Source organism: Oratosquilla oratoria, chromosome 7, assembly GCF_046742065.1.
Source record: "Oratosquilla oratoria isolate Oo_2021 chromosome 7, ASM4674206v1, whole genome shotgun sequence".
Lineage (NCBI taxonomy): Eukaryota > Metazoa > Arthropoda > Malacostraca > Stomatopoda > Squillidae > Oratosquilla > Oratosquilla oratoria.
Window position 1 is genome coordinate 10,631,587 of NC_134783.1, and position 72,089 is coordinate 10,703,675.

Here is a 72,089-nt window from a genome sequence, read left to right on the forward strand (position 1 = left end):
TAATTATTAAGTCTAGCCTCGATGGTTCTTCTTCATTTCTATACCTAGTGTTCTCTTGTATCCATTGTGTCATTGAATGGTCAGTAATCATCTCAAGTAGAGCATTTCCCCATGAGTCATCACCACTCTTTACTGTCATTTCTTCCCAGCAGATTTCTTTGCAATTAAAGTCGCCCATCATAACTATTCTTCCTCCGTCTTCCATTATTTTAGTTAATGCTATCTTTGTGTCCTCTAACATACTTTTATGTTCACTCTCCTCCCATGAGGCTGTTTTCGGAGGCACATAATTGATCACAAATTTTCTGCTCTTCTTATCTCGGTCTTCCACTTCTATCATAATCATCTCTACTGTATTCTTTCCATATATGACACCTTTCACGTTTATATCCTTCTTAGTCAGGAACATAACTCCACCCCCTTGTTTTTTCTCTCTGTTTCTAATCCAATAATTGTATGTATCATGTCCTACACTGTTGGGTGGTAGTGGGCCTTTTAATTTTGTTTCTACAATTCCCATTATGTCCGGTTCTTTTTCTTTCAAATAATCATTCAGTTCATTCAATCCTGTTATCAATCCATCTATATTTGTGTAAGACACTCTTAGTTTTCTGCCACTTCCATTGTATTCTCTGTTTCCCTTATGTTTTTCTTTAGTATGTCGAACTGCTTTATTTTCATGTTCACTACTCTCCAATAGAATCTCTCTTTCTCTGACTCCGTTCTTTCCTCGTTTTTTGCCTTAGCTTCAATTCTTTTCTGCTTTTCTGCCTCTCTTTCCTCCTTATTCATTTCTCTTTTTATCCATACCTTTTTATATTGATCATTTGTTGCTAGTTTCCCTGTCTTGGATAGAATTTTCTCTGCTGTTGTTTGTGACCTGAATTTAATCTTAATTGGTCTGGTCTTATCTGTACTATATTTTCCGAGTCTGAATTTTTCCTCAATTTCCTTTATAATTTCTGGTTCATCTTCCTGGACTAATTTTAATAAACTGCTTACTCTTTCATTTTCCTCCTTCATTCTTGCAGTTCTATCTGGGTTATGTTTTTCTTCCATTCCTAATATAATTATACATTTCTTTTTGTCAGCTAATTCTCTTACTATATTCTCCTTCTGTCTCATCACTTTAATAACTGAGTCTTCATTATGTTCTTTCAATTGCTGTTTGACTATGTCAGTGAATGAAACCTTATTCCCTTCTTGAGTTATTCTCCAATTTTTAGCTTCTGTAGCTAGTTTCTCTCTGTTTTCATTACTATTCTTCTTCAATTTCTCATTCTCCTCCTTTACATTTCCTAACTGTCTTTTTAGGTCCTCTATTTCTTCAGTTAAGTTTCTGTTAGCCTTCTCTAGTTGTTCCAACCTTTCAATTCTTTGAAAAATGGAGTCTACGTTACCTAACTTACGCTCCAAGTCCTCGATCACCTTATCAACTCTCTCCTCTAGTCTTATCAGTCGGGGGGGGGGGGGGTTGTGTCCCCCCCCACCCTCTTTAAATCCCTGGAACATATTCTCGTCACTTTCTTCTGTATTGCTCCTCTCTATACTTCTAATCTTTACATTTTTATTAGACATTTGATCCTCGCTAAGTCTTTTGTTTACCTTCCGCTTGTCTGGCTGGTCAAAGTCTACTCCCTCCTCATTTCCTTCCATTTCCCTCAGTAATCCTCCCCTTTTCCTCTTTCCCTACGTTCACACTATTCCACGAGCAATTTCCCCCCCACCCTGCAAAAACACTAGGCACTTCTCTTTGCGTTGGGATCCACAGACTTCACTTTTCTTCAGAACGTCTTCTAAGCCGTCCATTCGTTGAAGTGTGTGTGTGTGTATTTACCTAGTTGTATTTACCTAGTTGTATTTTACGGGAAGGGGAGCTATGCTCGTGAGGTCCCGTCTTCATATCTCATTTTATCTAAACTATTTTTAAATTCATGTATTGTTTTTGCACACACCACTTTCTCATCTAACTTGTTCCAACTGTCTATTGCTCTGTGAGGAAAGCTGTTCTTTTTCAAATCTCTTCTATAGTTGTCTTTTTTTATTTTCTTTCCGTGTCCTCTTGTATTTCTGTCATCCCATTTTATCAGATTCTCTCTATCAGTAATTTCTATGCCTTTCATGATTCTGTAAATAGCTATCAAATCTCCTCTCTCTCTTCTTTGCTCTAGTGTCTGTAGTTTAAGTTTTTGTAGTCTCTCTTCATATGATAGTTTTGAGAGTGTTGGTGCCAGTTTAGTAATTGCTCTTTGTATTCTTTCAAGTTTTTTTATACATTTTTTTGTACTTGGTGACCATATCGTTGCTGCATATTCCAATCTTGGTCTTATCAGGGTGACTAGGATTTTCCTCACCATTTCTTCATCCAGGTATGTAAATGCCACTTTGATTGTTCTTATTAAATTATAAGTTTCTCCAAAAATCTTATTTATATGTTTCTCAGGTGACATATTATTCATAACAATGACTCCCAGGTCCCTCTCATTTTCTACTCTTTTTATTCCTTCTTCTCCTAAATTATATGATCCTGTTATTCTGTTTTTGCTTTTTCCAAATTCCATTATACTACACTTTTTTGTATTGAACTCCATCTCCCACTTCCTACTCCATTCTTGTACTTTATTTAGATCTCTCTGTAGTGATTCACAATCTTCTTCAGTTTTCACTCTTTTCAGTAATTTTGCATCATCTGCAAAGAAGCTCATATAGCTTTCAATTCCTTCATCCATATCATTAATATATATAGCAAACATTATTGGGGCCAGAACTGTTCCCTGCGGGACACCGCTTATTACTTCATTCCATTTTGAGTGCTGATCTCTTATCACTACTCGCATTTTTCTTTCTTGCAAAAAGTCTTCCATCCAATTTAGCAATTTACCTTGTATTCCTCCTTCATATTCTAATTTCTTAAGCAACTTCTTATGTGGTACTTTGTCAAAAGCTTTTTTTAGGTCTAGAAATGCACAATCAGCCCATCCATCTCTTTCTTGTATTATATCTATTAGCCTTGAATAGAAACATATTAAATTGGTGACGCATGATCGTCCTTGTCTGAATCCAAATTGCCTTGGATTTAGTACGTTGTTTTTTTCCAAGTATTTTACCCATCTACTTTTGATAATTCTTTCACATATTTTTGCTATTGTACTTGTTAGAGAGACTGGTCTATAGTTGGTAGGTTCTTCTTTATTTCCTCCTTTATATATAGGTACTATATTTGCTTTTTTCCAATCTTCTGGAACTTTTCCTTCTTTTAAGGAACTGCTTATTATGCTATGTATTTTGTCTGCCAGTTCATTCCTACATTCTTTCAGAATCCAGTTTGCTATTTCATCTGGCCCATGCGATTTTCTGACATCAAAATTACCCAAGTGTGTCAATATTTCATTCTTCGTTACTTCTATTTCTTCCATAGGGGGGACTTTTTCCTTCCACTCAATCTCTTCAGGTTGTATATTTTCCCTTGTAAACACTGATTTAAAATGTTTGTTCATAATTTCTGCCATTTCCATTTCCTCAGTGTATTCAACTCCCCCTTGTCTTAATTTCTCCAAGTCTTGTTTGTTTTTCAGTTTATTGTTTACAAATCTGTAGAATAGTTTTGGTTGATCTTTACACTTTTCTATAACATCTTTTTCATATTTTCTTTTTTCCTCTCTGCACTTTTGTACATATTCATTTCTATAACCAGTATATATTTTCCATTTTTCAGGTCTTCTGTCTTTTTTCCATCCGGTCCAGGCTTTGTCTCTTTTGTCTTTTAACTCCCTACAACTTTTGTTGTACCAGCATTTTACATATTCTTTTTCTTGTTTTTGTCTTGGGACATACTTTTCCACTCCTTCTTTGTAAATTTTTGTCAAAATATTCCATTTCTCTTCCACTGATGTTTCTTCTTTGTATATTTCTTCCCAGTTTTCTTGTTGGAAGAATTCTCTTATTTTATCAAAGTTTGTTTTTTCATACATCATTCTTCCTTTTCTATATTGTTCATTTCTTTTCATATATTTTTCTTCATTAAGTTCCAGTTCAATCAATATGTGGTCACTTTTACCTATTGGTGTTTTATATTCAATCTTGTCCACTATTCTAGGTTCAGATGTAATTATTAAGTCTAGCCTCGATGGTTCTTCTTCATTTCTATACCTAGTGTTCTCTTGTATCCATTGTGTCATTGAATGGTCAGTAATCATCTCAAGTAGAGCATTTCCCCATGAGTCATCACCACTCTTTACTGTCATTTCTTCCCAGCAGATTTCTTTGCAATTAAAGTCGCCCATCATAACTATTCTTCCTCCGTCTTCCATTATTTTAGTTAATGCTATCTTTGTGTCCTCTAACATACTTTTATGTTCATTCTCCTCCCATGAGGCTGTTTTCGGAGGCACATAGTTGATCACAAATTTTCTGCTCTTCTTATCTCGGTCTTCCACTTCTATCATAATCATCTCTACTGTATTCTTTCCATATATGACACCTTTCACGTTTATATCCTTCTTTGTCAGGAACATAACTCCACCCCCTTGTTTTTTCTCTCTGTTTCTAATCCAATAATTGTATGTATCATGTCCTACACTGTTGGGTGGTAGTGGGCCTTTTAATTTTGTTTCTACAATTCCCATTATGTCCGGTTCTTTTTCTTTCAAATAATCATTCAGTTCATTCAATCCTGTTATCAATCCATCTATATTTGTGTAAGACACTCTTAGTTTTCTGCCACTTCCATTGTGTTCTCTGTTTCCCTTATGTTTTTCTTTAGTATGTCGAACTGCTTTATTTTCATGTTCACTACTCTCCAATAGAATCTCTCTTTCTCTGACTCCGTTCTTTCCTCGTTTTTTGCCTTAGCTTCAATTCTTTTCTGCTTTTCTGCCTCTCTTTCCTCCTTATTCATTTCTCTTTTTATCCATACCTTTTTATATTGATCATTTGTTGCTAGTTTCCCTGTCTTGGATAGAATTTTCTCTGCCGTTGTTTGTGACCTGAATTTAATCTTAATTGGTCTGGTCTTATCTGTACTATATTTTCCGAGTCTGAATTTTTCCTCAATTTCCTTTATAATTTCTGGTTCATCTTCCTGGACTAATTTTAATAAACTGCTTACCCTTTCATTTTCCTCCTTGATTCTTGCGGTTCTATCTGGGTTATGTTTCTCTTCCATTCCTAATATAATTATACATTTCTTTTTGTCAGCTAATTCTCTTACTATATTCTCCTTCTGTCTCATCACTTTAATAACTGAGTCTTCATTATGTTCTTTCAATTGCTGTTTGACTATGTCAGTGAATGAAACCTTATTCCCTTCTTGAGTTATTCTCCAATTTTTAGCTTCTGTAGCTATTTTCTCACTGTTTTCATTACTATTCTTCTTCAATTTCTCATTCTCCTCCTTTACATTTCCTAACTGTCTTTTTAGGTCCTCTATTTCTTCAGTTAAGTTTCTGTTAGCCTTCTCTAGTTGTTCCAATCTTTCAATTCTTTGTAGAATGGAGCCTACATTACCTAACTTACGTTCCAAGTCCTCGATCACCTTATCAACTCTCTCCTCTAGTCTTATCAGTCTGGGGGGGGTTGTGTCCCCCCCACCCTCTTTAAATCCCTGGAACATATTCTCGTCACTTTCTACTGTATTTCTCCTCTCTATACTTCTAATCTTTACATTTTTATTTGCCATTTCGTCATCCGGTGGTCGTTTCATGTTGATCTTCCGCCCGTCTGCCTGGGCCAAGTCCTCCACATCCTCATTATCTTCCATTTCCCCAGTAATCCCTCCCCCTCTCCTCTTTCCTTACTTTCCCACTACCTCACGAGCAATTCCCCCCCCTGCAAATACAAAAAGGCACTTCTCTTTGCGTTGGTATCCTCAATCTGCACTTTTCTTCAGAGCGTTCGTCAAGCCGTCCGTTCGTTGAAAGTGTGTGTGTGTGTGTGTGTGTGTGTGTGTGTGTGTGTGTATTTACCTAGTTATATTTTATGGAATGAGAGCTATGCTCCTAGTGACCCGCTTTTGTATCTCCGCATCCACTTTGTTCTTAAAATCTTGTATAGTTTTGGCACTCACTGTTTCCCCTTTTAGTTTGTTCCAGACATCAATCACTCTGTGTGGGAAGCTATTCTTTTTCAAATCTCTTCTGTAACTGTCCTTTAGCTTCTTCTCATGTCCTCTTGTTTCTCTTCTGTCCCATTTTAATAGGTCATCTCTATCAAGAACTTCCATCCCTTTCATAATTCTGTAAGTAGTTAGCAAATCACCTCTTTCTCTTCTCTGTTCAAGTGTTGATGGATGTAATTTATCCAATCTTTGTTCGTATGTCAAATTTGAGAGTGTAGGTGCCATTTTTGTCAGTGCTCTTTGAATTCTTTCTAATTTCTTTGTTTTTTTTTTGTACTAGGTGCCCATAGTGTCACAGCATACTGCAATTTAGGTCTTATCAGTGTAATTAATTTTTTCTTCACCATTTCTTCATCTATGAAGTCGAAAGCCACTTTCATTGATCTTAAGTTAAAGTCTCTCCAACTAATTTATTGACATGTTTATCAGGTGTCAAGTCACTTGAGATAATCACTCCCAGGTCCCTGTCTGAGTCGACTTTTTTGACTTCCTTGTTACCAATTTTATATTGACCCAATATTCTATGGTTTTTCCAAATTCCACATCACACCTCTGACTACATTCCCATATTTTGTCCAGGTCTTCTTGTAGCAATCTGCAATCTTCTGTGCTTACTCTCTTAAGAAATTTAGCATCGTCAGCAAAGAAGTTCATGTAACATTTCACTTCCTCATCCATATCATTTATATATATGGCAAACATTAAAGGAGCCAATACAGAGCCTTGCGGTATGCCACATATCACATCTTCCCAGTTTGAATTCTTGTCTCTTAAGTACCACTCATTTTTCTCCAACTTAAGAAATCCTTCATCCACTCCAGTAGCTTATCTTGTATTCTTTGTATTTCTTTGAATATATTCCATTTGTCTTCCAGCTTTGTTCCCTCTTTGGAGAATTTATCCCAGTTTGTGTTTTGGATTTTTTTTCAAGTTTTACAAAATCCATTTTGTTGTATATTAATCTTCCTTCTCTGTTTTTCATCCCTTCTTACATCATTTTGTTCTTTTAATTCAAACTCTATTAGTATATGGTCACATTCCAATCTGTTTTTTACTCCATTTTGTTCACAATATCCGGTTCAGAAGTTAATGTTAAGTCTAGTTTTGATGGTTCCTCATTGTTTCTATATCTAGTATTTTCCTTAACCCATTGTGTTAAGGTATATTCAATGGTCATATCCAGCAGAATGTTGCTCCAAAGTTCTTCTCCCCCTTTTACTATCATTTCTTCCCAGATTATATCCTTTCCATTAAAATCACCCATAATTACTATGTTACCACTCTCTTTTAGTAACTCATTTAGCGCATTCATTGTGTCTTCTAGTAATTTAGAATGATCACTATCAGACCAAGCCTGTGTTTTTGGTGGCACATATACTGCTACAAATTTTTTACTTTTCATATTTTTATTTACAACTTTAATCATAATTAATTCCACATTATATATGCCATCATTTATCTTTGTCATTTAAACCCTTTTTGGTCAATATCATGATACCTCCTCCCTGTTTGTCTGCCCTATTTTTTGCCCAGTGGTTGTATAGACCTTGTCCCACCATACTTGTTGATAGAGGGCCTTTCAGTTTTGTGTCCACAATTCCCATAATGTCAGGTTTCTCTATTTCCAGATAGTCGTTTAGTTCATTAATACCAGAGATCATACTGTCTATATTTGTGTATGTCACTTTTAGTTTCATATTTTCTTCTCTTTTTTATTTAAGTTTCCATTTTTCTGATGTACCATTTTTTCGCTCACCAGAAAAACTAATTTTTTTTTTCCGTCTCTGTTCTCTTCTCATCTCTATTGTTGGCTTCAATTCTGAGAGCCTTGTCTTTCTCTTTTTCCTTATCACTCCTTTCCTTTTTTTATCCAAATATGTTTGAATTTCTTGCTGTTTGCTAATTTAACTGCTTTCGATAGTACCTCCTTGGCTATCATTTCAGTTCTTAGTTTTATTTTCAGAGGTCTATGTTGTCTTTCTTTTGAGTATCTGCTTATCCTGTGAATCTCGTCAATTTTTTGTAAATTTTTTCCCTTCATCCTGAATTTCTTTCAGAATTTCCTTAGCTATTTCCTGTTCCTCCTTTTCCCTCTGATATTTATACACATCGTGTTTTTCTTGGATACCATGGACCACAATGCATGTACCTTTGTCAACTGTATCTCTCAACCAATTTTCCTTTTCTTTAATTGCTTTCATAACTGTTTCTTTTGTATTTTCTTCCATATGCTTTTGAACTATTTCTCTAAAGGATATTTTTTGGTTTTCTTGTTCTTGTTTTCACTGATTTTTTTATTTCAAGGAGGTCTGTTTCTTTGATTGACTCTTCCACCTTTCTGGTCACTACCTGTAATTGCTCTTTGGCCTCCTTTTTCAGCTCATAATTTTTATTTTTGTCCTCATTTTTAATTTGTTTTCTCTCTTGAGCATATCAATTTCACTCTTAGGTCACTTAATTCTCTAATCGTTTGCTCGTTACTCTTATGCAAAGCAATCAATTCCCTAAGTACAGCTCAGTAGTCCACTTTTAAATCTATGATTTCAACCAGTAATTCGTTTACTTCATGATTCCTTAATGCATTGCTATATCTAACTTCTCTATCTATATCTAAGCCTTTACCTATTTTTCCTGGATTTCTTTGAAAACCTGAAAAACTGTTCTACCTTTGATTTATTCTTGGTGTGTCAACTCCATTGTGCCAACTATACTTATTTCAAAAACTGGATTTAGCCTTATCGTTCACATGAGAAACACAGCCTACACATCCTGCACAATAACAACTAGTTATTTCCTTTGTGTGTGTGTATATACCTAGTTGTGTTTTACGGGAAGGGGAGTTATGCTCGTGGTGTCCCGTCTTCATATCTCATTTTATCTAGACTTTTTAAATTCATGTATTGTTTTTGCACACCACTTTTTCATTTAACTTGTTCCAAATGTCTATTACTCTGTGGGGAAAGTTGTTCTTCTTCAGATCTCCTCTATAACTGTCTTTCTTGATTTTCTTTCCTTATCCTCTTGTATTTCTACTATCCCATTTTATTAGATCCTCTCTATCAATAGTTTCTATGCCTTTCATGATTCTATAGATAGTTATCAAGTCTCCTCTCTTCTTTGCTCTAATGTCTGTAGCTCAAGTTTTGCTAGTCTCTCTTCATATGATAATTTTGTAGTGTGTTGGTGCCAATTTTGTAATTGCTCTTTGTATTCTTTCAAGTTTTGTTATACAGTTTTTTGTACTTGGTGACCACGTCGTCACTGCATATTCCAATCTAAGTCTTATCAAAGTGACTAGTATTTTCTTCACCATTTCTTCATCCCGGTATGTAAATGCCACTTTGATTGTTCTTATTAAATTATAAGTTTCTCCAAAAATCTTATATGTTTCTCAGGTGACATATTCATAATATTGACTTCCAGGTCCTTCTCGTTTTCTACTTTTTTAATTTCTTCTCCCAATTTATATGATCCCACTATTCTTTTTTTGCTTCTTCCAAATTCCATTATACTACACCTCTTAACCCCTACCATACAGTGCCGCACACGTAGGCGTCATGAGGAGCAAGTGGATTCGCGACGCTGCCATATCGGCGTCTTGATTATATTTATTGTAGTCGCCCCTGCGTTCTCCCTAATCTGCCCTTAATCACATTCTCTATGGTTTTCAAAATTCACGGGTGAAAGAGAGAACGATCAATATAAGCGGTGACTATATTTTATGATGCGAGTATTATTATGACACGTCGTATGGCTGGCATTGGCTGCTGCCCGCGAGATTTAAGTCCCGGAGTGAAGTGGTTAATATTGAATTCCATTTCCCACTTCCTACTCCATTCCCATACTTTATTGAGATCACTTTTTAGCAATTCACAACCTTCTTCAGTGTTCACTTTTTTCAAGAATTTTGCATCATCTACAAAGAAGCTCATATAACTTTCAATTCCTTTATCCATATCATTAAGATATATAGCAACCATTATTGGGGCCAGAACTGTTCCTTGTGGAACACCACTTATCACTTCATCCCAATTAAAGTGTTTGTCTCTTATCACTACTCTCATTTTTCTTTCATGCAAGAAGTCTTCCATCCACTTCAGCAGTTTGTCCTGTATTCCTCATGGAGTTTCTAATTTCTTAACCCCTTCCATACGGTGCCGCACACGTAGGTGTCATGAGGAGCAAGTGGATTTGCGACGCTGCCATATCGGCGTCTTGATTATATTTATTGTAGTCGCCCCTGTGTTTTTACATTCTCCCAAATGCGCCCTGAATCCCATTCTTTGTGGTTTTCAAAATTCACGGGTGAAAGAGAGAACGATCGATATAAGCGGTGACTATATTTTATGATGCGAGTATTATTACGACACGTCATACGGCTGGCATTGGCTGCTGCCCGCGAGATTTAAGTTCCGTACTGAAGTGGTTAAGTAACTTCTTATGTGGCACCTTATCAAAAGGTTTTTTCAGGTCTAGAAATGCACAATCAGCCCATCATATCTTTCTTGTATTACATCTATTAGCCTTGAATAGAAACACATTAAGTTTGTGATGCATGATTGTCCTTGTCTGAATCCAAATTGCCTTGGATTTAGTACATTTTTTTGTTTCCAAATTCCTTACCCATCTACTTTTGATAATTCTTTCACAAGTTTTTGCTATCGTACTTGTTAGAGAGACTGGTCTATAGTTAGTATGGTCTTCCTTGTTTCCCCTTTATATATATGTACTATATTTGCTCTTTTCCAATATTTTGGAACTTTTCCTTCTTTCAATGAACTGTTATTAGGCTATGTATTTTGTCTGTTAGTTCATTCCTGCATTCTCTCAAAATCCAGTTTGCTAATTCATCTGGTCCATGCGATTTTCTGACATCGAGATTACTCAGATGTTTCATTATTTCAATCCTTGATACTTCTATCTCTTTCATAGGGGGGACTTTCTCCTCCCATTTAATATCTCTGAGTTGCATGTTCTCCCATGTAAACACTGATTTAAAATACTTAGTCATAATTTCTGCCATTTCTATTTCCTCTGTGTATTCAACTCCTTGTCATAGTTTCTCTAATTCTTGTTTGTTTTTCAGTTTGTTTACAAATCTGTAAAATAGTTTAGGTCGAGCTTTACATTTTTCTATGACATCTTTTTCGTATTTTCTCTTCTTCTCTGCACACTTGTACATATTGATTTCTATAACTAGTATATATTTTCCATTTTTCAGGTCTTTTGTCTTCCATTTCATTTTACAAAGGATTACAAAGGCGGAGCATGCCGACAGGAGACCTTTTGATCCATATCTAGGTCGGATGCGAAAAAAAAATCATATTAATAATAAAACAATAAATAAAAACTATAATAATGTAAATAACAAATAAAATACATAAATAAATGCATAGGTATAGTTAAATGATAAACAAACAGGTAAATAGTAAATAATAATAAATTGACATATAACTAATAATAAATGAAAATCAGACAGACAAATGATAACAAAACAAAAGCAAATAATATAAGATAAATTATAATCATTAGAGCATCTTACTTAGGTATTTATCTAACTGATTCTTAAAGCTTCGAACTGAACTACATTGCACTACCTGTGCAGGAAGTTTATTCCATTCATTTACTACACGGTTGGCAAAGTTGTCTCTACCTACTTCCAAATTGAATCTATTTCCGGATAGTTTGAGACCATTGTTTCTTGTCTGATTCTCATTCAATGTGAAAATTTTGTCACTTTTGATGTCAATTCCCTTTAAAATCTTAAAGACCTGTATCAAGTCACCTCTGAGTCTACGCTTTTTTAGGGAAAACAGATTCATGTGTTTCAGTCGATTTTCGTATGATTTATTTTTGATATTTGGAATCAGTTTTGTGGCTCGCTGTTGTACTTTTTCCAGTCTGTCAATGTCTTTAATGAGATTCGGTGACCATACAGAAACAGCATATTCCAAATGTGGACAAACTAACGATTTATATAGCTTGTTAATGAGTGATGGGCTTTTGAAATCAAAAGATCGTGCAATCATTCCGAGAATCTTATTTGCTTTCTCAGAGGCTGAAATACACTGCTTGGATGATTTGAGGTCATTACTGATAATTACGCCGAGATCTTTTTCACTATCCACTTTTGTTAACGAATTACCAAATAACTTGTAATCGTACTTACTGTTATTTTTACCTATGTGCATTACCTTTCATTTACTTGTGTTAAATTTCATTAGCCATTTTTCAGACCATTGCTGTAATTGATCTAAATCTTCTTGAATATCTAATTGGTTTGAGTGATCATTTGCCACTCCACACAGTTTTGTATCATCAGCAAATTTGGAAAGAGTAGATTTTAGTCCATGGTCTATATCATTTATATATACTATGAATAGAAGTGGCCCAAGAACGGAACCCTGAGGAACTCCACTTGCAACACTTTTCCATCCAGAAGTTTTTCCATTTAAAACAACTCTATATGTCCACTGCCCTGGGTCAGAAGCAGTGACTGAAGACACAGCACATCCACAGCAAGATCTTCATTAGATTGGTGCCCCCCCCCTCTCCGTCCCCTCGTGCAGAAAAGGAGAAGACGGGGAGAAATCCCTTCGGGCTGTGTCACAATCTTTCTCATACTACCTCACCCCCATCCCCCCATTCATTCCACCTCATGCATCACAACATCCATATACAACCATTTTCCATTCACCCCTGTCCTCTGTCCTCTCCCATCCTTCCACAACTAACATTCCCCTCTTCCCCAAAGCCCATTTCACCCCATCCATTCATCTCATCCTAGGTTGCCTCCTCATGTTCACTCCCTCCACATCTGCCTTCCATACCTCTTTTACTAGTCTTTCTTCACTCATTCTTTCCATGTGTCCAAACCATCCTAATACTCATTCATCCATCCTATCACCATACCCCCTTACCACCCCACTTCTCCTCCTCACCTCCTCATTTCTCACTCAGTCTAGCCTAGTAACCCCCAACATACTTCTCAGACACCTCATCTCAAACATATTCAAACTCCTTCTCTCTTCCTCTCTTATTTTCCATGTTTCTGCCCCATACAGTGCTGTTGGCACAATCACTCCTTCATACAATCATACAATCTCCTCTTAGCATCCATTCTCAAATGTCTATTTCTCATTACACTTTTTAATCCACCAAGGCATTTACTTGCTTCTCTCAATCTGCATTCTACCTCCACCTCCACTCCTCCCTTTACTGCCACATTTGCACCTAAATATCTAAAACTATCCACTTCCTCCAGTCGTTCTCCCTTAAGGGGGGCCACCCCGGTGAATTTTTCACGAATATTTTTAAAATTTCACTTTTCACTTTTATCGGCTCAAGATGTCAGTCCTACCTGAAACTATCACTTGGTGAATTTTTTTTCTGAAAAATATCCCCCCCCCCCTCATGCCATATTTAAATGACCTGGGGTGTTGCGTTCTCTAGAAAATAAGGTATCATTCAATGCTTATAACTATGTAGACATATATACATATACCAAGGCTTTTTCCCCCTTTCAAGGGAGGTAGCCAAAAAGGGAAAGGCATAAAAACACTCCCACCCATTACATCCCTAAATACACTCCACACCCCTCCCACCCTCCCTCTCATCTGAGCACCACCGGGATGAAGGGTCAACCCAGCACCATGCCCACCGCCCTGGGTCAGAAGCAGTGTCGCAAAACACAGCACATCCACAGCAAGGCCGCTTCATTTAATCGGCGACCCCCCCTCTCCGTCCCCCCTTGCATATAAGGAGAGGACAGGGAGAAATCCCTTTGGGCTGCGTCAAAATTTACTCACACATACTACCCCACCCCCACCCCCCCGCCCATTCCACCTCATGCAATCACACATCATCCATATACAACCATTCTCCACTCACCTCTGTCTTCCGTCCTCTCCCTTCCTTCCTCAACAGACATTCCCCTCTTCCCCAAAGCCCCCTTCACCCCATCCATCCACCTCATCCTAGGACGTCCCCTCATGTTCACTCCCTCCACATCTGCCTTTCATACCTCTTTTACTAGTCTTTCTTCACTCATTCTTTCCATGTGTCCAAACCATCCTAATACTCTTTCATCAACCCTATCTCCCAGCTCCTTTTTCACCCCTGCTCTCCTCCTCACCTCCTCATTTCTCACTCTATCCAGCCTAGTAACCCCCACCATACTTCTCAGACACCTCATCTCTCAAACACATTCAAACTCCTCCTCTCTTCTTCTCTTATGTTCCACGTTTCTGCCCCATACAGTGCTGTTGGCACAATTACTCCTTCATACAGTCTCCTCTTCGCATCCATTCCTAAATGTCTATTCCTCATTACACTCTTTAATCCACCAAGGCATTTACTCGCTTCTCTCAATCTACATTCTACCTCCACCTTCACTCCACCTTTTCCTGCTACACTTGCACCCAAGTATCTAAAACTATCCACTTCCTCCAGTCGCTCTCCCTTAATGCTCACTTCCAGTCTACTGCCACTTTCACCCCTTGTACATCTCATCACCTTACTTTTACCCACATTTATCTTTAGCTTTCTTCTATCACATACTCTCCCAAACTCTGCCACCAGCTTCCTCAATCCCTCCTCCGACCCTGCCACAAGCGCAGTGTCGTCCGCAAACAACAGCTGGCTCACCTCCAACTTTTCTCCATTTTCTTTAACCATCTCCAATCCCTGACCCACCACCCTAGCATTCACCTCTCGCACCACCCCATCCATGTATAAGTTGAACAGCCAGGGCGACATAACGCATCCTTGACGAAGTCCCACCTTTACTTCAAACCACTCACTCTCTCCATTTCTAATCCTGACACAAGCTCTACTACTCTCATAAAAACTCTTGACAGCTCCCAAAAGCTTTCCTCCTATCCCATAAATCTGCATAACCTCCCACAGTGCCTTTCTGTCTACCCTATCATAAGCCTTTTCCAGATCCATAAAAGCCCAAAAAACATCCTTCCCCTTTCCTATAGCTTTCTCACATATCTGTCTTACCACAAAGATCTGATCTACACAACCTCTACCTGTCCTAAATCCACACTGTTCCTCACCAATTACTCCTTCTGTTCCTCTCCTAATTCTCTCAATCAAGATCCTCCCATAAGCCTTCCCTACTACACTTAACAGGCTAATCCCTCTGAAACTACTACATTCACACTTGTCCCCTTTTCCCTTGTAAAGAGGAACTATACAGGCACTTCTCCAGTCCCCCGGTACTCTACCCTCTCTCCAGCAAACATTAAATAACCTCACCAGCCAGTCCACCATCACTGAACCTCCCTTTTTCAGACATTCTGCATGGCATCCATCCAGACCAGGTGCCTTACCTGCTTTCATCATCTTAACAGCTGCCTTCACTTCATCCTTCTTTATTTCTCCTCCATTCTCCTCACTCATCACTCTCATTTTCTTCGCATTTCCCACTGCAGCTATCTTTCCTTCCCTATCCTCCTTCACATTTAGCAACTCCCTAAAATATTCTGCCCATCTTCCCCTTACTGCCTTCTCTTCCATTATCATCTCTCCATCTGCACCTTTTACCTTTTCTTCCCTACTTGATTTGCCTCCTCTTCCTCTCTTAATTTCTTTCCAAAACATCTTTTTATTACTTTCAAAATTTTCTGTCATACTCTTACCCCATTTCACATCTGCTCTCCTCTTTGCCTCCTTTACCTTTTGCTTTACTTCTCTTTTCTTTTCTTTGTACGTCTCATATGACTCCCCCGTCCTCTTTTGTAACCAATCTGTGAATGGTCACTTCTTCTCTTCTACAACCTTCTTTGTTTCCTCATCCCACCATTCACTACCCTTTCTTCTATTTCCCCTTGTCCTTCTTGTTCCACACACCATCCTTGCACACTTTAAGACTCCCTCCTTGAACCATCCCCATTCCTCCTCCACACCCATCTCTGCTCCATCCTTTACTCCCTCCCACTCCTCCCTCAGCTTCTTTTCGTACTCCTTCTCCTTTTCCTTTTCATTCAAGGAGTTCACTCTAAGAACCTCCCTACCTTTTGTCCCTTTCCTCTTTCTCCATCTATCCTCCACTCTCAGCTTACCTTCCACCAAAAAATGATCTGATATTCCCCCACCCTCTCCCCTTAGCACATGTACATCCTTAACTCTTCCTATCATAATCCTATTTACCACTACATAATCCATTAGCGCTCTATCTACCACCCTTCCCTCCACCACCCTCTCCCATGTGTACTTATGCTTGACTTTCTTCCGAAACACTGTATTTGCTATCATCAACTCTCTAGACACATTTCCACCATCAACTCTCCACTACGATTCTTTCCTGGAACTCTACACTTCCCAACCACTCCATTGATTGGACCATTTCCCACCCTAGCATTAAGGTCTCCCAGTACTATTAAATTGACATTTCTTCCTAAACCCTCTATGCACTCATTTAAATCTATCCAAAAGTCCTCCCTTTCTTCCACGCTCTTCTCACTGCCAGGCCCATATGCACTTACAAAGACCCACATCTCCTTTCCCAGTTTCATCTTCATCCACATTATCCTTGAGGAAACCTCCTTCCACTCCACTACCCGTTTACCTATCTCCTCACTTACTAGAATAGCCACCCCTTCCCTCCCTTGCCCTCTCTTCACTCCTGATAACCTCCCACTTACACTCCCAAACTTACTCACCCTTCCCTTTTAACTTAGTTTCACTCAAAGCCAATACATCCATCTTTCTTCTGACAAACATACCACCTATCTCTTCCCTTTTACTCTCATCTGTACCACATCCATGCACATTAAAAGACCCAAACCTTAGGGTGCTGGTCCGAGGCCCTCCAGCACCCCTTATGCCTTCACTTTTGTTTTTAGGATATATGCCCTGTGGGGCTACAGGGAGAAGGATGCCTAGTCCCATTCCCCGTCCCTTTCTTCTCGCCTCTTACGATCCAAGTGGGATACTTGATGGCAGTATTCTTTTCCCCCACCACAGGGAATTCCCCCATCACAGAAAGAAAATACTCAGAGAAATGGTACAGGACAGCAACAAGGGGTTGGGGGACAGCATAACGGAGGGACATTAGTAGTATAAAAGTGTCATCATTTCTCTATGAACAGAGTTTTCTTCTATCATAGACAAAATGATGTGTGGCTCTGGTCTGTAGGGGCGCCCCATATAGACCCTAAAGTATCGACTACATGCTACTTTGCCACAATAACAAGCAGCCAATACCCCAGACGGGGTATGTAGAACTATCATTAAAATAATTTTTTCTTTATATAAATTTCGACAAATGGCATCTCTTCCCCGCATGCGTGTGGTATTCCTAGCTACTCATGTCCAGTACATATGGAGACATTACAGGCAACGCAACGCTGCGTTCCTGTAATATTTCTTTTATATTCGTCTTGCAAGATGACTTACAAACGTAAGCTTACGTTATCGAGGATATCCAACTTCAAGAAGAGTAAAGGGCATCAAAACTCTTCAGATCAAGGAGAAATTAGCGAAGAAATTAGCAGAGATGAAGGGGAGAGCGTGTTATCGCCGTCTGGCTTATCACCTCCTCCGCCACCACTCCCACCCACGCCACAACAGCAGTCACCCCCCATTTCTCTTCATTCTCCTCTAAGTCAACAATATACACACAATCATATGTGAAAATTTCATGCCAATCAGATGAATACACATGGCAGGAAAAGGAAAAAAACGAAAAAAAACTTTAGAAGCCGATATCTCGAAATGTTGTTTTTTGAACTTCAAATATTTTCACAAAATCGGTAAAAACTCTGATCAACTTATGTTAGGTATCAATTTATACTTCAACAAAAATATAATTTTTTGTTGGAATTAGATTTTTCAATTTGTCAGAAAAAAAAAAAAAAAAAAAACCGGATTCAGGAGACCCAAGTTTTTTTTTCGAAAAAAAAAAAAAAAAAAATTCCTTCAAAGACAAAACAAAAAATTGAAAAACAAATCAAACAAAATGTAGATATATGAACAAAGTTTCTATGATAATTTTTTCAAAGCAATTAACCGAAAAATGAATCTTGTGAAACAAAAAAAAGAAAAACACGTTTTTTTTGGTAGCCGCTACCATTCATCAAAATTTCATGAAATTTGCAGAATAGCATTTCTTTACATCAACAAACAACATATTAAAATTTCAAAGCAATTGGATGAACCAGAAGCTATGAACCCAAGGAGTTTTCGGGGGTGGCCCCCCTTAATACTCACTTCCAGTCTGCTGCCACTTTCCTTGTACATCTCATCACCTTACTTTTACCCACATTTATCTTCAGCTTTCTTCTATCACACACTCTCCCAAACTCTGTCACCAACTTCCTTAATCCCTCCTCTGATCCTGCCACAAGTGCAGTGTCTTCCGCAAACAACACTTGGCTCACCTCCCACTTTTCTCCATTTTCTTTAACCATCTTCAACCCCTGACCCACCACCTTTGTATTTACCTCTCGCACCACCCCATCCATGTACAAGTTGAACAGCCAGGGCGGCCTAACACATCCCTGATGAAGTCCCACCTTTACCTTAAACCACTCACTCTCTCCATTTCTAATTCTGATCTATGCTCTACTACTCTCATAAAAACTCTTGACAGCTCCCAGAAGCTTTCCTTCTAACCCGTATACCTGCAAAACCTCCCACAGTGGCTTCCTGTGTACCCCGTCATAAGCCTTTTCCAGATCCATAAAAGCCCAAAAAACATCCTTCCCCTTTCCTATAGCTTTCTCACATATCTGTCTTACCACAAAAATGTGGTCTACGCAACCTCTACCTGTCCAAAATCCACACTGTTCCTCACCAATTACTTCCTCTGTTCCTCTCCTTATCCTCTCAATCAAGATCCTCCCATAAGCCTTCCCAACTACACTTAAGAAGCTAATCCCTCTGAAACTACTACACTCACACTTATCTCATTTTCCCTTGTAAAGTGGAACTATTCAGGCACTCCCCCAGTCCTCTGGCACTCTACCCTCTTTTAGACAAACATTAAACCTCACCAGCCAGTCCAACATAACTGTACCTCCTTTTTTTAGACATTCTCCATGGCATCCATCCTGGCCAGGTGCCATACCTGCTCTCATCTTAACAGCTGCCTTCACATCATCCTTCCTTATTTCTCCTCCATTTTCCTCACTCATCATGGTAATTTTCTTCGCATTTCCCACTGCAACCATCTTTCCCTCCCTATCCTCCTTCACATTTAGCAACTCCCTAAAATAATCTGCTCATCTTCCTCGTACTGCCTTCTCTTCCATTAACATCTCTCCATCTGCACCTTTTACCTTTTCTTCTCTACTTGATTCGCTTCCTCTTCCTCTCTTAATTTCTATCCAAAACATCTTTTTATTACTTTCAAAATTTTCTGTCAAACTCTTACCCCATTTCACATCAGCTCTCCTCTTTGCCTCCATTACCTTGTGCTTTACTTCCCTTCTCTTTGGTTTGTACCTCTCATATGACTCCCTCGTCATATTTTGTATCCAATCTATGAAAGCTCACTTCTTCTCTTCTACAACCTTCTTTGTTTCCTCATCCCACCACTCACTACCCATCCTTCTATTTCCTCCCATCCTTCTTGTTCCACACACCATCTTTTCACACTTTGTGACTCCCTTCTTGAACCATCCCCATTCCTCCTCCACACCTAGCTCTACTCTATCCTTCACTCCCTCCCACACCTCTCTCAGCTTCTTCTTGTACTCCTTCTCCTTTTCCTTTTCATTTAAAGAGTTCACTCCAAGCACCTCCCTACCTTTTGTCCTTTTCCTCTTTCTCCATCTATCCTCCACTCTCAATTTGCCTTCCAAAAATGATCTGATATTCCTCCACTCACTCCCCTTAGAACATGTACATCCTTAACTCTTCCTATTATGGTCCTATCTACCACTACATAGTCCATTAACCTCTTCACTCCGGTTCAAAATCTTGCGGGCAGCATTAGCTGTCAGACGTACGATGTGTCGTAATAATAGTTGCATCATAAAATATGGTCACCGCTTATATCGATCGTTCTCTCTTTCACCCGTGAATTTTGATAATCATAGAAAATGTGAAGAAGACAGTTTAGAGAGTATGTCATTACGCAGGGGCAACTACAATAAATATAATCAAGACGCCGATATGGCAGCCTCGCGTATCCACTTGCTCCTCATGCCGCCTACGTATGCGGCACTGTATGGAAGGGGTTAACACTCTATCTACCACCCTTTCATCCACCACCCTCTCCCATGTGTACTTATGCTCGACTTTCTTCTGAAACACTGTATTTGCTATCATCAACTCTAGACACCTTTCCACCATCAACTCTCCACTACGATTCTTTCCTGGAACTCAACATTTCCTAACCACTTCGTCAATTGGTTCATTTCCTACCCAAGCATCAAGGGCTCCCAATACTGCTACATTGACATTCCTCCCTAATCCCTCTATGCACTCATTTAAATCTATCCAAAAAGCCTCCCTTTCTTCTACACTCTTCTCACTACCAGGCCCATATGCACTTACAAAAACCCACATCTCCTTTCCCATTTTCACCTTCATCCACATTAACCTTGAAGAAACCTCCTTCCTCTCCACTACATGTTTACCTATCTCTTCACTTACTAGTATAGCCACCCCTTCTCTCCCTCACCCTCTCTTCACTTCAGAGAACCTCCCAACTACACTCCCAAACTCACACTTGCCCTTCCCTCTCAACTTAGCTTCACTCAAAGCCAACACATCCATCTTTCTTCTCACAAACATACTACCTATCTCTTCCCTCTTACATCTGTACCACATCCATGTACATCAAAAGACCTAAACCTTAGGGCACTGGTTGGAAAACTCCTAGACCATCTTATGCCTTTACTTTTATAGGAATGTCCCCTGTGGGGCTACAGGGAGAAGGATGCCTGGTCCCAATCCCTGTCCCTTTTTTCTCGCCTCTTACGATCCAAGTGGGAATATTTGGTGCCAGCATTCTTTTCTCCCCACCACAGGGTAGGTGAAACAAGGAAATTAAATTCTGTGAAATGGTACAGGACAGCAACAAGGGGTTGGGGGAGAGCATAACGGAGGGACAGTGCCAGTATAATAAAAGTTTCATCATTGCTCTGTGAGCAAAGTCCTCCTCTATCACAGATGAAATGATTTGTTGCTCTGGTCCGTAGGGGCGCCCCATATAGACCCTAAAGTATCAAGTGCATGCTACTTTGCCATAACAACATGCAGTCAATTACCACAGAAAATATGATCAGGTCAGTTCACAGAATATGGGGTCACTCAGCTATAACTACAAAATAAATATAATCAAGACGTCAGTGCTGGCATCCTCATATACCCATTCACGCCTCGTGACGCCTATTTAGGCTTCATCATATGGAAGGGGTTAAGTGATCTCTTCTGTCATTGTAGTGTGTGTGTTTCCTTTTCATCTTAAAAGATTGACAATTGAAATAGTAAAAGATTGACAGTTGAAGTACTTCTTTTGTCTCTTTCAGAAATCCTTTATGGAAAAGAATTCAGGGTCATTACTGACATGGCAAAAAGAATGCAGTTTCAGTGTAAAGTAAGTCTAAATTAATTTCCTTTTTATTAAGATGCATTTTAGAATAATAAGATTGTCATGGACCAATTATGGATATCTGCAAGTGGTGGTCCTGTGAGGCAGATGTCAGAGAGCATCTTCCTGCTGCCTATCTTTGTAACCTGTCAGCATCCCACTTCTAGCTGGAGGTGCAGGGCTAACACTGTCCAAAGACCAGGCCCAAGATCTCTGTCATCTTCAGCTGTATTTCCTCCCACCTTTTTATTTATAAGGAGAGTTGACAGCCAGTGACTGCTACCACCCTATTCCTATAAGCTGGCAGAGGAAACATGGATCTTGGTACATATGTAGAACCATAAACAAATTACAGATATATTGTTAATGTAATTGAAAATTTGGGCCAACAACTGAGGATAAGGATGGGGAAGATAAGTGATTTGTTGAATAAACTTGTAGAAGACATGGAGAAAAAATAAAATCTTAGGACTGGTCTGGAGACAAAGTGTCAGCCCTGAGTGACTGCACCTTCATATGGAAATGAAGGAGTTGGTGGAATTTGAAGATGAGCAGTAGGGAGATAATTCTCTCCATCATCTGTCTTTTAGGACATCTACATGCATTAACCTATTGTTGGTCTTGGCATTCAGTTATTACTGGAAAATTTGTAGATACACATATAGAGTTATATAATGTAAGTATTGATCACTGTATTTCATTTATAGATATGTAATCAAGAAATGAATAGCCATGGAGCTGTTGCAGACCACTTCAGGTCAGGGAAGCACCAAAAGGTAATGTGAACATAAGGAAAAACCAATAATTAGATGGTTGGATGTGGTAAAGGAGACATTGGATGCATGATGAATGTCTGTGGAGGAGGGAAGAGAGCATACAAAAGATAGGAATCAGTGGAAAAAGAATATGATTTGAAAATTGAAGCAACTTGAAGAATGTTCTTGTCTACTCAGTAAAAAAAATTGAGGGAATGAAAGGGAGGGGGTAAAGTAGTTCCAGATATTGGATTTTGCCATGGAAATGTTGTGTTTTGCTACATTGCCTTTGACCCAAGCTGTGTAGTGGGACGTGGATGACCTATTGTTTATAAGGTGCTGACATGGCAAAAGCAACAATTTGGTTTTAATATGTATGAAATGGGTGTGTGCTTTGAATCAGCTGATTTCTTTTAAAGTATATATGTATATATATGTCTGAAGAAGGGGGTACAGTAATGGTGGACTGGTTTGTGAGGTCGTTTATCTAAGGCAGGGCAGAGTGCCAGAGGACTGGAGGAGTGCCTGTATAATTCCACTTTACAGAGGAAATGGGGACAAATGTGATTGGTAGTTTTAGTGGGATCAGTTTGTTGAGTGTAGTGGGAAAGACTTATGAGAGGGCTTTAATTGAGGATTAGGAGAGAAACAGAGGGATTAATTGGTGAGGAGCAGTGTGGGTTTAGGAAAGGTAGGGGTTGTATGGATCACATTTTAGTGGTAAGGCAGATCTGTGAGAAAGCTTTAGGAAAAGGTAAGGATGTTTTTGGTCTTTATGGATTTGGAAAAGGCAGATGATATGGTAGACAGGAAGGCATAGTGGGAGGTTTTGCAGATATATGGTATTGGCGAAAACTGTTAAGGGCAGTAAAGAGTTTTTACAAGAGTAGTAGAGCCTGTGTAGGAATTAGAAATGGAGAGAGTGAGTGGTTCAAGGTAAAGGTAAAGGTGGGGTTGTGTTAAGGCTGCGTCATGTTGCCATGGCTGTTCAATGTGTTGTCATTCCCTAGACTGTCTAGCCAAGCAGACCTATCTTCCTTAAGAATGCCACAGCTGGGATGGGGTTTTCCCACAGATCCTTTAGTGAGTGTATATTGTGCTGTTGGCATGCATGATTGTATAGAGTGCAGTCGTCCATAATGTGTTGTTTAGTATGAGATGAAATGTTACATCCTGGGGAGGTGTCTGCAATGCTGTCATCCAACAATGTTGTTGATATTAGTATTTCACTTGTCTAGTTGGTGAGAAGTGTGGCTGTAGATTTGGTTAGGGCTATTTTGAGTATTTGTAGTGGACTAGGTATTGGGTGTATTGAGGTATGGTTTTAGTATTTCTGCAGCTTTGCATTATGGTGTTTGCATGTAATTAAGTCATCTACATAAGAAGAGATTGTATTTCAAAGGTGTCGGGTGTGGTATATCATGCATGTATAGAGTGGATGATAGAACCGAGCCCTATGGTACTCTGTTCTTAAAGTTTCTGGTGTGCAATGATTGGTCATTGCCGTATATGACACATGGCATTTCTACCTGCCAGATAATTGGTCAGCCATCTTTTGGTATTATTGTGCATATCTGTATTATATATTGGGACGGTTTGGACACAGGAAGAATGAGTGAAGAAGATTAGTAAACCAGGGGTGGTAGGCAGAGGTTGATGGAATGAACTTGAGGGGATGACTGAGGATTAGATGAATGGATGGGGTGAAAGGGGCTTTGAGCAAGAGGGGAATGTCTGTTGAGCAAGGAAGGGAGAAGGTAAGAGATAGGGGTGTGGTGTCCCTAACTCCCCCACATGAGCTTCTACATGATACTTTGGCTTGTAGTATTGTCATTGTAGTATGTGTGTGGCCAAGGAATTAGTATGCTGTGTAGAAATTGCTGGCCTTTGGCCTCATATTGCTGTGTAGATTAAGTCCATATCATGCCTGTACTCCAGGCATGAAGCATAATCTTGGGCCCTGCTGAGTCATGTTTCTGTGTGGCTGTCACTTCTGCTACTTTTGATTACGTTGACTTTGTATATAAAAAGCCTGGTCCTGTAACCAGCCTTCAGTCCTCCTCTGTACTTGTATTGTGTCACTAGGCCTCTCGGTCAAGGTCAACCCCTCGGGTGACTGCCTGACCCTGAGGCCGATGCTCACACTTGACCAGAATAAAGCCAACAAACCAAACTGAGTTTCATTCAGCTCCCTACATCACCTAGACCAAGTAACTTCATTGTATGTTTCAAGGGTGAGTGGACAATGGCTGTGTAGATGGTACTTTGATGCAAGGAAGGGAGGAGGGAGGTGATAAGGGGGAGGGGCAGTGGTTGTGTGTGGATGCTATTTTGATGCAACTCAAAGGGATTTCTCCTTGTCTTTTCTATTTTCCACATGAGGGGATGGAAGTGGCCTTGTTGTGGATGTACTGTGTTTTGCTGCATTTTGTATGACCCAGGGCAGTGGATGGGAGATAGAGATAACCCATCATCCATGAGGAGCTAAAATGAGAAGGAGGAAAAGGTGGTGGGACTGGGTTCAAGCTTTTTGACTTGGTTACCTCCCTTATCAGGGGGAAAAAATCCCTTGGTGTATATATTGATGTATATATGTATTCCTTTTTTTATACAGAATCTAGATAAATTAAGGTTGGATTCTCCTGCCCCAAGCTCCAGTAGTAAATATAATGATTATTCACCAACAAGTATTCAATACAAATTCCTCAAGAATGGCAGAGCAGTTGGTAATATCTAAACTTGGCTATGTTACTTTAGTGATAACATACACTGATATATTTGTTTCTTCTTCTCAAGATAAAGATTTTAGTTATTAATACATATTTTGTCTGTTTTGTTGCATATAGGACTTCAATTTTTAGAAGAATTCTGGAAAGGCTCCAGAAGGGTCTATTATCGTTGCATTCTTTGTGGTGCCCATGGCAAAATTGATGCCATGTACAACCACATGGTTGGAGCACGGCATGTAGAGAAGTATATTGTAAGGAATTTTTATGTTATATGTTACATAAGGATAGAGAGTAAGTTGCCATGTTGATGTTGTGTAAGGATAGGGAGCAAGCTGTCATATTCATTGATATTACTATTGTTAGGCTGTAAGACTCTTGGGGAATTGGAAGAAACAAAATAAATATTCTTTCATTTTAGAAAACGACTTGTTCCCTAAAGTACCCAGCACTAACTGCTAATGAGCGGGAAGGTATACGTAAGAAAATTATTGACGAGGAGGGTATCAACGTGAATGCCATAGCAATATATGATGGTAAGTACATACATACTGTACTGGTGTATTGGCTGCATATATTTACTGGTGAAAAGGGGAATAGCTTTAGTGTCAGGTTTGATTTTCTGTATTTCTTTGATCATTTTTCTACTTTCTGGTGTTGTGCACTTTAAGATTATTTTGAAGAAATGGTCGTTAATGTATTTACCTAGTTATATTTACCTAGTTGTATTATATGGGAAGGGAGCTATGCTCGTGGTGACCTGTGTTTGTATCTTTCAGCATCAAGTTTTTTCTTAAAATCTTTAATAGTGTTTGCACACACTGTTTCTTTGTCTAATTTGTTCCAAGTATCTGTCACTCTGTGTGGAAAGCTATTTTTTTCAGATCTCTTCTGTAATTATCTTCTTTTAGTTTCTTTTAATGTCATCTTGTTTTTCCATTGTCCCATTTCAACAAGTCATTCTTATCTAAGATTTCCATTCCCTTCATAATGGTTGTTGATGTATTGTTTTGGTGATGATACTTTATCCTGTTTTCCATTAGTAGCTTCATAGGTGGTGGGAAATTTGATTTTGAGGTTTTTATGTTTTTGTGCAGTTCTCCACATTTTGTCATGATCAGTTTTTCCATGTATTTTTTTTTTTCCAGCACTACTCCTGTTTCTTATTTGTTAGATTTATGACGTTTCTATTTAATTGCTTTAGGTGCTCTTTTTCTTGTTCTGTAAGGTTGTCTCTTTTTACAAATTACTTTAAGGAGGTGTAGCATTTCATTTGGTGCATATTTTATATCTTTGTTATATTATTAATTAGTGTATGTGACAGAGGTCATGTACCATCCCACTGCACCTTCTGGGTAGCAGATGGTGGCCAGTCTGTGTTTGGCAGTCTTGCAGTAAACTAGTGTACCTAAGGAAAGTGTTTCCTTACATTTCCTACTATCTATGGTAGAAAATGTGAGGAAATGCTATTAGAATCTTACTAAAAGATTTGAAAATGGCAATGAATCTGTCAACAATATGTCTACTTTGACTGTGTCAGTGCTTATGTCTTTTGACTTTGCAGTAGAGACTATGACTGGGTTTTTAGAATGTTTTATAGTCCAGTGCCAGGATTTAATAGCTAAAGCCAGCCATAATGATGGAAAAAAGCCATATTGGTTTGAATATAACCACTTTGAAAATTAAAGGTATCGAATTTTACTGTAAAATGTATTTAGTACTTACCAATGCTAATAATAGCCAAATAACTTACACAAAAACTCTTTGTTTTTTATTTATTGCAATTTGAAATCACATCTGCTGCAAAAGGTTTGCTACATCCATTCTTTTAAAACCTACCTGAGGCACCATCTGTTTTGCCGTGACATCAGAGATTATTCATTCTTCATGCATTGTCATTATGTTTGATAAATAGTGATAGTGTTGGGTGCTGCAGGCTATTTAATATAAAATTTAGGAATTATGAAAATGACAATAATAGGAGTTGATTTGCATGTCTTTTCCAGACTACATTTTTATCTATACCAAGAGCTTTTTCCTTCCCATATAAGGGGGTAACCAAATCAAAGGCATGCATCCACTCCCACCCATTCTATTCCCCTCCACCACTCCTTCCTCCTCATCTTAGCTCCTCATGGATGATGGGTCATCCCTGTATCCAGCCCACTGCTCAGGGTCAGAGGCAATGTAGCAAGAAATGATACATTCACAGCAAGACTGCTTCACTTAATTGGTAACCCCCCTCTCTGTTCCCTCATACAGAAAAAGAAAGTGGGAGAAATCCGTATATCATTCACACATAAGCAACCCCTACCCCCCATCCTCTGCCCCTCCCTTTCTTAGATAACAGTATCATCTATACACAGCCACTCCCCACCCATCTCTACCTCCTGCCTTCTCCCTTACTTAACAGACATTCCCCTCTTTCTCAATGCCCACTTTATCCCATCCATCTATCTCATCATTGATCATCCCCTTAAACTCACTCCCTCCCTCAACCTCTGCCTTCTAGCTACATTACATTTGATTTGTGAATATGAACACGATAAACATTAATACCAAGTTTCTGCCCAATGATGGCTGAGTACCATTTAGGTCCTCCTTTTCGATTTAACCCCTTCCATACTGTGCCGCCTACGTAGGCGTCATGAGGAGCAAGTGGATTCGCGACGCTGCCATATCGGTGTCTTGATTATATTTATTGTAGTCGCCCCTGTGTTTTTACATTCTCCCAAATGTGCCCTGAATCCCATTCTCTGTGGTTTTCAAAATTTGTGGGTGAAAGAGAGAATGATCGATATAAGTGGTGACTATATTTTATGATGCGAGTATTATTACGACACGTCGTACGGCTGGCATTGGCTGCTGCCCGCGAGATTTAAGTCCAGAGTGAAGTGGTTAAGGCAAGTATGTAATCTTCAATTTCCTTCTTACACCTAGGAAGGTGTGTGACAAAAGGAAGTTGAAGATAAATGTAGGTAAAGTAAGGTGATGAGGTGTACAAGGGGAGAAAGTGGCAACAGACTGGAAGTGAGTATTAAGGGAGAGAGACTGGAGGAAGTGGATAGTTTTAGATACTTGCGTGCGAATTTGGCAGGAAAGGGAGGAGTGGAGGTGAAGGTAGAATGTAGATTAAGAGAAGTGAGTAAATGCCTTGGTGGATTAAAAATTGTAATGAGAAATAGACATCTGGGAATGGCTGCTAAGAGGAGATTGTATGAAGGAGTGATTGTGCGACAGCATTGTATGGGGCAGAAACATGGAACATAAGAGAGGAGGAATTAGAATATATTTACCTAGTTGTATTTTATGGGAAAAGAGCTGTGCTCATAGTGACCTGTTTTTGTATCTCTCCACATCCAGTGTATTCTTAAAATTGTGTATAGTTCTGGCATTCACTGTTTCTTTGTTTAGTTTGTTCCAGACATCAATCACTATGTAGGAAGCTATGTTTTTCAGGTCTATTGTAGCTGTCTTTCTTTAGTTTCTTTTTGTGTCCCCTTATTTCTCTTTTGTCCCACTAATAAGTCGTCTCTATCGGGAATTTCCAACCCTAATTCTGTAAATGGTCAACAAACCACCTCTTTCTCCTCTCTGTTCCAGTGTTGACAGATGTAATTTCTCCAATCTTTGTTCGTATGTCAGATTTGACAGTGTAGGTGCCATTTTTGTTGCTGCTCTTTGGATTCTTTCTAATTTTCTTATGTTCTTTGTGCTAGGTGCCCACAGTGTTGCAGCATATTCTAGTTTAGGTCTTATCAGTGTAACAACTATTTTCTTGACCATCTCCTCATCTATGTAGTCAAAGGCCACTTTCATTGATCTTAATAAGTTATAAGTCTCTCCAAATAATGTATTGACATGTTTATCTGGTGTCAAGTCACTTGAGATGATTACTCCCAGGTCCCTTTCTGAATTGACTTTTTTGACTTCTTTGTTTCCAATTTTATATTGACTCAGTACTCTGTTTTTGCTTTTTCCAAATTCCATTATGCTACATTTTTTAATGTTGAAGTTCATCTCACATCTCTGACTCCATTTCCATATTTTGTTTAGGTTTTCTTGCAGTGATCTGCAATCTTCTTCTGTTCTTACTTTTAGTAATTTGGCATCATCAGCAAAGAAGTTCATGTAACAATTTACTCCCTCATCCATATCATTTATATATATGGCAAATATTAAAGAAGCCAATACAGAGCCTTGCAGAATGCCACTTTTCACATCTTCCCAGTTCAAATTTTTGTCTCTAAGTATCACTCTCACTTTTCTCCCAGTAAAGAAATCCTTCATCCATTCCAGCAGCTCACCTTGTATTCCTCCTATCATTTCAATTATTCTTATTAATATTTTGTGTGGTACTTTGCTGAATGCCTTCTGCAAATCCAAGAAGGGTCTGCCCAGCCATCTCTTTCTTGTATTATCTCAATTAATCTTGAGTAAAAGCAGATTAGGTTTGTGGGGCACAATCTTCCACTTCTAAAGCCAAATTGTTTTGGGTTTACTATTTTATTTTCTCTGACCCAGGGCAGTAGACAAGGTGCAGGGATGACCTGTTATCCAGGAGGTGCTAAGATAAGAGGGAGGGTGGAGGGTGGAGTGTATTTAGGGATGGAATGGGTGGGAATGGTTTTATGCCTTTTTCTTTTTGGCTACCTCCCTTATAAGGGGGAAAAAGCCTTGATATATGTATGTGTATGTATTTTATTTTCTTCCAAGTGTTTGGTCCATTTGTTTCTGATGACTTTTTTGCATATTTTTGCTACTGTGCTTGTAAGGGATACTGGTCTGAAATTTGTAGGATCTTTGTTTCCTCCTTTATATATTGTTACCATGTTTGCATCTTTCCAATCTTGTACCTTTTCTTCTTTGAGTGAGAAGTCTATTATCTTGTGTAGTTTATCTGTCAGTTCATCTATACACTCTTTCAGTATCCAATTTGCAATTCCATTTGGTCCATGCGATTTCCTGACATCTAGGTTTTTTATTTGGTCTCATTTCTTTTTGTATTACCTTTATTTCTTTCATTATGGGTGATCTTTCTTGTTGTCCATCTCCCCAAAATTGTGAGCTCTCAATTGTAAAAACAGACCTGAAATGTCTGATCATAACTTTTGCCATCTCTGTGTCATCTATATATTCTTTATCTCTTTCATGCAATTTCACTATTTTGTGTTTATCCTTTAGTTTTTCATTTATATATATGTAAAAGAGTTTAGGTTGATCCTTACATTTGTCTATAATATCTTTTTCATAATTTCCTTTTTCTTTTGTGTGTATATTCACATATTAGTTCCTAAGTTTAATATATGTTTGCCATTTGGATGGTTTTTTGTCTTTTTTTTCCATCTTTTCCAGACTTTGTCTCTCCTGTCTCAAGCCTTACTACACCTTTTATTATACCAACATTTTATATAAGTCTCTTTTTGTTTCCTTTTTGGTACATATTTGTTAATTCCTTCCTTGTACTTTTCTTTGAATATGTTCCATTTGTCTTCCATCTTAGTTTTCTTAGTTTTACAAAATGTTTTGTTGTCTTCCTTCTCTATGTTTATCATTCCTACCTACATTGTTCTGTTCTTTTAATTCAAACTCTGTTAGTATATGGTCGCTCTTTCCAATTGGTGTTTTATAATCCATTTTGTTCACAATATCTGGTTCAGAAGTTAGTATTACGTCTAGTTTTGACGGTTCCTCATTGTTTCTATATCTAGTATTTTCCTGAATCCATTGTGTTAGGGTGTATTCGATGGTCATATCCAGTAGAATGTTGCTCCAAAGTTCATTACCTCCTTTTACTATCATTTCTTCCCAGATTATATCTTTTGCATTAAAAATCACCCATGATTACTATGTTTACACCCTCTTTCAGTAACTCGTTTAGCACATTCATTGTGTCTTCCAGTGATTTAGAATGTTTGCTATCCGACCACGCATGTGTTTTTGGTGATACATGCACTGCTGCTAATTTTCTGCTTTTCATCTTTTGGTTTACAGTTTTGATCATAATTAATTCTATATTGCCTTGGCTTTCAATAATCTTTGTCACATTTAGACCCTTTTTGGTCAGTATCATGACTCCTCCTCCCTGCTTGTCTGTTCTATATTTCACCCAGTGGTTGTATAGGCCATGTCCCACTATGCTTGTTGATAGAGGTCCTTTCAATTTTGTCTCTACTGTTCCCATAATGTCAGGTTTTTCTGTTTCTAGATAGTCATTTAGTTAATTAATTCCAGAGATCATGCCATTGATATGTGTGTATGCCACTTTTAGTTTCATATTTTCTTTTCTTTTTTTGTTTAAGTTTCTTTTTTTTGATGTACCACTTTTTTAGTCTCAAGTTCAGCACTCTTAAAAAAAAATTCATTTTTTTTTTTTGTCTGTTTTTTTCTGAGAAGTATGATAGGGGTTACTAACACATGGAAAGAATGAGTGAAGAAAGGCTAGTAAAAGAGGTGTGGAAGGCAGAGGTGGAAGGAGTGAACATGAGGGATTGACCTAGGATGAGATGCTAGGATGAGATGAATAGATGAGGTAAAAGGGGCTTTGGGAAAGAGGGGAATGTCTGTTGAGGAAGGATGGGAGAGGACAGAAGATGGGTGAATGGAGAAGGGTTGTATATATATGATGCTGTGATGCATGATGTAGAATGGGTGGGGGATGAGGGGTGAGGGAGTATGTGTGAGAAATAATTTGATGCAGTCTGAAGGGATTTCTCCCTGTCTTCTCCTTTTCTGCATGAGGGGATGGAGTGGGGGGGTTGCTGATTTAATGAAGCAGCCTTGCTGTGGATATGCTGTGTCTTGTGACACTACTTCTGACCCAGGGCAGTGGGCGAGATGCAGGGATGATCTGTCATCCAGGAGGTGCCAAGAGAAAAGGGAGGGAAGAGGGTGGAGGGGAGTGGAGTATGATAAGGATGGAATGGGTGGGAGTGTTTTTTTTTCTACCTCCCATATAAGGGGGAAAAGGCCTTTGGTACATATGTGTACATAATCATCAGGTTCAACTGCCATATGTTTATTTTGAGAACTAGAATGCTCATTATTGTATTTAGGATGAGCATAATCAGTAGTGTTACAACTGTTATTAAACAAAGTGTCATTTGAACAGTGAGAATTGATCAATTGCCATTCATAAATGAAGTAGTGGAGTGGAAGGAGGTTTCTTCAAGGTTAATGTGGATGAAGATGAAACTGGGAAAGGAGATGTGGATTTTTGTAAGTGCATATGGGCCTGGTAGTGAGAAGAATGTAGAGGAAAGGGAGAATTTTTGGATGGATTTAAATGAGTGGATTAGGGAGAAATGTCAATGTAGTTGTATTGGGAGACCTTAATTCTAGTGTAGGAAATGAACCAATAGATGGAGTGGGTGGGAAAAGTGGAGTTCCAGGAAAAAATCATAGGGGAGAGTTTATGGTGGAGATGTGTCTAGAAAGAGAGTTGATGATAGCAAACACAGTGTTTAGGAAGAAAGTCAAGCATACACATAGGAGAGGGTGGTGGATGGAAGAGTGGTAGATAGAGCATTAATGGAGTATATAGTGGTAACCATGAGTATAGGAGAAAGAGTTAAGGATGTATATGTTCTAAGGGGAGAGAGTGGGGAATATTGGATAATTTTTGGTGGAAGTTAAGTTGAGAGTGGAGGGTAGATGGAGAAAGAGGAAAAGGACAAAAGATAGGGAGGTGCTTAGAGTGAACTGCTTAAATGAGAAAGAAAAGGAGTACAAGGAAGAGCTGAGAGAGAAGTGGGAGGGAGTGAAGGATAGAGTAAAACTAGGAGTGGAGGAGGAATGGGGATGGTTGAAGGAGGGGGTCACAAAGTGTGCAAAGATGGTGTGTGGAACAAAGAGGGCGGGAGGAAATAGAAGGAAGGGTAGTGAGTGGTGGGATTAAGAAGCAAAGAAGGTTGTAGAAGAGAAGAAGCAAGCATTCACAGTTTGATTACAAAATAGGATGAGAGAATCATATGTGAGGTACAAAGAAAAGAGAAGAGAAGTAAAGCATAAAATAAAGGAGGCAAAGAGGAGAGCAGATGTAAAATGGGTTAAGAATATGACAGAAAATGTTGAAAGTAATAAGGTGTTTTGGAAGGAAATTAAGAAAGGAAGGGGAAGTGAATCAAGTGGAGAAGAAAAGGTAAAAGTGCAGATGGAGAGATGATAATGGAAGTGATGGTGGTAAGAGGAAGATGGGGGAGAGTATTTTAGGAAGTTGTTAAATGTGAAGGTGGATAGGGAGGGAAGGTAATTGCAGTGGAAAGCACTAAGTAAATGACAGTAATAAAGGAGGAAAATGGAAGAGAGCTGAGAAAAGATGATGTGAAAGCAGTTATAAAAATTATGAGAGCAGGTAAGGTACCTGAATTAGATGGGTGTCTTGCGGAGTGTCTAAAAAAGGGAGGTACAGTGATGGAGGACTAATTGGTGAAGTTGTTTAAAGTTTGTCTAAAAAAGTGTAGAGTGCTGGAGGACTGGAAGAGTGCCTGTATAGTTTCACTTTAGAAAGGAAAAGGAGACAAGTATGAGTGTAGTAGTTTGAGAGGGATCAGTTTGTCAAGTGTAGTTGGGAAGGTTTATGGGAGGGTTTTGATTGAGAATATTAGAAAAGGAACAGAGGGAGTAATTGGTGAGGAACAGTGTGGGTTTAGGACAGGTAGGGGTTGTGTGGATCAGATTTTTGTGGTAAGGTAGATATGTGAGAAAGCTTTAGGAAAAGTTAAGGATGTTTTTTGGGCCTTTGTGGTTTTGGAAAAGGCTTATGACAGGGTAGACAGGAAGGCACTGTGGGAGGTATTGCAGATATATGGGATAGGAGGAAAGCTATTAAGAGCAGTCAAAAGTTTATATGAGAGTAGAAGAACCTGTGTTAGAATTAAAAATGGAGAGAGTGGTTTGAGGTAAATGTGGGACTTCATCAGGAAAGTGTCATGTTGCCATGGGTGTTCAATATATACATGGATGGGGTGGTACGACAGGTAAATGCGAGGGTAATCGGGTATTGGAGATGGTTAATGGAAATGGAGAAAAATGGGAGATAAGCCAGTTGTTTGTTGACAACACTGCTTGTAGCAGGATCGGAGGAGGGACTAAGGAAGTTAGTGATGGAGTTTTGGGAAGGCTTGTGAAAGAAGGAAGTTGAAGATAAATGTGTGAAGAAGGAAGGTGATGAGATGTACAAGGGGAGAGGATGGCAGTGAATTGGAATTGAGTATCAAGTGAGAGAGACCAGAAGAAGTGAATAGCTTTAGGTACTTGGGTGTGAATGTGGCAGGAAAGGGAGGAGTGGAGGTAAAATGTAGATTGAGAGAAGCAAGTAAATGCCTTGGGGTATTAAAAAGTGTAATGAGAAATAGACATTTGGGAATGGATGCAAAGAGGAGATTGTATGAAGGAGTGATTATGTTGACAGCACAATGGGGCAGAAACATGGAACATAAGAGAGGAAGAGTTTAAATGTGTTTGAGATGAAATGCATGAGAAGTGTAGTAGGGGTTACTAGACTGGATAGAGTGAGAAATGAGGATGTGAGGAGGAGAGCATGGGTGAAAAGGGAGTTGGGAGATAGGGTGGATGAAAGAGTATTGGGATGGCTTGGACACATGGAAAGAATGAGCGAAGAAGGATTATTAAGAGATATTTCTACCCCAAATTTCTCATGAGCAAGATGCTGCACAGCCTCTTTTAGCTAATGGTGGTTCAGCCCCAGAATTGCATTGCTCAAGTATATTAGACAACCTGTATCACATGATTTTCAGTATCTATAGTTTTATTGGTATCTATTGTTTTATTAGTATTATTACCCCGTCTGGGGTATCACCCCCTTCTGGGGTATTGGCTGCATGTTATTGTGGCAAAGTAGCATGCAGTTGATACTTTAGGGTCTATATGGGGCGCCCCTACGGACCAGAGCCACACATCATTTTGTCTGTGATAGAGGAAAACTGTACATAGAGAAATGATGACACTTTTATACTACAACTGTCCCTCTGTTATGCTGTCCCCCAACCCCATGTCACTGTCCTTTACCATTTCTCTGAATTTTCATTTCCTTTTTTTGCCTACTTACCCTGTGGTGGGGGGAAAAGATTACTGCCACCAAGTATTTCCACTTGAGCCATAAAAGGCGACAAAAAAAGGGATGGGGGATAGGATTAGGAGTCCTACTACCTGTAGCCTCAAAAGGGGACATTTCTAAAAAAGAAAGTAAAGGCATAAGAGGGTCTGGGAGTTTTCCAACCAGTACCCTAAGGTTTGGGTCTTTTAATGTGCATGGATGTGGTACAGATGAGAGTAAAAGGGAAGAGATAGGCAGTGTGTTTGTGAGAAGAAAGATGGATGTACTGGCTTTGAGTGAAACTAAAATGGAAGGAAAGGGCAACTGTGAGTTTGGGAGTGTAGCTGGGAGGTACTCAGGAATGAAGAGGGGACAAGGGAGAGAAGTGGTGGTTATACTAGTAAGTGAAGAGATAAGTAAGCGAGTAGTGGAGTGGAAGGAGGTGTCATCAAGGTTGATGTGGATGAAGGTGAAGCTGGGAAAGGAGATGTGGGTTTTTGTAAGTGCATATGGGCCTGGTAGTGAGAAGAACGTAGAGGAAAGGGAGGCATTTTGGGGTAGATATAAATGAGTGCATTGAGGGATAAGGGAGAAATGTCAATGTAGTTGTATTGGGAGACCTAAATGCTAGGGCACGAAATGAACCAATTGATGGAGTGATTGGGAAGTATGGAGTTCCAGGTAAAAATTGTAGTGGAGAATTGATGGTGGAGATGTGTCTTGAAAGAGAGTTGATGATAGCAAATACAGTGTTTAAGAAGAAAGTCAAGTATAAGTACACATGGGAGAGGGTGGTGGATGGAAGAGTGGCAGATAGAGCGTTAATGGACTGTATAGTGGTGACCAGGAGTATGGTAGGTAGAGTTAAGGATGTACATGTTCTAAGGGGAGAGAGTGGGGGAATATCAGATCATTTCCTGGTGGAAGGTAAATTGAGAGTGGAGAATAGGTGGAGAAAGAGGAAAAGGGCAGAAGGTAGGGAGGTACTTAGAGTGAACTGCTTAAATGAGGAAAAAAAGGAGAGTGAGTATAAGAAGTTGAGAGAGGAGTGGGAGGGAGTAAAGGATAGAGTAGAGCTAGGAGTGGAGGAGGAATGGGGATGGTTCAAGGAGGGAGTCATAAGGTGTGCAAAGATGGTGTGTGGAACAAGGAGGGCGGGAGGAAATAGAAAGAAGGGTAGCGAGTGGTGGGATGAGGAAGCAAAGAAGGGTGTAGAAGAGAAGAAGCAGGCATTCATTGATTGGCTACAAATTAGGAAGAGGGAATGGTATGAGAGGTACAAAGTAAAGAGAAAGGAAGTTAAGCATAAGATAAAGGAAACATAGAGGAGAGCAGATTTGAAATGGGGAAAGAGTAGGACAGAAAATTTTGAAAGTAATAAAAAGATGTTTTGGAAGTAAGTTAAAAGAGGAAGAGGAGGCGAATCAAGTAGAGAAGAAAAGGTAAAAGATGCAGATAGAGAGATGATAATGGAAGAGAAGGCAGTGAGAGGAAGGTGGGCAGAGTATTTTAGGGAGTTGCTAAATGTGAAGGAGGATAGGGAGGGAAAGGTAGTTGCAGTGGGAAGCGCTAAGAAAATGAGAGTGAGTGAGGAAAATGGAGGAAAAATAGGGAAGGATGAAGTGAAAGCAGCTGTTAAGATGATGAGGGCAGGTAAGGCACCTGGGTTGGATGGATGCCATGCAGAATGTCTGAAGAAAGGAGGTACAGTTATGGTGGACTGGCTGATGAGGTTATTTAATGTTTGTTTAAGAGAGGGTAGAGTGCCAGAGGACTATGGACACCCAGTACAAAAAAGAATATAAAGAAAATAGAACGAATCCAAAGAGCAACGGCAAAGATGGCTCCACTTTCAAAATTGACATATGAGCAAAGATTGTCTAAACTAGACCCACCAACCCTGGAAGAAAGAAGAGAAAGAGGCAATCTATTGGTCATTTACAGAATCATGAAAGGCATGGAAGTCCTTGACAGAGAAGACTTATTAAAGTGGGATAAAAGAAAAACAAGGGGACATGAAAAGAAACTCAAAAAGGATAGTTATAGAAGAGATCTGGAAAAAAAAAAACAGTTTTCCACACAGAGTGGTGGATGTCTGGAACAAATTGGACAAAACAATAATGTGTGCAAACACCATACAAGAATTTAAGAACAAACTAGATGTTGCAAGATAGAAAGATGGGTCACCACAAGCATAGCTCCCCTTCCTGTATAATACAACTAGATAAATACAACTGGGTAAATACACAGATGCCGAATTTATTGCCCATCAAAGTTGGCATGCCTGCACACAGTGTAGTGATGCTGATATTTTCAGCCATAGGCAGGACTCAAACTCAGATCACTGAATTAGTGGTTGGGAGCAGTGCCACTGCACCATCAAATTGTGTGGATGCATGCACCAAAGGATCTTTCTCCCTTGTAAGTAAGAGTCAAAGCACACACCCATATCATATACATTAACCTCTTTGATATAATGATACCTATGTAGGCGTCATGAGGCACAAATGGGTATATGAGGATGCAGGCATTGATTTCTTGATTGTATTTATTTTGTAGTTGTAGTTAAGTGACCCCCAAATTGTGTGAACTGGTTTGATCATGTTTTCAGGGTGAAAGAAAATGATTAATAAAGCAGTGACTTCATATTTTATAATGTGAGTAGTGTGATACATTGTACATTAGGCATCCAAAGGTGTGTACGAGAATTTGACTCATATTGAAGAGGCTAAAACACATTTAATGCCCCTCCCATATTAGACTCTTGTGGATGAAGCATGCCAAATAATATATGGAAGTCTTCATAACATGGCTGGATGCAATATCATAACTGAATTATTCCCATTGTTTGCCCTCCATTTAATAAGAAATGCTCTTGCATAATACATTTTTGCAACCAGATCCTGCCTTGTATCCAAGTAAGTGGGAAGCAGAGGGGGCAGCAGCTAGGACACGGCAAGGAAGGTCAATCAAAGAAGAAATCAAAGAAGAAATCCAGTAAGCATCAGATTTTTTTTATTAGCCTGAACTAGTTGTGAGTGTGCAAGTGTTCTGTTGAGTGTTTTAAGAGATTGATGGTGATTTTTACTTTGTCTTCCAGGAAATCAGAGCCTTCTGGAAGTTCATCAGATAATGAACCAGAAGAGCCTTGTAAATTAGAAACTAAAACTCAAGCAACACAAACAGGTATGATCATGGTATGATAGTAAATGACTAGCAAAACCTTGTTTACCAATATCTGTTCTTCCCTCAGTCCACCTTGCTTTATTTGAATTATGCTTTTTATTCCCCCAGACCTTTACTTGCTTCCCTTACTCTATAATTCCCCTCCACTTCCACTCCATTCTCTGCTACATGTGACCTGAGATATTCAAGCTCTCCAGTTCCTCCAGCCTATTGCCATTTAAACTCTTCTCCAACCCACTTGACACCTGCATCCCTTCTATATTGTGTCCTTTGTACATCTCATCACCTTTTCCCACATTTACTTTTAGTTTCCTCATCTCACATATCCTCCCAAACTCTGCTTCTAACTGCTTCAGTCTATCTTCCAACTCATCTACAAGTTCAATGTCATCTGCAAAGAACAACTGGTTCCCCTGCTCAGCACCTTTGGATTTACCTGATTCACCACCCTCTCCTTGTACATGTTGAACAACCAGGGTGACAACACAACCCTGGTGCAATCCTACCTTCATTTTAAACCATTCTCTCCATTCCCTACCCTCACACAAGATATACGAGTACTACTCATGTAAAATCTTTTGACTGCCCTGAACAAACTTCTCCCTGTCCCACACATTGGCAACTTGTTACATAATGTCCCTCTGTCAATCCTGTCATGTGCTTTCTCTGAACCCATAAACTTAACTCCTAGAATATGATGATGCTTACATAGACATCAGGAGGCATGAGTGAGTATACAAGGATGCTGGTGTTGGCACTCTGATTATATTTGTTTTGTAGTTTTAGCTGAATGACCCCATATTCTGTGAACAGGTTTAATTGCACTTTCTATGGTTTTATAAACATTCTGGGTGAAAGAGAGTGAGTATAATAGCTTTGACTTTATATATAACAGCTTTAACTTTATATTTTATAATGCATGTACAGTGGTACCTCTATGTACGGGATTAATCCGATCTGTACGCCTTTGCATAAATAGAAATTCGCGTAAATGGAAACACTATTTCCCATTGAAATCAATGTTAATTCAATCCGTTCCAGACCTTGAAAAAAGTATATTTTTTTCCCTCTGATATGATGAAGCCTGTCACCAAATGAACATGAATAGGTATGATTATGATGTTCCTGCAACATTAATACCAAAAAAATCAATGTTAAAGACCACTTATAAGGTAAAATACAAAATGAAAAAAAGAGAGAAAAAAATTGTACCTACCGATGGTAAGGCTTACAGCTGGCATAGGGTGATGGGAGTGAGGAGGTGGTGGAGTGGTGGGGCCTTACTGACCCCCATCTGAAGGAGGTGCTCCTTCAGCTGGAGCGGCACCCTCATCAGGGTGCTGTCGTTTGGCACAAGGCTGGAAGAACTCTGTGATGGTTGCTTGCCGGCATTGTGTGTGCATGATTTAGCTGTAGTGTGGCATGACCAGTTCATTAAACTGGCCTGCAACATGGCTCACTAGTGTTTGGTCCGGATGTGTGACCTCCATGAAATCGTAGAGCTTCCTCCAAGTTACACAGGCCTCCTTCACCTTCTCTGTGGTGGGACCCTGAACATGATCGTCATCTCCCCTCTTGCTGTTCCTGGGCCAGTTTGACGACCTGCTCCTGATGCAGCTCCCTCAGCCCCTCAGTGGTTCATCCTCATGCTCCCCAACTAAATCCTCGACATCCCCATCCTCCATCTCCAGGCCCACCCCCCTGGGGCCCAGTACTTTGATGTAGTGGGGGGGGGGGGCGCTTGCGTGTTGCAAGGAAGGACTGAGCTGTGCCAGCCAGGTCCAACCATGCTGGAGAGGTCAATCCTGAGCTTCCATACTAAAACTGTGCCAAACAGACATATAAATTGATGACCCAGGCCTGATCTTGATTATGAACTGGACTATTCTCTGGATTCGACGCCCTCACCCCATGAGTTGTCAGAGAGAGAGATATCAAGGGTAATGAATAGATAGGGGACCCCACACCCTCGTTACCCAGTGAACTCCCCTATCCCTTTCCTTCTTAATCGCTACCCTACTCTCCTTTTCTCAACTTTTTCTTTTACTACTTGAGAGGTTCTGATAGTTAAAGGTTTCCCTGAAACCCTACCAGAAACCAGCTGGGTGATGGGATATACTGCGAGGTCCCTACTCATTGCGAGGGGCAAAACCCTGTATGCTGGTGGAGGAGGGGCAGAGGGGCTACCTTTGACTGCCGACTCTCCATCCACCTTCCAGTGCATACAGGGAGTAGCAACACCAGCTCTATACTCTATGGAACAAAACTAAAGGACAAATTAGGTTGTGAAAGCTTATACTCGTGACCGAGACCTCCTGTTTGTAAACCCCACCGACGGCTTTCTACCTTGATGTGGTGGTGGGGCTTGTGAGGTATGATGAAGAACTGGGCGAAGGTAGCAGGGAAATCACACACCCTGGCAGGTACAACCACGCTACTAAGGCCAGTTCTGAGCGTCCAGACCAAGAGCAACCAACTTTCAATCCTCCAACTATTTTCAGTTTTTCCCTTCTTCTTCTGTCGGAATTGACCTTTTGTTTATGACCTCACAAGATGAAATCCTTCACGAGCAATCATCAAATCAACCCTCCATCCATAATCACCCTAAAGAAAGCCCTATGGCGATGGCTAGTGACGATGGGGGCAGGAGAAGGTGATCTCTGGAAGCCTCTGGTCATGAACTACACATAGGCAGTGTGGGCAAGATAAATCGCTCTTTTGTTGGGATTGAGGCAACAGTACGGTTCGGTAGCTACCCACATGAATGAGCAGCCGTACTCAGGATCCACTCTGCTCACCCCACATGGGGAGGGGGCTAGAAAAGGTGCCCCAAACATAGTTTACCTCGTAACCACCTGACTGGGGAACTGCCCCCAGTAAGGTCACCCTCACTGCGGTCAAGACAAACCCATAAGAAAAAACTCTCCTAACGTTGACGACCTATGCATGACCAAGGATATGAGCAAGGCCTCTACTGGTTCTAGAGATGAAAGTCCACAGTCTTTCATCACACTGGAACCCTATTCCGCTAAACCACAGAGGAAAAATAAGAATAAAGAGAAGTCTTTCCCCCCTCTAACTAATCCACGAGGACAATTGGAAGTTTTGCCTGGGATCTTTGAGTCCCATTATAATAAATATGTTAGAGTTTTATTTACGACTCCATATAGTAGGGCTCTTGGCAGGTAACTAACTACCCACGCTTGGGGTAGTGTCTACGAGCGTGACTCGCAGTTGCCAGCTCTCACAATAAAACCTCCTACATCTCCCCCTCAAGATTGTGAGGGAAAAACAAAACAAATACCTCGACAATCTGATTACATTGAACATGACAATATAAATGGTAATTCCAATGACATACAATATGAACAAAATTGAACAGCTATTTTACGTAGATGTCCAGCCATCTCGGCTGAGACCTGTGCCTCTGAGGACATTTCCCTTCTCAGGGAAGCAGGCAGAGGCATCCCCTGGGTCGGTGATTGCGGCTCGGGTGAACCCCCGGGGGATAATGGCCCCCGTGGTGGCGCGACCATTCTCAAGTGGCCGCGGGTGCGCAGTGAGATTCGACCGCTTCCGTCCGTCCTCACTGCGTACTGGCGGTGTGGGTGGACTTCGACTACGGTACCAGACTTGCTCCATGCCTTAGTAGTCTGGTCCTGAACCCACACATAGGCTCCTGGCTGCAGGCGGTGCCGTCGATGTTGCTGGCCCGTGCTCTTCTGTCGTATCTCTACATGATGTTGCGCCATCTGAGTCGCCCTCTTCTCCAGGGTCTGCTGCCACTGAGAATTGATTCTGTAGTTCTGCTTGGCTGTAGGGACTCCATCATGTAGCTGTCTGCCAGTTGTCAATTGTGCGGGGGATACGTTTCCTTCCCGTAGCGGGGCGTTGAGGTATTGGAGGAGGGCAAGCAACATCTTGCCGTTGTCCAGGCTGCCGCTGGTCCCTGTGTTGTCTTGCAGAATCCTCTTGGCTGTCTTCACGGCGGCCTCGGCTTGGCCATTGGACTGAGGGTACTGAGCGGAGGAGAGGCAGGTCATGACGCCCCATCTACTGAGGAAAGCGGTCATTTCCCCATTCACTAGGTTCGTACCTCCGTCAGTAGAGAGTTGTTCTGGGGCCCCCCATCTGGTGAAGTAGTGCCATAGGTGCTTCATGATTTCGCTGGACATGGCACCTGAGGGTAGGTGCACAACCTCTAGCCAGCCAGTGAGTCGGTCGGCGTAGACTAAGTATGTTTGACCTGCCAGCTGGAATAGGTCTGCCACCATCTGCTGAAAGGGGGAATCGGGGGGTAGGGTGAGAATGAGGGGCTCAGGTGGTTGTGACGGCGCATTGGTGTTGCAGGAGTTACATGTGGCCCCGTGATGCTGCAGGTCACCCTCCATTCCAGGCCAGTACACGTGTCTGTCTGGCCCTTCTTAGCATGGAGTCGAGGCCCTGATGGCTGGCGTGAAGGCTAGCTGCCACTCGTTGTCACAGAGCCTCAGGGATGACAAGCCGCACACATCCCTGATCGTAGGTATAGGTGACTAGGCCACGGGACACTGCCAGTCTGTCTCGTACACAGTAGAAGGGCCGCAGGCAGGCAGGCTCCCGTGATCTGTGGGACTCCCAGTCGCCGCTGCTCACTCTTGACACCAGTGACTGGTAGGTGTGGTCCTTAAGGGCCATTTGCAGCACCGTTTCTTCATCGATGGTGGCACACCCACTCAGGTCAAGGGCGGCTACAGTAGCTGCTGACATGGCTGCTGAGATAGCGATGTCTTGTTCTTCATCTATCTTGTCCGGATTAGAATTGGCCACGGGATACCTGGATAGGAAGTCGGCTGCCGCGTTGTGTCTCCCCGACAGAAAGCGCATGATGAACCTGTACTGCAGGGTCTGCTCCTTCAGACGAAACAGCCGTGGGTTGGTGATGTCCTTGAGGGCCTTGTCGCCAAAGAGCCTAACCAGGAGCCGGTGGTCTGTGGCGATGACTTGGTTGGGGCACCCCAGGAGGAAAAGCCGGGCTTTACACAGGCACCACGCTACTGCCAAAGCCTCCCCCTCCACCGGTGCATATCCCGACTCGGCCGGGGTAAGGTGCCGGCTACCACATAATGCCAGGTGCCAGCCTCCCTTGCAGCAGTGTGGAGCAGTGGCTGGCGGGCATGAGCAGTACTGCTGCATCACCACGAACCCGATGCCGTCCTTGCACCAGTCCGTGATGGCGATGGTAGGTCAGGTCATGTCGTAGTATGCTAATCCCTGTTTGGCTAGCTGACAGATCTTTGGCCTGTGTGAACCTATTCTGGAGACACTCGTCCCAGTAGACGACCTTACCTGCTGGTTTCTTCAGCAGATCCCTGAAGGGTGCCATAAGAGGGGCAGTATCCAGGAAGGGCGCCAGTTGGTTCACAAAGCCAAACCAGGAGCGCACGTTTGTGATGGACGGTTTTTCTGGCATCTCAAAGTCCCTGATGGCAGTAAGGCACTCTGTAGTCGGTTTGTATGTGTCCCAGTCCAAGTGGTAGCCAGCGAAGTCGACCTCCCTCTGGCAGAAGCAAAATTTCTCCGGCTTTAGTGTCACTCCAGCCTTGGCACATACTTCCAAAAAGTTGTAGTCATGCCAGAAGGCTTCCTCTATGCCTGCGTCATAGAGGAGTGTGTCGTCCACGCACTTGTATTTCCGCGGCAGGTCAATGATGGCGTTGTCGAATCTTTTGGTGTATGCATCCCCTGCTGCGCAGTGTCCCATGGGCATCTGGCAATACTGGTACCTGCCCCACGGTGTGATAAACGTAGTGAGGCGCCTGTTCTCCACGTCCAGTTCCACCTGGTGGAACCCCCAGTGCGCATCTGCCATGGTTTTGTAGGAGTGTGCCGGGACCCCAGAGGCCATGTCGAACGAGGCGGGGGTGTGGTGAGTCTCCTGTAGGCAGCATGCGTTGTTTCTGGAAGTCGACTGTGTGGCGTGGCTTGCCAGACATTTTTGCCACCACAATCATCCTGGCACACCACTCTGTGGCCTCTCCCGCGGGGACAGGATGGATTATGCCTCTCTGGATGTCCTCATCCAGCTGTCGCTTGACCTCCACTTCCCAATGTTTCGGGACAGGGGCGGGAGTGTGGCAGGCATAAGGGACAGCGTTGGGTGACAGGTGGATATGATGAGGGGGCCCCACCATGATCGGCAGCGGGTACCGGTCAGTGTCGAAGGACGATATCGAGAAATGGCCAAGCAGCCATTCCTGTAGCCTTGGCACGTTTTCCTCGAGAGGAGGGAAAGGCATGGTTGTTGGTCTGGGTGGTGGACCCGGGCTGTCGCTGCTCCCCCCACCCACGCTCGCTATGGTCGGTAGTGGTGGATGTGGAAAGCCTTCGTGTACCAGGCCCAGATCCTTGCAGGCGGTGAGAGACAGATAGACCTGCCGCACAGACCATACGAAATACACCTCCTGCTGGGTGGAGCGGTCAGGGATGCTAAAGTGGCAGGTTATGGTTTCCAAGGTTGGTAGGTTAATGTTGCCTGGGTGAGAGGCCTAGAGCTTTCAACAGCTTGGGTCCCGCTACACATACCTGTGCGCCTGTATCTGCGATGGCTGTGGTGGAGTGCTGTGTGTTGCCATCCGGCCTGGAGACGATGACCTGATGGCTCATCACCCCGGCGGTCGCTACCACAGCACTGGCCACTGCGTCCTTCTTTCCCCTTTTTCACACTTTCTGGAAATGGCCCAGCTTTCCACAAGCAAGACACATGGCGTTTGGTGCCAGGCAAGCTACCCTACCAGGCTGGTATTGGTCACCGCAGTGCCAACAAGGGCGGTGGCGGGCTTTCCTGGGACCAGCAGCAGCGATGAAGTCGTCGTCGCTCGCAGCGTCATGCATGACGTCACCAGCGGCAGCCTCAGGATGGCGGTTTGGCGGGAAATCATGCGCGTCCCTCTGAGCTGCTTCAAATGCCACACAGTAAGATCTGAGGCTGTCGGCCTCTTTGAATTGAGCGTTGCACTATAACACCTCGCGTCTTAGGGTTGGTTCACGCAACCCAGCAATGAGTTTCCGCACTAACATATATTCACATAAACTCACGTCACAGCTTGGGCACTGAAAAGCACAATCTAACGCCACCTGGGAACCTTCGTGAAGTAATCGCCCACTGACTCCCCCAAGGCCTGCTTGACACTAAAGAAGTCCGACCACTATACTGCCTGGTTCGCCGCACGCAACACTAACTTGCTGACGTTCTCCAGGGCCTTGGCTGCGGGAAGGGTGTCCCAACAAGCCTTGGGGAACCTGGCGTTGAGCGCCTTTTGCAGCCTTGGGGTACACAAAAACCGGATGTAGTGCACGGCGTCACCGTCGCCGACAGCGTTGAGCTCGATCCAATCCTCCAAGGACCGACGCCATGACTTGAAGTCGGCTGCAGTCATATCCAGGTCGCACTTCTCCAACCCAGCTGTGCCAAGGGCCTTGTGGCTAGGTGTCCCCATCGCTGCCATGTCTCGCTGCAAAGCCGCTATGGCTCCCTGCTGGGACAGTAAGAGCGCCTGAGCCTGTGCTAGGAGGCTTCCTCCATCCTTCCGTCTACCTGATGCGGCAAGGAGCCTAGGGCGTCTTGGGGTGGTCATCGTAGATGCGTAGGAATGATCACTACTGCGCCATGTTAGAGTTTTATTTATGACTCCGTATAGTAGGGCTCTTGGCAGGTAACTAACTACCCACGCTTGGGGTAGTGTCTATGAGCGTGACTCGCAGTTGCCAGCTCTCACAATAAAAATTCCTACAAAATACTTAACTTTATCCATGCTCAATGGCAACCCCATTGACTCTTTAGACATTTTTGATGTCCATAGAGAAATTATCCAATGTATTAGCAGGGAACCCAAAATCATCCCCCAAAGTAGTGGATCAGAAGAGAGCTCAAAATTGCAGAACAACCAATGTAGAGGAGTTGTCTACTCCAAGGAACTACTGAGGTTTTCTGAAGAAAAGCTCTTAACAGAGTTGAAATCCCAGCACGTTTCAAGTGTTCGCCGGATGAAACGAAAAGAAAATGGCACTCTAGTAGACCAACCCTTAATAATCTTAACATTTGACCTGCTTAATCTTCCATCATCAATATCTGCTGCTTGGTATAAACTGAAGGTTAGATCATATATACCTTCACCAAGAAGATGTTACCACTGCCAAATGTTTGGTCATATATTCACCACATGTCGCAAGAAATTAGCAGGAACACCACTGATTTGTGTCAATTGCAGTGAAAGCGAACATGGAGAATGTACAAAAACATCGAAGTGTCTTAATTGTCATGAAGAGCACCCAGCTTCCTCTAGATCTTGTGAAAAATATATACTAGGAAAACAAATCCTAAATATAAAGGTCAGAGAACGTATTAGCTACTCTGAAGCAAGAAGAAAAGTGCTTGATTCATCAAAACCTGATACTAAGACATACTCAGAAGCCCTTGGCAACAAATTACAGCCTACAGGCCACCTCACCACTAAAACACAGCCTAATATGGATAAAATGGAGACCGATCAGTCACACCAGATAAAGTGCAAACAATCAACCAATTGATCAGTTGACCAACTAACTCGCAATAAGCGAACACGGAGTTCAGACTCTTTGGATTGCCCAAGTGGCAAAATTCAGAATAGAGATTCTACAACAGCTGTATCCAAAATGCCATCTAACAACTCTTCCCATATTGGGGCCATGGGAGGCCCTACACCATCACCCAAGGGCCCAGATAGTGGCCCTCTTCCCACCCCTGAGAGGGGAGTGGGAAACTTTTCCCTCAACCTAGAAGGATCAACAGGAGATCCCTCTGTACCTATAGAGAAAGTGCCAGTCCCTCCCCTGTACCTGTAGGGCCACAGGGAAGTTCTACCACCTCTGGTAGACCTAAAGAAGGTCCTACTAAAATTAAACCTGGAGTTCAATCATCTAAACCACCAAAGCTTCCAATTAAAGCTGAGGTCCATTCAATCCCACAATCTAAGACCAAGAAGTTGGGTAACAACACCACCCGACATTCCCTGAACCATAAATAAATTCACTCTGCTCCAATGGAATTGTAAGGGACTAAGAGCCAAGTATGAGGAATTGAAACTGCTAATCCATGACCAGCAACCTAATATTATTTCCTTACAAGAAATAATGTTAGACTCATTCACCCCATGCCCTAAAGACTTCATAGCATACCGTACTACATATGATCCAGATATTGGTATACATGGGGGAAGCATGTTGTATATCCGTAAAGATATACCTCATGTTTCTATCCCTCTTCAGTCTCGATTGCAAGCTGTTACGATACAAGCCGGCTTGAATTGCAGATATACAGTCTGCTCCCTATATCTACCACCAAGTACTAATATAACCAAAGATAATCTGTTGAATCTTATTCAACAGTTACCTCAGCCATTCATTATTATGGGTGACTTTAATGCTCATCACCCATTATGGGGTGATGTTACCTCAAATCAGAAAGGAAATCTAATTTCATCTATTTTGGAGCAGGAGGATATTACTGTTTTAAATACTGGTGAACCTACTCATTATCACATTCAGACTGGCTCTACATCATGTATAGATTTAATGATCTGCAGCTCAAATTGTGCTTTGGACTTTGAATGGAAAGTCCTTGATGACTTACGAAACAGTGATCACTATCCCACTGTATTGTATACACAGGAAGGTGCTCCTACTGATGGTATTCCTTGCTGGTGCACTGAAAAAGCCGACTGGGACAAGTTTGAAGAATTGAGTACTGTCCAGAACAGTATTGACAGTTTTTCTTCAATAGAAGCTGCACTGGAGTGCTTAAATGACACACACTACACTGTTGGCATTAATTCCATCCCAAAGTCATCTAGAAAGTTTAGGAGACGTCCTGTACTGTGGTGGTCTGACATCATACGAAATCTACATAGAGCAACACGAAGAGCTTTAACTATATTACATTGCCATAGACATTGAGAATTTAGTTGCTTATCGTAAAAGCAGGGCATTACTTCGACGTACCATCAAAGAAGCAAAGCATCAGTCTTGGGCTAAATTTGTATCATCATTCAACTATAGAACACCGGCATCGATCGTTTGGAAAAACTTGAGAAAAATATCGAGGAAACATCATTAGCCCTCCACCTGTTTTAAAATTAGATGGCTCTTTGGTCTTTGATCCTAAAAGATGTCAGTAATGCCGTAGCAAATCATTTTGCTAATATATCTAAACCAGACAACAGCTCTCCTGGATATCAATACCGAATGAGAGAACAACAATGTAATCTTGACTTCACTGCTCCTCATGAAGAATCCTATAACCTCCCTTTCACTGAAAAGGAATATGATTCAGCTTTGAACTCCTGCAGTGATACTTCTCCAGGTCCTGACGACATTACATATGCCATGTTGAAACATATATCTCCAGTAACTAAAGGTTTTATTCTTGCACTTCTTAATAAGATGTGGTTTGAACATTCGTTTCCCAGTATTTGGGAAATGGGTATTATTTTACCTTTTCTTAAGCCTAATAAAGATGGTTCAATTCCATCAAATTACTGTCCTATTGCCCTCACATGCTGCATGTGCAAAATTTTAGAAAAAAGGGTCAATGCACGACTAGTCTGGTATCTTGAACGAAACCACATCATATCTGATATTCAATGTGGTTTCCTTTGCATGCACTCCACTGCAGATGCCTTACTTCGGCTGGAATCTTCTATTTGTAAAGCCTTTGTCTCTAAGCAACATCATATCAGTGTTTTCTTTGACTTAGAGAAAGCATATGATACCACATGGAAGCATGGTATTCTTAAGGCTGTACATGCTTTTGGCATTCGAGGAGAAATGGCCTTTTTCATGAAGAATTTTTTAGCAAATCATGTTTTTAGAAGAAGAGTTGGGAACCTCGTATCTGAAATAAGACAACAGGAAGAAGGTGTACCTCAGGGGTGTGCTCTCAGTGTCACTCTCTTTAGTTTAGCTATAAATGGGGTGACATCTGTGATTCCTCCTGTACTTGCCACCCTTTTTGTAGATGCCCTCTCCATTTCATTTAGAGCTTGTAACATGGCAATAGCTAAAAGAAAACTACAACTCTGCATCAATAAAATAGTTTCATGGGCCGATAATAATGGTTTTAAATTTTCACCTAGCAAAACTGTTGTACATTTTTGCCGACTAAGAAGTCTGCACCCTGACCCTACTATTTGGTTTAAGGATGACCAGATTCCTTGTGTTGATGAAACCAAGTTTTTAGGACTTATTTTTGATAAGCACCTTTCTTGGGTACCCTACCTCAAAACCCTGAAGACATGATGTCTAGAGACAATGCAAATTTTAAAAGTTTTAGCACATACCTCATGGGGCGCTGACCACAGAACAATTTTGCGGTTACATCACTCCCTTATTTTATCGAAACTATTGTATGGATGCGAGTTTTAATCATTGACCACTTCATCCAGACTGAAAATTTTAGATACGGTACACCACGGTGGAGTTCGATTGGCCACAGGTGCTTTCAAGTCTTCCCCAATACCAAGTTTATTAGTTGATGCAGGGGAAATGTCATTAGATCTTATTCGCCAGACCTCATCTATTACATACTGGCATAGATTGCAGAGGCTTCCCAACTCTCGCTTTTAGAACAGCTCAAGCAGATTTTAACAGCACTTGTTTCAACAATCACCCCAGACTTCCAAAGCCTTTTGGATACCGGATGAAAAAGATTTTAGAGGACATGAATCTTCCCAAGATTCCCATCCTTCCTTTTAAATATTTGGTTGTTCCCCCATGGAGACTGCCCACAGTGTCTTTCTGTAGATATTTTAACGATTGTAAGCGTAATTTTAAGGATTATGAACTATGCAATGCTTTTTTTGAACATTCTTTTAATCACCAACCCTCTGTGTTTGTTTTTGCTGATGGCTCCAAAACTAGTGCTGGCATTGGTTTTGCAATATTCTCAAATGATTTTAATCGTAAGGGTACCTTGCCTGATACATCATCTAATTTCACTGCTGAACTGATGGGAATACTGTCCGCCGTGGAGATTATATCTTCCATGGGTGAAAGTAAGGTGATGAGATGTACAAGGGGTGAAAGTGGCAGTAGACTGGAAGTGACATTAAGGGAGAGCGACTGGAGGAAGTGGATAGTTTTAGATACTTGGGTGCAAATGTGGCAGGAAAAGGTGGAGTGAAGGTGGAGGTAGAATGTAGATTGAGAGAAGTGAGTAAGTGCCTTGGTGGATTGAAGAGTGTAATGTGGAATAGACATTTGGGAATGGATGCTAAGAGGAGACTGTATGAAGGAGTGATTGTGCCAACAGCACTGTATGGGGCAGAAACATGGAACATTAGAGAGGAAGAGAGAAGGAGTTTGAATGTGTTTGAGATGAGGTGCCTGAGAAGTATGATGGGGGTTACTAGACTAGATAGAGTGAGAAATGAGGAGGTGAGGAGAAGAACGGGGTGGAAAGGGAGTTGGGAGATAGGGTTGATGAAAGAGTATTAGGATGGTTTGGACACATGGGAAGAAAGACTAGTAAAAGAGGTATGGAAGGCAGATGTGGAGGGAGTGAACATGAGGGGACATCCTAGGATGAAGTGGATGGATGGGGTAAAGGGGGGTTTTGGGAAGAGGGGAAGTCTGTTAAGGAAGGACGGGAGAGGACAGAAGACAAGGGTGAATGGAGAATGGTTGTATATGGATGATGTTGTGATGCATGAGGTGGAATGGACAGGGGGATGGGGGGTGAGGTAGTATGTGTGAGCAAAATTTGATGCAGCCCGAAGGGATTTCTCCCTGTCTTCTCCTTTTATGCATGGGGGGACGGAGAGGGGGGGGGGTCTTCGATTTAATGAAGCGGCCTTGCTGTGGATGTGCTGTGTCTTGCGACACTGCTTGTGACCCAGGGCAGTGGACAAGGTGCAGGGATGACCTGTCATCCAGGAGGTGCTAAGATAAGAGGGAGGGTGGAGGGGTGTGGAGTGTATTCAGGGATGGAATGGGTGGGAATGATTTTATGCCTTTTCCTTTTTGGCTTCCTCCCTTGTAAGGGGGAAAAAGCCTTGGTATATGTATGTATGTATGTATGTAAATGTTTTATAATTTTTAGTGACTCAAAGAGTGTCTTGCAATCTCTAGAACAATTCGACTCAAGGTACCCAATAGTTTTAAAGATCTTAGAATGGCTTTTTTTAATCGAGTGTCGAGATAATGAAATAAACTTCTGCTGGGTTCCAGCACATGTCGGAGTACCAGGAAATGAACAGGCCAATAAATTGGCCAAGGAAGCCGCATTCTCACCCTTATCTTGCTTACGGCCTATATCTTATGAAGATTATATCCCTCTAATCAAAGCCGAGATCTCATCTCTTTGGCAGTTCCAATGGGACCTTGAGGCTGGTAACAAGATGAGAGAGATTACTGATACTATTCATCCTTGGTCTTATACATTACTAAACAGAAAACAGGAAGTAACCCTTTGCCGGTTGAGGATTGGTCACTCTAGATTGTCCCATGGCTTTCTTATGGAGGGCAGTCGTCCTCCATTTTGTGATGATTGCCTTGTTCCTATAACCATTAGACTCATTATGGTGGAATGCCCCAGTTATGATGGAGAAAGACAACAATTATTTGTCAAAAGTCAGAGATAAAGGAGATCTGTCCCTTCAAAGTGTTCTGGGATGTAACTGCAATATAAATTCTATTTTTAATTTTCTTAGTGCTATTGATCTTCTCAATGATCTTCAGATTTCAATCTTTTTTTATTTTATTTTTTAGGCTTTTTACCACTTCCTTTTCTTAATCATAAATACTACGGCATCAATGACCATGTACTTTAATGCTCGTAGTATTAGGAACAAATTTCAAGAAATACAGGCGTATGTCAAAAGCAAAAATCTTGATATGATAGGAATAACTGAGACATGGTTAAATGGTACAGAGTTCGAAGCTGAATTTAATATTGCGGGATTTAACCCCTTCCATACGGTGCCGCACACGTAGGCGTCATGGACTTAGATCTCGGTGGCAGCAGCCAATGCCAGCCGTACGACGTGTCGTATTAATACTCGCATTATAAATTATAGTCACCGCTTATATCGATCGTTCTCTCTTCACCCATGAATTTTGATAACCATAGAAAATGCGATTACAAAAGAATTAGAAAGAATGTCATTATGGAGGGGCGACTACAATAAATATAATCAAGACGCCGATATGGCAGCCTCGCGAATACACTCGCTCCCCATGACGCCTACGTGTGCGGCACCGTATGGAAGGGGTTAAACATTTTCATCAGGATAGAAACCACAAGAAAGGTGGGGGTGTTCTGTTGTACGTTAAAAACAATGTTCATGCTTGTGTTTTAGAGAAAGTGAAACAGGATGCATATGATAGTTTGTGGGTTGAGTTAACCCAAACAAATGGACAAAAAATGAATATAGGTGTAATATATAGGCCAAAGACATTATCATTAGCAGACGACAAACTGTTATTTCAAGAACTGTCTAGTTTCTGCAACCGGGATCTATTGATAATGGGTGATTTCAATTTTACTGACATTGATTGGATGACCCTTGAACATGGCCATAGAGGTAGTCGCTTGATTGATTTTCTTGGTGACAATTACTTAATTCAGCATGTAAAAGAGCCCACAAGATATGGAAACTTACTCGATCTATTAATCACTAGCCGTGAAAGCATGGTAACTGATGTAGAAGTCGGTGAATCTGTTGCAAATAGCGATCACAACTTAGATTCAAACTCCTAAACAATTTTAGAATAGATACTTGTGTTTCTAAAATACCCGATTTCAGTAAAGCTCAGTTCATAGGACTACGTCAGGAGCTTCAGCTTACAGATTGGGAGGCAAAATTAAACAAAAGACCTGTAGATCAGATGTGGGAAATATTTCAAAATACGCTCACTAAGATGATTCAAACTTACATTCCTTTTAAAGACAGACGTCCCCCAAATCAGGCTCGCCCAAAGTGGCTCGACAAAGAAACTGAAAAAAGTATTGCTAAAAAGAGACAGGCTTAGAAGAAATATAAGTGCTCATGTGCATCTAATGACTATGAAAGTTATGTATCAATACAGAGAGATTTAAAAAAGACAATAAGAAAAAGAAAACGACAATATGAAATGAACATCGATGATAAATCCAAAGAGAATCCCAAAGAATTCTATAGTTACGTTAGAGATAAAAAGGTTGTTAGGAATCACATTGGTCCACAATTATCTGCTGACGGTCAACTTGAATATTCAAATGAAGGAATGTGTAATATCTTAAACAATTATTTTAGCTCGGTATTTGTAAACAAAACACCTCAAAGTGAATTCCAAACTGAAACCTGTGAAAAGTTTAGGGTAAACTTACTACGGTAAATATAACAAAAGAAAAAATAAAAGGTGTATAGATAAACTCAAAGTTAATAAAACACCAGGGCCTGACGGTTGGCATCCAAAAATCTTAAAGGAAATGAAAAATGAGATTGTTGTTCCATTAGAAATTATTTTCAAGAAATCCATCATATCTGGAGATGTCCCAAGAGAATGGAAGCTAGCTAACGTTACTCCCATATTCAAAAAAGGTGACAAAAAGAAACCAAATAACTATAGGCCTATAAGTTTGACTTCAATTGTAGGAAAAATAATGGAAACTATCATCAAAGATGCTATGGAACATCATTTAGAAAGTAACCGTTCGATAAATGATAGCCAGCATGGTTTCAGACGGAAACGTTCTTGCGTGACTAACTTACTCGAATTCTACAACACAGTTATCTCGAATTATGACAAAAGAAACAATATAGATTTAGTATATCTAGACTTTGCAAAAGCTTTTGATACCGTCCCACACGAAAGACTACTTACTAAATTAGCTTTACACGGAATAAGTGATAGCGTATTAGGTTGGACTAGTAATTGGTTGAATGGTCGAAAACGGAGAGTTGTTTTAAATGGAAAACTTCTTGATGGAAAAATGTTACAAGTGGAGTTCCTCAGGGTTGCGTTCTTGGACCACTTCTATTCATAGTATATATAAATGATATAGACCATGGACTAAAATCTACTGTTTCCAAATTTGCTGATGATACAAAACTGTGTGGAGTGGCAAATGATCACTCAAACCAATTAGATATTCAAGAAGATTTAGATAGATTACAGCAATGGTCTGAAAAGTGGCTAATGAAATTTAACACAAATAAATGCAAGGTAATGCACATAGGTAAAAATAACAGTAAATACGATTACAAGTTATTTGGAAATTCATTAACAAAAGTGGATAGTGAAAAAGATCTCGGCGTAATTATCAGTAACGACCTCAAATCATCCAAGCAGTGTATTTCAGTCTCTGAGAAAGCAAATAAGATTCTGGGACTGATTGTGCGATCTTTTGATTTCAAAAGTCCATCACTCATTAACAAGCTATATAAATCGTTAGTTCGTCCACATTTGTGATATGCTGTTTCCGTAAGGTCACCGAATCTCATTAAAGACATTGACAGACTGGAAAAAGTACAACGGAGAGCCACAAAACTGATTCCAAATATAAAAAATAAATCATATGAAAATCAACTAAAACATATGAATCTGTTTTCCCTAAAAAAGCGTAGACTCAGAGGTGACTTGATACAGGTCTTTAAGATTCTAAAGGGAATTGACAACATCAAAAGTGACAAAATTTTCACATTGAATGAGAATCAGACAAGAAACAATGGTCTCAAATTGTCCGGAAATAGATTCAATTTGGAAGTAGGTAGAAACAACTTTGCCAACCGTGTAGTTAATGAATGGAATAAACTTCCTGCACAGGTAGTGTAATGTAGTTCAGTTCGAAGCTTTAAGAATCATTTAGATGAACACCTAAGCAAGATGCTGTAATGATTATAATTTATTTTATATTGTTTTTGTTTTGTTATCATTTGTCTGATTTCCATTTATTATTAGTTGTATGTCAATTTATTATTATTTACTATTTACCTGTTTGTTTGTTATTTAACTATACCTATGCATTTATTGATGTATTTTTGTTTTTTACATTATTATAGTTTTTATTTATTATTTTATCATTATGATTTTTTTTTCGCATCTGACCTAGATATGGACCAAAAGGTCTCCTGTCGGCATGCTCCGCCTTTGTAATCCTTTGTAATTCTTTGATGTTGCGACGCCAGATAAATCCCAATTATTCTATTCTGTTTTTAAGTTTTCGCTATTGGTAGTATCATTAATTCTCCTCTTTTCATTATCACTCTTCAGCTCTCTTATTTCCTTTTTCAATTCCTTAATGTCGTTTCTCAGGTTCAAGTTAGTTCTCCTCAGGTCGGAGATATCTACGTTTACTTGCAATAGGCAGTCCATTAATCCAACAATTTAATTTCTTAATTCCATAATTTCATTCTCCCACTGTATCCTATTCTTGCTCACTTCCCTCTCTATCTCTAAGATACGACTGAGACTCCTGCTTTCATACTTATTAAATCCAGAAAATGCATCTTTGTGATACTCCCTAGTGGTGGTCGGCATGATCGAATATTTGTTTAAATCAGGGTTTGTCATGTCGTTACCAGGTGGCTCTGCTTCAAAGTTTCCTTTCGAGTTGGGCTTTTCGTTATTTTCCTTCATTTTTGCGAATTATTCCTTAATACAATTAACACTGCGGAAATTTCATTACGGACACTAACGATTTCTCCCCTCCCCTACAATACAAACTGGGTTTCCTTTTTCATCATTTATCCTCTTCTTTGGGGCCCAGCGACGATGAAGGGAGAGAAGTGAAATCTCCCCCATGAGAGGCACAATGGACCAAATAATAAACCTTGATGTCAGGAAATCACATGGGCTGGATGGAATTGCAAACTGGATATTAAAAGAATGTAAAGAACTAATAGACAAAATATATAACATAATAAGTTGTTCATTCAAAGAAGAAAAAATACCAGAAGGCTGGAAAAATGTTGATATCGTAGTCTAATATATAAAGGAGGAAACAAGGAAGACCCAACAAATTACAGACCAGTTCTCCTTACAAGTACGATAGCCAAAATTTGTGAAAAAGTTATCAAAAGTAAATGGATAAAACATCTGGAGGATAACAATATACTAAAATTGAGATGATTCAGATTTAGACAGGGAGGATCAGGTGCCACAAATTTGATATGTTTTTACTCAAGACTACTATATACGAGACAGGAAAGGGATGGATGGGCTAATTGTGCTTTCCTAGATCTACAAAAAGCTTTTAAGAAAACTGGAAACCATAGGAGGGATACAAGGTAAACTACTGATATGGATTGAGGACTTTTTGCATGGAAGAAAAATGAGAGTAGTGCTCAGAGATAAGAGTTCTACTAGGGAAGAGGTGATTAGTGGAGTTCCACAATGATTAGGTATAGCTCCAATAAAGTTTGCTATTTATGTGAATGACATGGATGAGGGTGTGGAACGTTACATGAACTTCTTTGCAGAGGATGCAAAACTGTTAAAGAAAGGGAGTACTGAAACGGACTGTGATTTACTGCAGAGAGATCTGAACAGGGTTTGGGAATGGAGTCAGAAGTGGGAAGTGGAATTCAGCATTAAGAAATGTAGCATAATGGAATTTGGAAAAGGTAAAAAAGGATATCAGGACAATATAAAGTTGGTGAAAAGGAAGTAAAGAAAGTGGAATCTGAAAAAGACCTGGGAGTAATCATCACAAAAGTGGCTTTTACTTACTTGGATGAAGAAATGGTAAAGGAAATAGGAGTCACACTGATAAGGCCAAAATTGGAGTATGTAGCAACACTATGGTCACCCAGTACCAGAAAGAATATAAGGAAAATTGAGATAATCCAGAGAGCAACTATGAAGATAAAGATGGCCCCAACACTATCAAAACTGCCATATGAAGACATATTGTCAAAACTAGAATTATTGACTCTGGAACAAAGAGAAATAGGAGACTTGTTGACCATCTACAGAATTATGAAAAGTATACAAGTTCTTTATAGAAAAGACTTACTAAATTGAGATAAGAATAACATAAGAGGACATGGAAGGAAGTTCAAAAAGTACAATTATAGAAGAGACCTGAAAAAGAAAAGCTTTCCCCTCAGAGTGGTGGGTATATGGAATAGACTAGATGAAACAATAGTTTGTGCAAAAACCATGCACAAATTTAAGAGCAAATTAGACATGGCAAGGTACAGAGACTGGACACCATGATCGTAGCTCCCCTTCCTGTAAGATACTACTAGGTAAATACACACGCATACTACAGAGTTGCTGTCAAATATATCATCTAAAAAGACAAAGTAAAAAAAGTTGCAGTCAAAACAGTAATAAGCTAGATAATAGTCATGTGTTCTGATTTCAGTTTTGCCAGCATGCAATATTTATATCAACCCCTTCCCCAGCAAGGACAAGTAAACTTGTCTTCACCTAATTTTTCTTTTTCAGAGTACAATGAGTAAATTTGTCCTAACAATGTTTCAAAAACAGACACAGACGAGTATAATTGTTGAATTAATGCCATTCTTAGCTGTCAACGAGTAGCTGTGTCTTTTCCACCTTGGGATGCATTTGTTAGTGATAAGGTACCAGTTGGATGAAGCAGACTTTACTGTTGTGCACATTCGCTTTTTTTTTATGAATTATGCCCTGATGTTGAGCTCAGAAAATGAGAATGAATATGAGGCTTCAATTAGAAGCTTGGATACATTAGATGAGAGTACAAGTTTATCTGACGATGGCTATTCTCTCTCGAGTGAGGAGGAGGAGGATTTACGACATTGAATTCAACATGATGTGTCGGAACAAGACAGGCTTTCTCCACCATGCTTCTTATTCACTGGAAATCCTGGATTATCAATTGTAGAATAAGATATAAAAAAGAGTGAATTTCAAGTAAAATATTGGTAATAGATAAAAATAGAAGTTATTTCCATAATCAGTATGAAAAATACTATAGAAAAGCTATAGAAAATTGTCATAAAATTAAATGTTTCTACAAAAAAAAAAAAAAAAAAAAAGTTACTGGGTAAGGGGTTAAGATGATAATCATTCATAGAGGTGTACATTTATAAATTTCACGACATTGTTGCCAACACTTGAAACTATTATTCAGCAAGTTTTCAAAATTTTTCATTTTTTACCTCTATAAAGTGGACCTATGTCCTTAAGACATTCTTACTCTGCTAAAACTTTTTGCATATTTGTCTTATTATGGCAACTTTATCTACATATCTTCTTTTCCTAAACCCACACTGCTCTTCCTTGTGTACCCATACTAATCCTTTCAACACCCACCTTACCAGTTACACCACCTGTTTTTGTTCAGTTACTTTTATTTATTTGTTTTTTCTTAACTCCAGAGCCGAAGAAAGTGACATGGTCAGAATTTAATGATCTTTGCAATCTCTTCTACCTCATGATAGCAGTGGATGGCCCAGGTAAGAAGAAATGGCTGGCTACCTCCTATTATAAGGGGGAAAAAGCCTTTTGGTATATAGGTAGGATTATGTAACCAATACTGGAATCTCACATGTATGAAAATGTATAGTTTTACTGCCCAAAAGGTGTGCATTGTCTTAATTCTATTGTTTGATTGATATTATAAATTCTTATAGTATAATATGTATTTATTTATTCTTCCGTTTCTTTTTCAGAGAGTACTATAAAGTCGGTTGAAGACCTAGAGTTTGTTGTTGAATTACAAATTATGGTATCAGAATTATTGTATAAAGTTAATGATTCCCAAAAACCCAATAAAGATGCACAGAGTTTTACAACCCAGCGTACGGTATGACATCAAGTATTCTTTCCATTTTTTAAATATGATTGAGAAAATACATGTATTTTGACAGTATAGAAATTAATATTTTATTACATTTTTCTTGCAGCATTTGTCCAAGATACTTGGATCATTGATGCATGTTTGCAGATCAGCAGTGAAACTAGCGAGGGAATCTGCTCATGCTAATAACCCGTAGGCTCTCTGACCCAGTGCAGAGACCAGGCTATCCAGTCCAGAACTGCAAAAGATCCAATTTCTGAAGGTTGCCAGACCTCCCAATTGTGTCTGTTGTGTGCATGTGTGTGTGTAATTCATCATGGTCCCAGATTACATGTCAGACTAATGATTGACAGCTATCACCCTCCTGGGTGAGAGCTTTGAGGTCATACTTGTATATGGCTTGATCTGTGGACAGTGCCCTTACACACACACATACACTCCAGAGTTAGAGTGCTGGCTCACAGTGCAGCAATGCTGAATTTTTTTTCAGCCCTGGGTGGGACTTTGAACTTGGATTGCTTAACTGGTGGTCAAGAACATTACCACTGCACTGTCAAGTTTTGTATTTACCTAGTTGTATCTTATGGGAAGGGGAGCTATGCTTGTGGTGTCCTGTCTCTGTATCTCACAGTGTCTACATTGTTCTTAAATTTGTGTGTGGTTTTTGCATACACTATCATTTTGTCCAGTTTGTTCCATATATCCACCACTATGTGGGGAATTTTTTATTTATTTGGGTAAAAGTAAGGTGATGAGATGTACAAGGGGTGAAAGTCGCAGTAGACTGGAAGTGAACATTAAGGGAGAGCGACTGGAGGAAGTGGATAGTTTTAGATACTTGGGTGCAAGTGTAGCAGGAAAAGGTGGAGTGAAGGTGGAGGTAGAATGTAGATTGAGAGAAGCGAGTAAATGCCTATGTGGATAAAGAAATGTAACGAGAAATAGAAATTTGGTAATTGATGCGAAGAGGAGACTGTATGAAGGAGTGATTGTGCCAACAGCACTGTATGGGGCATAAACGTGGAATATAAGAGAAGAAGAAAGAAGGAGTTTGAATGTGTTTGAGATGAGGTGTCTGAGAAGTATGGTGGGGGTTACTAGGCTAGATAGAGTGAGAAATGAGGAGGTGAGGAGGAGAACAGGGGTGAAAAAGGATTTGGGAGAGAGGGTTGATGAAAGAATATTAGGATGGTTTGGACACATGGAAAGAATGAGTGAAGAAAGACTAGTAAAAGAGGTATGGAAGGCAGATGTGGAGGGACTGAACATGAGGGGACGTCCTAGGATGAGGTGGATGGATGGGGTGAAGGGGGCTTTGGGGAAGAGGGGAATGTCTGTTGAGGAAGGAAGGGAGAGGACGGAAGACAGAGGTGAGTGGAGAATGGTTGTATATGGATGATGATGTGACTGCATGAGGAGGAATGGGCGGGGGGTGGGTGGGGGGGGGGGTAGTATGTGTGAGTAAATTTTGACGCAGCCCGAAGGGATTTCTCCCCGTCCTCTCCTTATATGCAAAGGGGGACGGAGAGGGGGGGTCGCCGATTAAATGAAGCGGCCTTGCTGTGGATGTACTGTGTCTTGCGACACTGCTTCTGACCCAGGGCGGTGGGCAGGGTGCAGGGATGACCCGTCATCCAGGAGGTGCTCAGATGAGAGGAAGGGTGGGAGGGGTGTGGAGTGTATTTAGGGATGAAATGGGTGGGAGTGTTTTTATGCCTTTCCCTTTTTGGCTACCTCCCTTGAATGGGGGAAAAAGCCTTGGTATATGTATGTATGTATGTATTTTTTTTCCCTCCAGATCTTCTATAACTGTCCTTTTTGAGCTTCCTTCCATGTCCCCTTGTATTTCTTGTATTCCATTTTAGTAAGTTTTTTCTATCAAGGACTTCCCTACCTCTCATGGTTCTATAGATGGTTGTTGAGTGTTGTTTTGAAAGTAATAACTCAACATTGGTTGGTGAGCAATAAAGAAGATATTAAGTTCCTTCTCACTGGTTTATTGGATCACTGCGTACACACCTCTCACTCGATAACAACTGAACTCACTGCGCATCCTTTCTTTTGGTACACTACTTTCTACGTTTATCACTTGCTCAATTAGTTTCATTTATTCCCTTTCACACAAAACAACAGACACTCAAAATAATAAGTTAGTATAGCATAATTTACAAGGATAACCTATTTCACATTCATTCCACTTTCACATTACAATAATTGAAATGATAAATATGTAAACAGGAAATGATAATATACGACTTCTTCATGGAAACTTCGAGAACAAATTATACATGCATATGAACATACATACATCCAATTATGCATTACTTTTGTAATTCTTAAATGAATACAAATTGCTATAACTACATCATATATATACAATATGGTCAGCAAGTCTCCTCTTTCTGTTCTTTGTTCCTGGGTCGGTAAATCTAGTTTTGACAATCTTTCTTCATATGACAGTTCTGAAAGTGGGGGCCATCTTTGTAGTTGCTCTTTGGATTCTCTCAATTTTTCTTATATTCTTTTTGGTACTGGGTGACCATAGTGTCACTGCATATTCCAGTCTTTGCCTTATCAGTGTGACTAGTGTTTTCTTCACTCAGTGGCTTAAAGACTGTCATATACCTTACATAGACTGGCCGGACAATAGTCCTGACATAAACCCAATAGAAAACCTGTGGAACCACATTAAACAAGACCTGCAGTGTAAAGATACGAGCTCTTGTGCCCAAGCTCGAGGCAGCCATTCACCAATCCTGGGCTAGTTTAACCCCTGCACATCTTGCCAAGTACACCACTTCCATTCCAAACCGCCTTCGTGAGATCATTGCACGTAAAGGCCACCCATCAAAGTATTAGAGGTACGAAGTGAGCTTTTGTTTATTGATTTATGACTCATTCATTCTCATCACTCATTCTCGCAAACCATTCGTAATTCCTTGTTGAGCACTGTACATCATTAACTCTTCCTACCATACTCCTGGTCACCTCTATATAGACCATTGACGCTCTATCTGCCACTCTTCCATCCACCACCCTCACCCATGTATACTTATGCTTGACTTTCTTCTTAAACACTGTATTTGCTATCATCAACTCTCAAGACACATCACCATCAATTCTCCACTACGATTTTTACCTGGAACTCCATACTTCCCAATCACTCCGTCAGTTGGTTAATTTCCTACCCTAGCATTTAGGTCTCCCAATACAACTACATTGACATTTCTCCCTAATCCCTCTATACACTCATTTATATCTACCCCAAAAGCCACCCTTTCCTCTATGCTCTTCTCACTACCAGGCCCATACAAACTTACAAAAACCCACATCTCCTTTCCCAGCTTCACCTTCATCCACATCAACCTTGATGACACCTTCCACTCCACTACCCGCTTACTTATCTCTTCACTTACTAGTATAGCCACCCCTTCTCTCCCTTGTCTCCTCTTTACTCCTGAGTACCTCCCAACTACACTCCCAAACTCACAGTTGCCCTTTCCTTTCATTTTAGTTTCACTCAAAGCCAGTACATCCATCTTTCTTCTCACAAACATACTGCCCATCTCTTCCCTTTTACTCTCATCTGTACCACATCCACGCACATTAAAAGACCCAAACCTTAGGGTACTGGTTGGAAAGCTCCCAGACCCTCTTATGCCTTTACTTTCTTTTTTAGGAATGTCCCCTTTTGGGGCTACAGGTATAGGACTCCTAATCCCAACCCCTGTCCCTTTTTTGTCGCCTTTTACGACTCGAGTGGAAATACTTGGTGGCAGTATTCTTTTGCCTCCACCACAGGGTAGGTAGGCAAAAAAAGGAAATGAAAATTCAGAGAAATGGTACAGGACAGTAACAAGGGATGGGACAGCATAACGGAGGGACAGTCATAGTATAAAAGTCATCATTTCTCTATGTACAAAGTTTTCCTCTATCACAGACAAAATGATGTGTGGCTCTGGTCTGTAGGGGCACCCCATATAGACCCTAAAGTATCAACTGCATCAAGTTGAATGACAAACTCTTTACTCTTTTTTTACTGAAGAAATCACTTGTTCTGTCACATTTTCTGCCAAGATGGAAATTCTTTCTTTAATAACTCTAGCAGACAAAGGCACTGTATTCAGTTGTTTAGCTGCTTTCTGCCCGCACATTATTTCTGCCATTTTCACAGCTGCAGACTTGATTAAGTCTTCACCAATAGTATGTGGTTTCTTGTTTTGAGCAACCAACCATGCCACTGCTGAATGTTGGTCAAACATTGTACTCTTGTTACTTTCCAGTCTTTTGACTGTTTTTTCCAGATTCTCAAAGTATTCCAATGGTTTGGAAGACATGTGAATGAACCTTGTCCAAGTGTTAATTCAGTTGATTCTATTTGAAAGACTCGGCAGTTGGTACTTTCATACAAACGACACATTGAGGCTTCATTTGTCCTTTGTCCTCTATTCCTGTGAAGCCATAATTAAGGAACTCTACCTGATATGTCCTTTTCCTTGCTGATGCCATCTGAAAATGAAAAATCTATCACATTTTCATGTATGAATGTGTGTTTTGATTTTCATGCTGGTAAATTTTGTCACAAATCCTTAGTGTTTTTATAGGGGGTAGGGGGGAGTAAAAATAGATTCATGATGAAAATAGCAAAATTATTCAAAACACAAATATATCAGAAAAAATATCTTCATGAAATTTGACCATATAACAATGGCTACCAACACCTGCACCACACACCTATTTACACCACACACTTGCAGCAATTACATGCACAATGCAACATGAACTTATTTACCACACTAAACATTAACCATAATCACTGTCAGTCAACAGACTTCCTCCACCAATGTAAACTGCTAGTTAAAATCAAGCATAATCGTCCAGCCAGCCACCATAACGTCATTCCAACACTATCCAAGCTAGCTGCCATTACCACAACCTTTCACTCCTGCTCTTCTTTCCCTTATCCAGGCCTCCCTAACCTATGATCGTGGGTGTTCCTCCCTTAACATGCCAGGTAAAAAATCCACCAGGTAGATGACGATGGGGTAAATAAAGACTGATAGGTCAAGGAGCAAATGCCACCACCAATACAACACAAAAGTGGTCTCACTTAAAGTGAAAAACAGTTTCAATACTGATTCAATACTGATGAAACAATTTAAATACTGATATATATCTCCATTTCCATAGTTTTAAAGATTGTGGGGTCCTCGATGCATTCTTTTTCTTTAACTTTAATATTAGTTTCCCTCAGCACATCCACATCCATATCCGTAGCACATCCATTACCCCCCAAATTTTTTAAATTACCCCTTCTGGGGTAATTTACCCCTGTTCCCCAACCACTACCCTAAGGCATTTACTTGCTTCTCTCAATCTACATTCTACCTCCACCTCCACTCCTCCCTTTCCCACCACATTCGCACCCAAGTATCTAAAAATATCCACATTCTCCGGTCTCTCTCCTTTAATACTCAATTCCAGTCTGCTGCCATTTTCTTTCCTTGTAAATCTCATCACCATACATTTACCCACATTTATCTTCAACTTCATTCTTTTGCACACCTTCTCAAACTCTGTCACTAACTTCCTCAATCCCTCCTCTGATCCTGCTACAAGTGCAGTGTCATCAGCAAACAACTGGTTTATTTCCCATTTTTCTCCATTTTCTTTAACCATCTCCAACCCCTGATCCCCTACCCTTGCATTTACCTCTTGCACCACCCCATCCACATATAAATTGAACAGCCAGGGTGACATAACACATCTCTGACAAACTCCCACATTTACCTCAAACCACTCACTCCATTTCTAATCCTAACACAAGCTCTACTACTCTTGTAAAAACTCTTGACTGCTCTTAACAGCTTTCCTCCTATCCCATATATATGCAGTACCTCCCACAGTGCCTTACTGTCTACATTGTCATAAGCTTTTTCCAGATCCATAAAAACCCAAAATATAGCCTTACCATTTCCTATAGCTTTCTCACATATGTTATACCACAAAAATCTGATCCATGCAACCTCCACCTGTTCTAAACCCACACTGTTCCTCACCAATTACTGACTCTGTTCCTCTCTTAATCCTCTCAGTCAAGACGCTCCCATAAGCCTTCTCAACTGCCTTTAACAAGCTAATCCCTCTGAAACTACTACACTCATACTTGTCCTCTTTTCTCTTGTAAAGTGGTAATATACAGACACTCCTCCAGTCCTCCGACACTCTACCCTCTCTTAAACAAATATTAAATAACATCATCAGCCAGTCCATCACTGTACCTTCTTTTTTTCAGACATTCTGCATGACATCCATCCAACCCAGGTGCCTTACTTGCTCTCATCATCTTAACAGCTTCCTTCACTTCATCTTTCCTTATTTTGCCTCCATTTTCCTCACTCATCATCATCATTTTCTTAGGACTTCCCACTGCAGCTACCTTTCCCTCCTTATCCTCCACATTTAGCAACTCCCTAAAATACTCTGCCTACCTTCCTCTTACTGCCTTCTCTTCCATTATCATCTCTCCATCTGCACCTTTTACCTCTTCTTCTCTACTTGATTCGTCTCCTCTTCCTCTCTTATATATGTATATATACATATATATATATATATATATATATATATGTATATATACATATATACATGTGTGTGTGTTCTTATAGATACAAATATATATATATATATATATATATATATATATATATATATATATATATATATGGCAGATAGAGCGTTAATGGATTGTATAGTGGTGACCAGGAGTATGGTAGGAAGAGTTAAGGATGTACATGTTCTAAGGGGAGAGCGTGGGGGAATATCAGATCATTTTCTGGTGGAAGGTAGATGGATAGTGGAGAATAGGTGGAGAAAGAGGAAAAGGGCAGAAGGTAGGGAGGTACTTAGAGTGAACTGCTTAAATGAGGAAAAAAAGGAGAGTGAGTATAAGAAGCTGAAAGAGGAGTGGGAGGGAGTAAAGGATAGAGTAGAACTAGGAGTGGAGGAGGAATGGGGATGGTTCAAGGAGGGAGTCATGAGGTGTGCAAAGATGGTGTGTGGAACAAGGAGGGTGGGAGGAAATAGAAGTAAGGGTAGTGAGTGGTGGGGTGAGGAAGCAAAGAAATGTATAGAAGAGAAGAAGCAGGCATTCATAGATTGGCTACAAATAAGGACGAGGGAATTGTATGAGAGTTACAAAGTAAAGAGAAGGGAAGTTAAGCATAAGATAAAGGAAACGAAGAGGAGAGCAGGTGTGAAATGGGGAAAGAGTATGACAGAAAATTTTGAAAGTAATAAAAAGATGTTTTGGAAGGAAATTAAAAGAGAAAGAGGAGGCGAATCAAGTAGAGAAGAAAAGGTGAAAGGTGCAGATGGAGAGATGATAATGGAAGAGAAGGCAGTGAGAGGAAGGTGGGCAGAGTATTTTAGGGAGTTGCTAAATGTGAAGGAGGATAGGGAGGGAAAGGTAGTTGCAGTGGGAAGTGCTAAGAAAATGAGAGTGATGAGTGAGAAAAATGGAGGAGAAATAGGGAAGGATGAAGTGAAAGCAGCTGTTAAGATGATGAGAGCAGGTAAGGCACCTGGTCTGGATGGATGCCATGCAGAATGTCTGAAGAAAGGAGGTACAGTTATGGTGGACTGGCTGGTGAGGTTATTTAATGTTTGTTTAAGAGAGGGAAAAGGGGACAAGTGTGAGTGTAGTAGTTTCAGAGGGATCAGCTTGTTGAGTGTAGTTGGGAAGGCTTATGGGAGGGTCTTGATTGAGAGGATTAGGAGAGGAACAGAGGGAGTAATTGGTGAGGAACAGTGTGGGTTTAGGACAGGTAGTGGTTGTGTAGATCAGATTTTTGTGGTAAGAGATATGTGAGAAAGCTATAGGAAAAGGTAAGGATGTTTTTTGGGCTTTTATGGATCTGGAAAAGGCTTACGACAGGGTAGACAGGAAGTCACTGTGGGAGGTACTGCAGATATATGGGATAGGAGGAAAGCTGTTAAGAGCAGTCAAGAGTTTTTATGAGAGTAGTAGAGCTTGTGTTAGGATTAGAAATGGAGAGAATGAATGGTTTGAGGTAAAGGTGGGACTTTGTCAGGGATGTGTTATGTCACCCTGGCTGTTCAATCTTTACATGGATGGGGTGGTGGAAAAGAGGAATGCAAGGGTAGTGGATCAGGGGTTGGAGATGATTAAAGAAAATGGAGGAAAGTAGGAGGTGAGCCAGTTGTTGTTTGCTGACGACTCTGCACTTGTAGCAGGATCAGAGGAGGGATTGAGGAAGTTAGTGACAGAGTTTGAGAAGGTGTGTGAAAGAAGGAAGCTGAAGATAAATGTGGGCAAAAGTAAGGTGATGAGATGTACAAGGGGAGAGAGTGACAGCAGGCTGGAAGTGAGCATTAAGGGTGAAAGACTGGAGGAAGTGGATAGTTTTAGATACTTTGGTGCGAATGTGGAAGGAAAGGGAGGAGTGGGGGTAGAGGTAGAATGTAGATTGAGAGAAGCAAGTAAATGCCTTGGTGGATTGAAAAGTTTAATGAGAAATAGACATCTGGGAATGGATGCTAAGAGGAGGTTATATGAAGGAGTGATTGTGCCAACAGCATTGTACGGGGCAGAAACATGGAACATAAGAGAGGAAGAGAGAAGGAGTTTGAATGTGTTTGAGGTGAAATGTCTGAGAAGTATGATAAGGGTTACTAGGCTGGATAGAGTGAGAAATGAGGAGGTGAGGAGGAGAACAGGGGTGGAAAGGGAACTGGGAGATAGGGTTGATGAAAGAGTATTAGGATGGTTTGGACACATGGAAAGAATGAGTGAAGAAAGATTAGTAAAAGAAGTGTGGAAAGCAGAGGTGGAAGTTGTGAATATGATGGGGTGTCCTAGGATGAGATGGATGGATGGGGTGAAAGGGTCATAACAAAAGAGAGGAATGTCTGTTTAGGAAGGATGGGAGAGTACAGAAGATAAGGGTGAATGGAGAGGGGTTGTGTAGATGATGCTGTGATGCATGAGGGGGAGTGGGTGGGGGATGGGGGATGAGGAAGTATGTATGAGAAAAATTTGATGCAGCCCGAAGGGATTTCTCTCCGTCTTCTCCTTTTCTGCATGAGGGGACGGAGAGGGGGGGGTCGCCAAATTTATGAAGCGGCCTTGTTGTGGACGTGCTGTGTCTTGCGACACTGCTTCTGACCCAGGGCAGTGGACAGGATGCAGGGATGACCTGTCATCCAGGTGCCAAGGTAAGAGGGAGGGAGTAGGGTGGAGGGGAGTGGAATATATAGGAAATGGAATGTGTGGGAGTGGTTTCTATGCCTTTTTCTTTTTGGCTACCCCCCCCCCATGTAGGGGGAAAAAGCCTTTGGTATATGTATGTATGTATACACACACACACACACTATTATACAAGAATTTAAGAACAAACTAGATGCTGAATGATACAAAGACAGGTCATTATGTGCATAGCTCTCTTCCCATATAATACAACTAGGTATATACACCAGAAGGACTTTCCCCCTGTGAGGGATTGGCCAAGCCAATGCATATCCCGTATTTGGGTAGTGACTGGTATATTGTCACACTCTTCTTCTGTGTTGTTTCATGAATCAGCACCTGTACAAGAAATTGATGATACTGGTTAATAGTGCTAAATTTAGTATTTCACCAATTTTCTACAGAAATTGTTCCAAGAAAAATTATCAAGACAGGAATTACACTAACACACTGCATTCAAGTCACCACCTCACACTAAAATGGTACCAACACAGAATTGGCTTAGCAACAGATGCCAATTTTTCCAGTGCAGTCACTACACAGAAGACATGGGACACCTTATACTATATTGTCTTAAACTCATTTTTTCTAGACCACATATATACCAAGGGCTTCTTTCCCAATATGAGGGAGGTAGCCAAGTCAAAGGCTCATACCCACTCCTATCCACCACCTGGTTTCCCTCTTATCTTAGCTTTTGTGCACTGCCTGGGCTGAAAGCAATGCAACAAGACACAGCACATCCACAGCAGAGCCACTTCACTTACACAGTCCCCCCCCCCCCCATCCTCTCATGCCAAAAATAAAGAAGACTGTGAAGATTCTCTTTGGGCTGCATTGAAATATCCATTCACAACCATCCTTCACTCACCCCTATCCCTTGCCTTCTCTCTTCCTTGTTCAACAGACTCTCTTGCTCAAAGCCCCTTTCACCCTGTTCATCCATCTCATCCTTAGTCATTCCCTCACGTTCACTGTAACCACCTCTGCTTTCCACTTTTCTTTCGCTAATCTTTCTTCACTCATTCTTTCTATATGTCCAAACCATCCCAGTAATCTTTCATCAGCCCTGTCTGCCTCCCTTTTCCCCTGCTCTCCTCCTCACCTCATCCCTCATTCTGTCCCACCTTGTAACCCCTACCATACCTCTCAGACATTTAATCTCAAACACATTTAAACATCTTTCTACCTCTCACAAATTCCAGGTCTCTGCCCCATACTGTGCCATAGGCATGATCACTCCTTCATATGATCTCTTAGTGTCCATTCCTGGATGCCTATTTCTCATGAAATTTTTAAATCATAAGAACATAAGAATGAAGGAGACTGCAAGAGACCATAAAGCCTACACTAGGCAGCTCCGTATCCATCACCACCTGTCATCCCCATCCATAAAGTTGCCCCAAAGATATTTACTTACTTCTCTTGATTTACAGTGTACCTCTACTCCCACTCCATTTCCTGCCACATGTGACCCCAAATACTGTCCATTTCCTCCAGTCTCTCCTCTAAGACATGTTTCCAACTTGCTACCATCTTCTCCCCTTGTACATGTCATCACCTTACTTTTACCTACATATACCTTCAATTTTCTACTACCACATAAGTTCCCAAACTCCATCAATAACTGCCTTAATCCCTCCTCTGATCTTGCCACAAGTGCAGTGTCATCTGTAAACTACAACTGGCTCAACTCCCACTTCTCTCCACTATCTCTATCCATCTTTATCCTCTACCCATTACCCTCACTTTTACCTCCCACACCACCCTATCCATGTGTGCTTTAAACAACCACAGCAACATGACACAGCCTCACATTTACCTCTTACCACTTGCACTATCCATTTCCAATTCTAACTCAGGCTCTACTATCATAAAAACTCCTGACTGCCCTTAACAGCTTTCCCCGAACCCCATATATTTGTAACACCTCCCACATTGTTTTCCTGTCTACCCTGTCATAAACTTTCTCCAAATTCATAAAGGGCCTAAAAAATTCCTTACCTTTTGCAGCCTTCTCACAAATCTGCTTTACCAAAAAACATTTGAGCCACAGATCCTCTACGTTTCCCAAACCTACACTTTTCCTCACCAATTACTCATGTTCCTCTCCTAATCCATTTAAAAGCCTCCCATAAGCCTTTTCAACAACACTCAACAAACCGATCCCTCTAAAACTACTACAATCATGTCATCTCCTTTTCCTTTGTAAAATGGAACTATACAGTGGCCGCGAAAAGTTTGGGCGCGTAACAAATGTAAACACTTGTGACATTTAAATAATCATTTAAAGACCTATAAATGGCTTATTACATACCTTATTTACCAAGCGATTTTCCTTTAAGCTTTATGACCTTCTCCAAACGTGCCGGGATGCATCTTGCCAGGTTTTGTACATGTTGAGGAATAATATTATCCCAAATATCCTGTATTTCTGTTTTTAGCTTAGCTGTTTTTTAATTATATGCCATACGTGCTCAATGGGATTTAGGTCTGGAGAATTTCCAGGCCATTTTTTGAAGTAATCAACACCACAGTCTTCTAACCATTGGGTAACAGACCGAGCTGTGTGAGCAGGAGCTCCATCCTGCATAAACCAACTAGCATTGCACTTTTCAAAACTTTCAGGCAGGTTATCACACAATAACTCGAAATAAGTGTGCTGATTTACACTCTCATTTTGTGCAAGAAACACTAAATTGCCAACTCCACCAAATGCAAAGCATCCCCACACCATAACACTTGCAGCATGTTTCACCACTTTAGCTGTATAGCGAGGGTCATTAGGGTCAGACCCCCTGGGGCGCCTCACACGCTTCGACCTGCAGCCCAACGACACCACAAACGTTGACTCATCACTCCACAATACTCGTTCCCAGTCTTCTAAGGACCAGTCCTTGTATTTTTTGCAAAATGCTATGCGATCACGTATGTTTTTTGCACTTTGGAGGGGAAGAACTTTAGCACAGCAACTACGGTATTGTAAATCTTTGGCTAAATGATCAGAAATACATCTTACAGACACATCATGCAGCAGTGCAGGGTTATTTTCTTTCAGTTTTCGAGCTGTGAGTGTTGGATCTTTATCTAACTGCCTCCTAATAACCGTAGAAGTATGATTTGATATCTTCCTTGGCCGACCAGAGCGATGCTTTGGAGTAGGAATGATTTTACTTCCTCCGTCTCGAAATTTCTTGGTCTACTTTTGCACTTGACGCACTCCAATTCCCACACGAGTAGCAATATCTTTACACTTATAACCCTCCTTATAGAGGGTTATGATTGTAACAACTGTGACTCTTCCCAGCTCTTTACCACTTCCCATTACGGAGATATCAAGGCACAAAAACAGAGACCACCGCAAAAAAAAGACTACTCCCCGTGAGAGATGTTTAGAAACCGACTCCACGTGACATCGAGTGCGCCTAAACAGAGTTGCTAAGTAGTGCATATTGTCTCGGCTAAATACGGGTACAAACGCTAGCATTGAAAAATAATGAAAAGTTTGGGCGGAAAGTTGTATTTTTCGCATGTTTTGAGTTTAGCTGAAATTTGGGGAGCCTATAATTTTGCGCCCAAACTTTTCGCGGCCACTGTACAGGCACTCCTCCAATCCTTCGTCTCTCTCCCCTCCCTTAGGTGCACATTAA

The 72,089-nt window shown here is 40.7% G+C and overlaps 1 protein-coding gene across 1 annotated transcript; it reads left to right on the top strand.

Annotated features, from left to right (window-relative positions):
- The first annotated feature begins 21,609 nt into the window (after window positions 1-21,609).
- LOC143026896 (uncharacterized) lies at window positions 21,610-60,095 on the top strand. The gene is made up of 10 exons (XM_076187681.1): window positions 21,610-21,671; window positions 22,373-22,441; window positions 25,035-25,146; window positions 25,267-25,400; window positions 25,568-25,682; window positions 38,104-38,200; window positions 38,304-38,389; window positions 58,753-58,830; window positions 59,047-59,180; window positions 59,281-60,095. The coding sequence occupies exons 1-10, from the start codon at window positions 21,642-21,644 to the stop codon at window positions 59,368-59,370; spliced, it is 945 nt and encodes a 314-aa protein (XP_076043796.1). The 5' UTR covers window positions 21,610-21,641; the 3' UTR covers window positions 59,371-60,095.
- The last annotated feature ends 11,994 nt before the right edge of the window (window positions 60,096-72,089 follow it).

Excerpts from the sequence above, each read along its gene's own strand:
- LOC143026896 (XM_076187681.1), top strand. The coding sequence starts at position 21,642 with ATGGCAAAAAGAATGCAGTTTCAGTGTAAA. Across the intron at positions 21,672-22,372 it reads GAATGCAGTTTCAGTGTAAA|ATATGTAATCAAGAAATGAA; the intron begins GTAAGTCTAAAT and ends TTTCATTTATAG. Across the intron at positions 25,683-38,103 it reads TGCCATAGCAATATATGATG|ATCCTGCCTTGTATCCAAGT; the intron begins GTAAGTACATAC and ends TTTTGCAACCAG.